The sequence below is a fragment of the Sinohyriopsis cumingii genome, chromosome 17, assembly GCF_028554795.1.
Source record: "Sinohyriopsis cumingii isolate HCF-2022 chromosome 17, ASM2855479v2, whole genome shotgun sequence".
In the NCBI taxonomy this organism is placed as follows: domain Eukaryota; kingdom Metazoa; phylum Mollusca; class Bivalvia; order Unionida; family Unionidae; genus Sinohyriopsis; species Sinohyriopsis cumingii.
In genome coordinates, this window is record NC_142977.1 from 77,854,849 (window position 1) to 77,926,937 (window position 72,089).

The following is a 72,089-nucleotide window of genomic DNA, read 5'->3' on the forward strand; positions in this document are numbered from 1 at the left end:
TCAATGAGACGTCCGGTGGGTAAACACAAATTTCGACAAAAATAAAGTAATCCAATTAGAGAAACTCTCGGTCAAGTTAAATGCTTTGGTTTAGCGTCAGTGACCTTATTTTTTTTATTTCGGAGGAAGCTTTTATTTTAAGGAAATGACGTTTCAGACAAGTGGTCTGTTCGCCCCCTCTGCTGCTCCCCCACATTACTAATACTATAAAGTATAAAAAAAAGTTATCGGCTCATTTTGTTAAGAATTTACCTCTAATTCTACGACGTGAAATCTACTACAGAAACTTCAAAACACGTCTGCTTGGATCCTCCTGAGAGTATGAAGAACTGAGCACACCTTCACCCTGCTCTATAACCTCCACTGGCTGCCCGTTCGATCCAGAATAAACACTAATTCTGTTCACTGTTTTTCATTTCGTTGTCTGACTCTAGTCCAGTTCACCTATCTGACCTCATGTATGTGTAAACCCCATCCAGAAATGTACGTTCCTCTTCCGACACTCGTATTCTCATTGTTCCCACTGTTAAAAGAGTCATACGAACAACGTTCTTTTGAGCTACCAGGGCCTAGCTACGTGGAACGAATGGCCAATTGAAATTAGACACAAGGACACTGATCTCATTCAAGAATGTTCTTAACACTCACCTATTTCGACTACAAGAACAGACTTCAAGACTTAATCATGTTTACTTTCTTAAATATTGTCAGCTTGTTTTTTCTGTATTGTAATTTCATGGTGTTTATTTTTAAATGTCGTTGTATGTTTTTGTTATCTAATATTATAAAGTGCTTTGAGCTGCTAAATATTATGAGCTGTACTAAGTCCACGTTATTGTTATTATTATTTATTATTATTATTATTACGTTAAAATAACCAAGCGAAGCTACTATTTCTTTTATAGATGCACATCTGAGGTAAGGGCAAGCTATAAAATCTATAACCCAAGTTACATGCATCAGTCATACAACAAACTAATGGGAATTAAAAGGTTATGTTAACAATACCTCAGATATGCAATGTCTTTTAAAACAGCCAGTATAACTTGTGAGGAAAACCTGAAAAATTATTGTTCTTTAAAATCCTAATACGAAACTATAGAGCCCTACCATATAAACAGAGACTGACATCTGGTGTTTCTTACTCAACTTAAGGAAAGGGCCGAAAATGCTCCGATTGGAATTATGATTCGGACGAGTACTCTTACACGATTAGCAGTTCTGAGAAGCGTTTTTAAAAAAGGTTTCTTTTTAACAGTCCTTTCGTAAAGAGAACTATTATTTTTTGCAACTTGGTTATTGTAAATTAGTAAATTAAATTAACAAGTACTTTTTCTCGAACTATTGTTTCATTGGCGTTCTACCGTATACCGCAATAAAATTTCGCCTATGAAAATGAAATCCGTCATACAGTACAGATGAGGGTCCCGGGTGGCAGAGTTATCTAGGGTGCTCGACATTACAGATAACTGACATATCACCTCTGTCCGCGTGGGTCAGAGTCAGGGCTTATTCAACGTGTGTAAGTGAGAAAGCTTGCCAGTGGCTTCCTGTGGGCTAGTCCTATAATGTAAGAAGTCTATCCTGATATTTTGCTCTGATAAGTGATACTTATTGTGCTTGACCCAAACAAGATAAATATTGCCAATCGGGGTAGACGTTACACATGGTAGGACTACCCGTTGCACAGTGGTTCTTCCTTCATCAAATATACTGACTGCCATGTATAGCATCTCGTGTGTAGAAAAATGGCGTTAAGCCTGTAACAAACCAAAACCAACCAATACTTCACTGAGTATACTGATTTATGCCCACAGATAAGATGTTTGTTACAAAACTGCAGAACAATTAATAAACAAAAAAAACTCCTGGAAACATTTTTAAGATTCTTTAATGTGCGTAATAAAATTAGAACCAACATTTCCTGAACTGCTGATAGAGCACGTTTTCACATCATGGATGCACATAAGCAAGCCCTTCAAGTTTCAAAAGCTTCAAATCCCCATGGATGCACACTGTTCAAAGCAAGATTTATTTATGCAGCAAAGCATGTAATATTCTTTGTTTTCATGCATCAACCATATTTCTGTCTCTTATCTGGCTGGATGCAAGTCTTCACTTAGCCATCGCTTATGACTTTGAACTTGTCAACTGTTGTGGAAACAATGGTTGATTAGCACCCATTGTGAAACATATCAGCATTAATGTCTCATTTTTTTTTGCATTGCTGGTCACCAGAACAGCATAGGCTAAAAGAAAATATGTGTTTCCTGTCGACCAACCATCCTATTTTTCATTGCTGACCCTAGCACATTTTCTCTCCAGGGTAAAAAAAAGAATTAAAAAATTAATTTAAAAAAAAAATTTAAAACAATTCCCAAGATCGAATTATGCATCAAATTGAGCCAGTTTAGCTAAGTACTTGATGGGCTTAATACATTATATATACCAATCATTATCATAAAATAATATATATATTTTTTAATTAAAGAAACACTAACTACCTACCCTAATATTTCAACCAGTGCTGTTGGAGGGGCTTTATTGGATAGCCTGTTTGTCATCTATCATACATCCATATGTTTGTGTATTTGGATTTTAAAAGTTTTAACAATGTTTCAGTCATATCACCACGATGTCTGCAATATGCCAATTTATTGCTGTTGTTGTTGTTGTAGGGTTTAATGCCATTTTTCAGCACATGATAGGCTATACATGGCAGCCAGTATTAGTGGTGGAGGAAGAACCCGGAAAAACCACAGAAAGAACCACCGACCCACGAGAAGCTACTGGCAAGCTTTCTCACATACCCACATTGGCCAGATCCAAGACTCGAACCCCTGCAGACAGAGGTGAGATGGCAGTGATCCATAACAGAGAGCGCTTTAGACCACTAGGCCACTCGGGGCCTCCATGCCAATTTATAGTGATGTCTGATTGTGTCATGCTGCAGACATGTGGCATCATGTCGCACCCAGTCACATTATCCTGATACCAGGCCAACACTAACCTCTTAATGCTGAGCATCAAGTGAAAAACCTGGTACGACCATTTTTATAAGTCTTTGATATGGCTTGGCTGGAATTTGAACCCTCGACCTCCCACATCCAAGTGAGACACTCTAACCACTTAGGCAACCAGAGTGGTCTATCCATTAGTGCAAGTTTGTAATTGCTACTCCTCCTAAACTATTTGGAGGACTACCATACAACTTTATGCACACATTTATTACTGTACAATTATATACACACATTTATTACTGTACAAATTTATACACACATTTATTACTGTACAAATTTGTAAGTGTGATTTTCTACCAGACGTCCTTTCATTAGAATCAAACAGTTGAAGATATTAGTAACTGTTCTGATTAATGATGCATTAAATAGTTTAGCACATCACATAACAGAGACCAACTTTGCATGCTGCTACCTTTATTGGAAGAAATTAAAATCTGGATTTATTATGAACATTTCATGTGTAACATTGCCCTTTTTGTTATCTTTCTGACAGCAGTCATCATTTAAAACAGTGGATACTAGTACATAACGATATATATACATGCATAAAAGGTTTTACATCAAAATATTTAAAGATAATCTCTCATTCGAATAAAGGTGAAACTCTGTACCTTTTCTCTGGAGAGTCAGCAGGGTTAGTACTTAAATTTATGGTACTGACATTGTCCTGTACTTAAATAATGTTCTAATATTGTAGAAGACTTGTTCTTATAATTTTCATCATCCATATATGGATTTGTGAAGTACATGTATGTATCATTGCTTGTTTGTTTCATTAAAACTATGAGCAAACAGTGAAAGTCTGAGTCTTCCTCCACATCAAATATTGTGGTTTTCATGATGGAAAACACAAAAAATAGCATTTTACTTATTGAAATTGTCACTTATAGGCAATATCCACTTTGGGTCATTATTTCTAATTGTCCTTTTACTTGAAAGCTTTGCTTTATTAACAAAATAGGATATAAATAGGTCCAACTGTTACTTTATTATATTTGGAAAATCAATATATCTATTTGTAGCACTTGGAATTAGCAAGGTCTCCACAAGTGTAAATATCAGCAACTTCCATTCCTTGCCCGTGACTTTTCAGCTGCCAGAGATGAAGATCCAATTGATTCCAGCACTGCAGGATAACTACATGTACCTTCTGATAGATGAGGAGACAAAACAGTGTGCTGCTGTTGATCCTGTAGAGCCAAAGAAGGTACAATAACATGATCGTTATGGTTAAAAATCCTGCATTGGTACATACAAGTCTGATAATAATCAATATCCTTTTGTTTATGTATATGCTAGGCCAACAAGAATGACCTGTCCATTTAAACTTCATTGAGAATAGTTATTAGTGCCTGGTCCAAATAATAAATTGATTTGATGATATCTGTAAATAATGTATGCTGAATGTGTATAAAGCAATTCTGTCTGTTGTGATTACAAGATGACAAGTGCCACCAAGAAAAATATTAGTAATGTAAGGGAGGTAAACCTTGTAAATACATTTATAAAATTGACAGAATTCTTTCCCTTGTTTATTATAGTGGGTATGAATAGTTTGCTTGAGATGTTCTCTTGTAAGATTTTGGGACCTTGAGAAAAGTTATACTAGGACGTAGTATACAAAAAATTTTTAGTACTGAAAAAAGAAAAAAAATATTTTCATCTAAAGTATCATCCTGGATGAACTTACAGTAAAATTGTTGATATAAGTTATGTGATATTGTTTTTTTGTTAGGCAGAACTCTTAACACATTAACCCCTGGAACTTTTTGTCATTTTTGCCTGAAAATCGAGTAGGAAACACATTTTGAAAGCTATTTCTGAATAGATTCGAAAACACCAAATCCCCGTCATCTTTCAATAACATACTGCCTAGTTGTGTTTTTTTTTTTTTTTTTTTTTTGCTAAACGGAGCCATTATTTTTGTATGGAGACCACTCTTTATTCCAAATGCCCATCTTATCCTACTTTTTGCAAAGGCTCATCTGTCTGTTTGCAGTTCATACCGGTTTGCCTTAGATCTGAGACCAAAAAGTCTAAAATCCTGACACAAAATTGGATTCCAACCACGGGCAAATTTTGCATAAAAAAAAGTCCGGTCCAAAAAACGATGTTTTTCTATCTGTATTTTGTAGTGCAACTAGATATTCCACATTATTTGGTATCATTGTAGAGCTACATCTGTCTACCTTTCTATAATACCACCCACTTTAGTGTATCATGCATGACCATGATGCTACAGAGCTCGGCAGTAGGTTACTACCCCCTGCCCTGTAAAGTCATCGCTAGGGGTTAATTTGTTAATGAAGCAATGCATCATGAGTCAAAGATTTCACTTCTGGAACATCATCATTTGCACTCTAGCCAAAATAAGTGCATTCACACCATAATGTTCATAGTCTAATGAATAAATAGTTCTTTTTAATAAAAAAACACAGTATTATTGATTTTTAAAACATTGGCTGGGATCGTCACCAAAAAGGCATGTAAAATAGGGACAAAATTCATGAGGACTGACCTGGAAGTAATTTATGTACAGAGTATTTTCAGATGATAATTTTGTGACAGATTTTAGTGAAGTTCTCTTATCTGCATGGTAATATATTTTATCTTTACTCAAAAATCTAATTAATTTTCATTGCAGATTTGACTTCAGTTAGAAATGTTGTAGTATTCGTGTTTATCACAGTGCCCTTTTTTGGACTAGATGCTTTCATGCCACCAAAACTAACTTTCTTGCATTTTCCTCAGTATAAGAATTTTTTACAAAATTGTAAGAACTTATTTTTTGACATAATTTCTGTTTGAAAATCTTTTTGAAATAAAAAAACATTAATGATTTTTTTTAAATATAGAATATGAAACAAAGGTTTACATTTTCAAAACCTTTTTAAAAAAGTGCAAACAAATTTCAGATTTTTTTAAAACATCATGAGACTGCCAAATGTTTGACCAATGAATAAATGACATTATGAAAGTGGTAGTTGCTTGTGCAGCTCTTATCCTTTGGTGCCAGAAGATTGAAGCATGATATTGCATTGATATTCAAAGACAAATGCCAGCTAAAATGTAACACTAAAAAAAAGACAGACAAGTACTTTTTTGTAGTTTGTTCTGTCAGATACTGGGTCATTTGTTTAGAAGATAATAGCACACACAGATTACCAGTAGCCTTGGAACCAGAGCATGTTTTACAGGGAAAATGCAAAGGGGTTCAATTTCAATTACCATAAAAGTTGCCCTGTAAAAACAAAAAAAAATTAAATTCCAGCAAGACGCTGCCTCATTGAATAGTGGTGTTGGTCTCACTGATGAAGAATTGAGTTACGTCTTTGAGGTACAATATTCTGGCATGCTAGTATGAATTGGTCTTTTGCTTTTGCTGGGTCAGATGAATATGCCTTAATTACATCTTCCAGGGTCTGCTGCCAGGTCACATGACTGTACTAATCATGCAGTACTGACCATTTATCGTGTTATGCAGTTTTCTTTGCTCATGAAGTTGCATCATGAAACTAGAAGACCTGCAAATAAAATTCTGCAGTCCATGAATAAGACTTGTGATTTGGTTTATGATACAGAATACGTCTTATAGACTGTTAACACTTAAGGTGCATCGCTAGAGATGTAAACAGTTGAAGTTTCTCCAGGTTAGAGGTCAGCTATGACTTGGATGGCATATGATAAACCCCTCAAAAAGAAGAAACAATTTGAGTTAAAAATTTCTGAGGTCATGCTCATGTTAAGGCTAGAAAAGTTGGCCATACCTCTCCAAACCACAGATTTTGAGAAGGATTCCTCTGCATAGACTAACATTCACATTGCAATAAGAATCAGATTAACTTCTGATATCAATAACAGAACAATGCTAATACAACTACAGGAATTTATGTGATGATTTTAATTCAACAGAGCACTGGGTACATAGAGGGGATAAAAGAAGAAATAACTATACTACTGAATAATTTTCCTGTCCTCCCCCACATATTTTTAAAAGCTAGAACTGAAATTATACACCCTTTCTGTGTATTGATGCGTATTGCAATACAAAAGTTATCATACAATACATTATCAGTACACTTATCAGCTTCAGAGATCTCACTAGGATTTTAAAACTAGGAGTCCAGGACTCCCATTTTGATAAAAATAGGAGTCCCACCGTCAAAAGTTGCAGTCCCTTCTTTCCTACAGAATCAACACAAACGTGAGTGCATCTGTTTTTAGAAGATGTTTTCGTAATGTAATCACTCACTATAATATAGCTTCATTACAAATAGTCCATTGACAGGATCACAAATTTTTTGGTTTATTTATTTGTCTACGTCCTTGTAGTAATTTTAGGCAATAGTTAAATAGTATCTTATTTGCTGTTTTTTCCCGTATTTTCGCAAATACGTGTCTGGTCAGAAAACAGATTAGACTTTAAAGCACATCTTGCGAATTCCACAACATAGCATTGTCCCACACGTTTCTGACCTACATAATTTGCATTTTAAAGTTAAATCTTTAATAAAATAATACCTTGGCTTTGTTTTGAATGATCTGTATATTTTTCTGAAAATATTTGCCCAGTGGTTTATAAAAACAGACAATCTAATAAACTGGTACATCCCAGACTTAGCGAAGTCCGCCATTATTTCCCGTTAGGCCTACTGGTTCACTTAGAGTTTCAGACTAATTTTATAATGAAATAGTGTACACAAGGCAGTTAATAATCACCAAATCTGATCTTAAAACACATGTTTGTATGTTTTATCATTAAGGGTATCATGCAGGAAACTGATAGTTGCTACCTTACTTGGAAAAGGGTTAATGGTCAATCAGCTATCAAAACATATGCTTGTGAATGGGCAAGAATTTGTTTGTCAACGTAATTGATATCAAAACTAGGCCTAGCTACTGATGTATTGATGAATACATTTTGCTACAACACTAGAACTGACCCGGCTAAGGCGAGCTTCATTTAAAAAAAAGTATGGTCAGTCAATGTACCTCTTAAATAGCTCTTGTTCATCCATCAGAGTGATACTGAATTTTGTCAATCCAAGTCAGGACTTATTCCAAACACTAAGCTAGGCATCACACACTTTCTTACACTTAGCTACTGTCAATTCTAGCAGCTTTAGCACTCTTCTGAATCTCGTTACAATCTTCGTAAGTTTGCTGTTTAACCCCAAAATACTTATCCAAATTTACGAATGCATTTTGTCGAAGTCTCAACATGTCTTGATTCTCGTGCACTACTTATTCCGATACATTCAGAAATGAATACAGTAATGAAAACTAAAGTTGTTTATTTGATGTACTTTTATAAATGACCACATGTACATCTCTGGGTCTTTCTGACTCTGAATTCAATCACTGTAAATATCAGTACATTTTCGCATCCGGCCGCCAGTCAAACAAAGCCTTTGATCTTGCTGCCCAGCTATTGCATCATGTTATTTTTGATGTACTCTTATAATGGCAACATATATGTACATTAAGGGGTCTTTCAGTCACTGAATTCTGTCCTTGTAAATATCAGCACAGCTAATTCATCAACACATTTTCCCACAAAGCAGGTGGCTGAAGCAGGATCTTTGAAATTTACCGCACACCTATAACATGCATACAGAGGACTCCCACCTCAGGGATTTTCTGTGTCCCAGATCAAAAATTGGCATCCAAATACGCGTAATTAAGCGTTTCCGAGATCTCTAAGCTTGAAGGTCTTGTCATCTTTACCAGTGGTAGGTTGGTGCTTGTATCAGATGTGGCAACATATGGGTCATCTTTACCAGTCTATAGGTTGCAGACTGACTTTGAATTATCATCTTTTTAAAGGCCATTCTCATCATTGACAAGATAACAGAAATGCTTCCAAATAGACTGCCTTCTCTGTGATTCTGAGCAACTTTTTAGGACTTTCAGGTTGCTCCATTTGATTGGATGCATGAATCATCATGGATGCCATGCCCATTGTTTTGCATGAATGCTTAAAAAAGTGTCTTGTTACCAATTTTATGCCTTCACTTAAAGTATTATAATGTTAAGCTAAAATAGTTCAATTTCTTGGCGCAAGGAAAATCTCATCTAGAATAGGTATGTGTGCAGGAGTGGAGATGACTAACAAATGAATCCATTACACTTTACTTTCTGCATATGCAGACATCTGCCACAAACACATGCACTCGATTCTGTCAGTGAAAGACCTCTCTAGTGGCCTAGTGGTTAGAGCGTCTGCCTCAGATGCAGGAGATCATGGGTTTGAACCCCATCTAAGACTTAAGAAAATGATACTAACAACTCCCTCACTAGGTGCTCAGCATTATGAGGTTTATGTTAGAACTGGTTGGCCTGGTGTCAGAATAATATGATTGGGTGAGACATGATGCCACATGTCTGAGGCATGATGCCCCAGTACTAGACATAACTGTAAACTGTCACACTGCAAACAGTGTAACAATATGACTGAAAAAATGTTAAAGCAGCATTAAAAATCCAAATCACACACATTTTGTAAGTGAAAAAGGAAAACTGTTTACAACACTGACTCCCCATTTAAACATTTACATGGTTTGCAAGCAGTCTGCCCCTTTGCCATTTCATACAGACTTTTTTATCCAATTGGCACTGATATCATACATCAACATAAAAGAGACAGCAAATTTTTAGTAAATTATGTTTCTCCTTCAAATACGTTCCCCGATCACATTAACGTTAGGGATATAAGCCTGCTACCTCTCGAATCCAGCCCTACTTAAAGATGAAAATTTGTCTTTTCTGTCTATCTCATATAGACCAAAGGGCAATAACTCTTGCCCCTTACCTCCCCTTGCCACTGCCAGGTGTCACTAGCTTTTTAAGCTGAGCGATATATATTATATGAGGATGCTCGCATAGCGGGGTGGTTGGGAGGGTTTTTAAGTAATGTGATCAGATAAGTATTCTCGGAGAAACATAATTTACAAAAAATTTGCTTTCTCCTTCAAATACATTCCCCGATCACATTAACGTTAGGAGAATAGGTAATAGGATAAGGGAATGCTGAGCATCCTACCTCCACCCCGGGTACCTTCTAGGGAATGATGGCTGGATTCCCCATTTGAACGATAACCCGTTCTCCTAATTTCATCAGCAACACAGCCTAGGGTCCCGTAATATGTGACCCCTATATATGGTTAAGAAGATAGTTATTGAAATCTTCTTACCTACGAAATTTCACTGGCGAATCCAGCGAAGCTGATAGGCTGTGCTGATTGTTTTAAATGGGTCTGGTGGTCATCTGGGCTGCCGACACCAGACCTACCAGATTCAAGGTTTGCCTTTGCGAAGCCAAATCTCTGAGATAAAAACTGGAGAAGGTTGACTCTGCATGCCAGCCAACAGCTTCTATTATATCTCGAATCGAAACATTGCGTTCGAATGCAAGGCTCGCCGCAATTGCTCTAATCTCATGAGCTGTAATCTTCATGAGGCCACTCTGATCTTGTGAGACCTCAGAGTACGCTGAGCATATAACCCACTTCAGCCATGAAGCAAGGGCTTGAGGGGTGATATCCCATTTACCAGCTTTGACCGAAAGAAAGAGGCGCTTACATGTGTCCCGACACGCCTTGTGCGTTTTAAATAGTGCTTGAATGCACAAACAGGATCTTGCATGGCTGTTGCTCTTGACTTTTCTATGGAAGAGAGCGAGAGAATGAAGATTCTTTGATTGCCAATGGCTGGTAACCTATTTTTGGCTATAAAGCCTGGTTGCATCAGGAGGACCACCGAACCATCTGATCTGGACTGAAGAAAGTTCAGGTCACTGGAAAGGGCATGTAACTCGCTCACCCTGCCTGCTGAAGCTAAGGCTATCAAGAAACATGCTTTGTATGATAGTAGCTTTAATGAAGTGTGGGCTGAAGGTTCAAATTTGTCTGAATTGAGCCATGTTAAAACCCAGGACAGTTTCCATTTTGGAAACAGGGTGAGAGATTTTGGTCGATTAAAATCAAAATTGGCTAAAAGATCTGATAGATCTTTGTTATGCCCAATATCACATCTACCATGATGGCGGAATGTGTCTGATATCATGGAGCGGTAGCCTTTGATAGTAATTGGGGCCAACTGTTTCTTCTCGAAAAGCCAGAGATAAAAGTCGGCCAGTTGAGGGATTGAGACACTCAAAGGGACGATGTTATTGATATGACACCAGTCCCTGAAAACATGCCACTTTCCCTCGTAAGCCTTCAGAGTGGAGGGCCTTCTTGCTCTTGAGATTCTCTCCACAATCGAAGGTTTAAATTGTTTGTCTCGCAAGGCTGTCCGGACAAGAGCCAAGCGTGAAGAAGAAGACGGTCCGGGCAGGGGTGAACACCCGTGACCGCGGTTGTTTGAGAAGATTTGGGCTGGTTGTAATCTTCCTGGATAGATCTATCGCTAGATCGAGTAGATCGGTGACCCAGGACTTGTTCCATCTGAGAGGGGCAATCAGAATCATCCGACAGATCTGACCCCTTAACCTCTGGATTATTTTCGGTACCAAAACTGTGGGAGGGTAGGCGCATGCCTACAACCCCTCCCAGCTGATTGACAGAGCGTCCACAGCCCAAGCCTCTGGGTCTGGAACCGGAGGGACGAAGGTGGACAACTTGCGATTCCACCTCGTCGCAAAAAGATTGATCATCGGACGCCCCCAAAGTGTGCAAATCCGAATAAAGACTGATTGATGGAGTGACCATTCCATGTGAATGACTTGACCTTTCCTGGATAGAGTGTCGGCCAAGACATTGAGTCTGCGGGGAATGTGTCTGATTTGTACGTTGATGTGGAGGTTGTTGCACCAACGTAGAAACTGCCAGATCAGAATGCACAGGTCTGGTGATTTGGTGCCCCCTTGTTTGAGGAGGTAAGTCACCACCACAGAGTTGTCTGACATAATGAGGACAGTTTTTCCTGAGAGTTGATCCTTCCAGAAATGAAAGGCATTGATGACATCCCTCATTTCTAAAAGGTTGAAGTGGAGAGGCCTCTCCCCTGGCTCCCATGTGCCGCTGACTGTAGCGAAGTCCGGCAACAGGTGGGCACCCCAACCGTAGGTACTGGCGTCAGTACATATCGTTATCTCCGCTTGGGGCATCTCTAGAGGAATCCCCGTGGACAGCCAACCGGTGTTGTGCCACTGACACAGGAATGATTGTATCTTGGGCGTGATCATTATTGTTTGATTGAGGGGACTTGAAAAGGGGCGCCATTGTGCCAGTAACGTCATTTGTAAGGGACGCATTTAAAGACGGCCAAGCGGGATCAAGTCCACCGCCGCATTGAATAATCCGAGGAGTTGCAAGAATTCTCTTGCTGAAATCCACATCCTGTTGGAAACGGACTCGACGAGTTCAACAATCCGAATTACGTGAGCGCGAGGAAGCTGTACCAGATTCGGAACGGTGAGAAACTCCATACCCAGATGGACAAAACGCTGGGATGGATGGAGATCAGACTTTTTCCAGTTCACAAGAAAGCCTAGAAGATCTAAAAGTGCTAAAAGATCGTTTCTGCCTTTGAGCAGAATAGAACTTACCATATGTTTCTGGAGGATGTCATTCAAGTACACTGCCGTCCCTGTAGATGAAGTCGAGCGGAACAGGGTGACGACACAATCCATAACCTTGGTAAAAACCCAAGGGCTGATGTTGAGGCCAAAGGGTATGACCTGGAACTGATAAACCACATCGCGGTAAGCGAATCGGAGAAATTTCCGTGACACGGGGTGGATAGGGACGTGAAAATATGCATCGGTCATATCTAGACTGACGGCATACTCGTCCCGCCGGATGGAAAGATGGATTGATCTCGCTGTTTCCATCTTGAATTTCGGTGGTAAAATGTATTGGTTGAGGTGACTCAGGTCGATGATCGGCCTCAACTTGCCGTTTGCCTTCTGGATAAGAAACAGCCTGGAATAAAACCCTGGCGATTGCGTTTTTCTTTTTTTTTCTTTTTCTTTTCACAATCTCCACCGCCCGTTTTTCTGTGAGCAACCATATCTCCTGTTGTAGAAAGGTATCCTTCTCCCGATCGGACGGTATGTCCGTGAAGAGGGGAGAGGAGGACAGGGGAGGGGGTTGGATAAATGAAATCCGAAGCCCCTCCGAAATGACCTGCATCACCCAATCGTTCTGAGCAAAAAAGGTGGTCCAGTGGTCCTGAAATTGCAGGAGGTGGCCGCCCACAGGTAGGCTGTCCGAGGGTGGTGGGGAGGGTATGTCAACTTTTAGAGTTAGGAGGCTTGAAGATGGAGAAACTTTGTTTCTTACCGCCTCTGTATGGTTGCCTCCTAGCTTGACTAGACTGTTGTCTCCTGGCATTGGGTTGGGATCTATACTGCACATTTGATTGTAAGGATCCCTTGTCCCTGGTCCGCCTATCATCCCTCCGCTGTGGCAGGGGCTGATTTTTTCTAAACGCCTGCGAGGGTTGGGTGGCGAGTTGGAGGGGCAGTTCCTGAGCTGCCTGCTTCCGAACTTCTTCAATTTTTCCTCCAAAGAGTAAAGGCAACCCAAACGGAGTTATCCGTAAAGCCAGAGTATGATGGGGCTTGAGCGACGTGGACCGCAGACATGCGTCATGTCATATCAGGTCTAAGTTGGCAGAAGCAGTCAACGCATTAGCCATGGAATGGTGAGCTGCCCTGTTAATAACTCTAGCAATCCAGGCCATCACTTCCCAAGCGTGGTCATTGTCGGATTTTTCTGCGAGTCGGAAAATGGCTAATGAAGCCAAGTCTAACATTGAAGACATAGCAACTACATTCCGGACTAGCTTTGACATGGCATGGAACACATTTTTGCCCACTTTGTAAAACAGTGGAGCGGACATGTGAACTGCTGCCATATTTTTGTCCAGGGCCAGAAGATCCGTACTGAAGGCGTCTGAATGAGTTTTGTACCAGCGACACGAGAACGTCGCTGGTACTTGGCTTTCTGAAAAGAACGCCTTAGCATTCCCCGGATCACCTATTCGTCCTGATAGACGATCATTGATCTCCTTAATTTTTGCAGACTGGGGAAGGAGCCGGAAGGATGGCGTCTCTTCCTCCCCGTCAAGATCTTACAGATGCCTTAACTTTGTAGTCTTGAGTGGCGGTAGGAGGTGGAGGGCATTCTGAAGTTGCCAACACCCTATAAATTTCTTCCACTGCCGCCTTGAAGCCAAACTCAGTCCGTTCCATGGTTGGATCTGTGTACGGCAGATTTGCAGGAGTTTCGTCACCCTCACTGTGTGCTAAGTCGTGTTCTGGAATAGCTTGCATCTCTGGATAGAGCATACCAGGTGGCATAGATGACGCGATTCCGTCATCCTTGACACTGTCACTAACTCTCCCTTGTGGATAAGCTGTGAACATATGGACGGCCGGCCCTGCCAGCTGGTTTGTCTGGCTTGTGGTCGGCCTGAATGTTGGCGATGGTCCTGCTATCACCGGTACCAGCTGCTCCAATGGCCTGGCTGGATGGACAGATTTCTCACTAAAATCTCCACCATAGTATTGGTATGTTGCCAGCGGTACACCATGATGAATGGATTTATCACTAAGATCCCCATAAATCATATTTGGTCGGACCGTTTTAGCAATAGGGTCCCCATGCTGGGACAGCTGGACAGCCGGTGACGTAGAGGTTGTATAATGAAATGGATCCGATGGATCCGGTAAAAACCCCATGCGTCCTGACTTACAGGCCCGAAGGCCATGCTCAGACATGTGGGGGGACTTACGCCCACTGGGCAGCCTAAAATTGGGGTAACATTCCCCCAAAGAGTCAGAAAAAGCTGTGGAAACGAGCGAGGGAAATAAGGGTAATATCTGGCCTGATGTCAATAGCTGCGTCGTCGTTTCCTGGACCAAACGACGCATCTGTTCAAAGTGGACTGTTGTACCCTGTCAGCATTATTTTCCTCTATTGCCGCTGGTGTTACTGTGGTTGACGGTTGCAAACGACGAACTTTAGGTGGAGGGGGGGACCCTAACGTCCCCCCTGCCTTCTGGACTACATCAGCCCACATTTGCTCTGTCCAAGTATTACACACGCTGCATGGTATAGATGAAGTACACTTGGTACATACAATACAAAAGTCATGGTTGTCTTCTTTTGCTTTGAACTTTTTGCATTTCATGCATTTGGTTGACATTTCTACTGAAACGACACAAGAAAAGAAAACAAAGCACAAATTAGCAATTCAGCATGTTATTAATTCGCTGATACCACAACCGTTACTAACGAAGTAAGCGAAATTAGTCAGTGTTGCGTTAACTCTTAATTGACAACATGAGTTCAGCGATAGCGTGTGTAACATGGTCTTCAGTAGACGAAATCGTAAGGGTGACAAAGTCACTCAATTTTGAAAAAATTGTTAAAATAATGTATACAACCTGTAAAAGAATGATTGTCCAACGCAATAAATCCAAATTTAACTTCGGATGGCCCAATTTTAATGCTAAGATGGCTTGGATTGTTTGGAGGTATAATGTACGTGTTATCAGTACAAGCGAAGCTTAAAAACTAGTGACACCTGGCGGTGGCAAGGGGAGCTAAGGGGCAAGAGTTATTGCCCTTTGGTCTATATGAGCTAGACAGATAAGACGAATTTTCGTCTTTTAGTAGGGCTGGATTCGAGAGGAAGCAGGCTTATATCCCTAACATTAATCTGATCGGGGAACGTATTTGAAGGAGAAATTTCAAACTTGTTTCCCATGTACAGCATAAATGTTTTTTTGATCATTTGGTAGCCACTATGGCGCAAAGTTTCTCTGTTTATTTGAGTCTACTTGGATTGGATGCCTGTACTTTCATTGTTTTTTTAAGCTTTATTTAGTTCTGAAGGGTGGCTAATCTTTTTCCCGGGCTGGAACAAACAAATTTGACTTAGGCATATTTCACTAAATGGCACACTGGAAGTGGAGGTCTCCAATATCAAATTCAATTCGGACCGACAAGATTTGAAGTAACAGACAATCTTCACATAAAAGTCACTATTAAATGGTCAGTAAAGTACATAAATCATACATGCTGTACAAGTTTGGAATATCTCTTTCACATTGATATATATCTATTATCTGTGGCTAAATATGCTAAAGATTGTTTTAAAAAATTAGATCAGAATTGCCAAAAATGTAAACCATGCAAAGTAGTCACTTTGTGTTAATTTGTTGAAAGTGACTGGTTGTTGTGAATAATTCTCCTTTTGTACAGGCAGAAATGAGGGCCTCGGACCATGATGCTTCATTTTGATGAATTATTACAATAATTTGTATAGGTAGGTATCTTTTTGTATGATTTTTTTCTTCTTGTATCAATATGGTACAATTATTGATGCATCATTTCACCCCAGTGAGAAAGCTAGAGATGGGTGACAGCCTGCCTCCTCTTACCGAGCAAAGTTCTGGCAACATCATTGCTATCACCACCTGACTTCTGTGGGATCTTCAAAGCTAATCCATCTTTTTTCCCATGTTTCCATTACAAGACCAGAACCAAAGAGAGATGATGTATATTTCATTAATTTCATACATCAAAATGCTGTGTATAAATAAAGTGAGAATGTGCTTATTATGGAGTTTGCACAATGAAATGAAGTGTATGAACACATATAAAAAAAATAAACATGACGTTATTGACACTCAGAACAGCAGAACAGTGAACATGTATTAAAGTGGCTTTGTATCACTAAAATATGTGAGCCTTCCTGACTTGTTTGCCAGGGTATCGTCACCCATTTACATGTTAAATTACTAATGAAGAGCACCAGCTATCATAACATTTAAGGTGGTTCGGGGAAGGAAGAGGCTTGATTAGGTATGCGACAATTATTACTTAACAGCATGAGGCCAAGTGGAAGAATACTGAAATAAATGATATTGCCATAAAGAAGCTAATATGGGTGTCATATCAAGATGCAGGAACCCTATATGAATTACCATTTATGTCCATCTGTCAGTCCATCTATCTACATGTATCTGTACTTCTTGTAACCACCAGAGTTTTACAACTCATATTTGTTTTCAAATATTATTTGGTATGTGAATTGCATATTACACGCAGATGTCCTTTTGAAAGGTTCATTTTCTAAGGTCTTATTTTGATGGTGTTATTGCCCTTTTCCACCAGTTTTAAATCTCTGCTACAGTGGATTCATGTATTTAATTTAATTCATGATCAATTCAACATATCCTGATGCAGTTTGGTATGTGTACATTTTCTCATAAACCAAGATGTATCTTTTAGGGGTTTGTGGCTGCAGCTCCACTTTGGTTAGAGTTATGGCCCTTGACATTCAACATTAAGTCTGCATGTGGAATGTTGCTTGTAACCAGTGCAGCTCAAGAACCATTTTACATCTTTTGATGGAATTTGACTTTATTTATACACAGCTCATTTCATTTAATTTTGATTATTTCATAACATATTTTGGTACCACTGGCAGAGTTAATTGTACAGTGAACCATTGACCCTTATTTTTCTCATTGGTGCAAGAAAGTGACATCTGTTGTGCCCATGGTGCGTAAAAAAGACCCTAGAAAATAAAGATAAAATATTATTACTGTTGATTTTAGACTGAATTGAGCACATCCCAAACTGGCTTACTAAACATAGTACCCTCATTGCCAAAGACGCATAAGACAATAATTTTCATTGGCTTACAGAAATGTCTCACTTTGATAAGATTGGGTATCAATCAAGAAACAGTCAATGAAAATGTTGAAATGAGAGGATGAACTCTTCAGCAAAAACACTACAGTAGCTGAATTCATTTCCAAAGTAGCATACCCTATGGAAAAATGGAGGAAGGGTAATTTGTGTTTACAGTTCTTGTTTTGTTATTGAATTAAAGTGAAAATGAATGGGCTGTTGAAAATTGGAAAATCATTTACCAGTTGGCAAGTATACTTTCAAAACATTTTGGTATCTATACTGACAGCTGAGAAAGAATCAAATGTTAAACTTGCAGCATAAGTTGAATATTGATTCTGCAGTAGAAATATTGACAGCTGCATTAGAATTTCAATGACATACAGTTGACTCAATGTGGATTATTCATAACATTACATTATGGAGGAAATGGGAAATAAGTGCCCTTCCTAAGGACACACTTTGACAGCCAACCCTGGCAAACCTGCAACCCGTGGATTACATATCAGATGTCTACCAATTGAATTACAGATCTCTATAGCTTGTCATTTGAGTGTTTGAGATATGGAGATCCGATTTTCCTGCATTTCATGACAATCCAATATTTTCAGATACTGGATGCTGTGAAGGAGGAACATGTCAGCTTAACCACGGTTCTTACGACCCATCATCACTGGTAATTATCTCATTACAACATCAACTTGCTAACACCTGTGGGTGTCACTCTGGCAACAAAAATCTTGATGTCAAAAACTTTTTTTTTCTCACCAGTATTAGCAGAATGATCCTTTGATATAGGTACTGTACATACTCGCTTGTAAGAAGAGCCCATCTTCAAACTGCATAGACCCATAATTCACAGAATGGGGTCTTCTGGCATATCAAGACATCAGATCCTGTGAGTTTGCTTTAGTGACAGCTCCTAACTGTAGAGACCCCGATCTGATGGCAAATTATGTAATAGCAGTTCTGGATATGTGCAGTTTGCAGTTGGACTTAGGGTATATATAGTTGTTGATATTTGATATATCTGTTAAATCAGTATTTCTATACTGTACACCAGGACTGTAACTATTGATGTGTTTTCATCCACACTTTGATAAAGATAGATTTATCAAATTTTACTTTTATAAATCCAGCTTCCATTTGCATTGCATTGTTAAAAATATTCAGAAAGTGTAAAAGAGGGTGTACTAATAAATATAGTAGCATGTTCATGTTTTGTTTCAAGTAAGGGAAAGAACTCTTTTGATAAGGCATGTGAATAACTCTTGACCAGATGTCCTCAACATAATCCTATGTGATATTAAACTCTTTCTTTTTGCCAGCTCAGACTGAAACACATAGTTTCATATTTTCTGTATACATTAAGACATTGTTTGTATTTTTTTATTACTTTTTTATTTTTAGACATTGAATGAAAAATGTTGGTCACATTTTTGGAAGAAAACAATTATATTTTTGCAACTTAAAACCATGGAAACAAATACTGGTGTTTTGTGATATTGCCACAAACCTCAGATGGCCCCAGAAATTACTTTGTTGGATCCATAATTTATTTTATTCCACTTGGAAATTTTATATAATGATTCATCAAATATACAGATTACATTGTACCAAATATAAATTTATGGTGTCTGGGTTTGTACTGTTTTATTGTGGCATTCCATGGGTTACCTCCCCTTTACAAGGCTAGGAAAACCAAACAGCAGTTGCAAATATGATGTTGGAAGTATTACTTTTTTTACTGACCAGCCAGGGAGTTCTTACAGAGAAATGGGCAAGAAGGGCATGTTTCAGGATAGCTGCATTTATATTTAATAAATGGGCCCTCATTTGGATGTGCAATAATAATGCAAGGCCTAGAACAAAATTTATGATCTTTTCAGATGTAGAAACAGGCTAATATATATATATATATATATATATATATATATATATATATATATATATATATATATATATATATATATATATATGGGACTCAACCCATTTCAAAATGGTTTGGTATAGACAGCGGATTGAACTTGAAAGGCAGAGAGAAGATATTAAGAGCAAAATGGGGAATTACCATCTGCTCTTTATGTCTATTTGGAGCAATAATATTTAAGTTTGCATGTTTACTGTTTCTATTCAGTTTATAAAGATGGCAGAACAAGACAATAATTTAGGAAGAAACCAGAATAAAAATTTTAATGTACAATTGTATTTTTTTTAAGGAAATAAGAGAAAAAAGGAAGAGGTGGGGCTGCCTTCCCTTAGAAATATTTCCACACAGCTGAAAGTAAATCAGTTTAAATGATGGTGCATAGAGGATGGGTGAATGTGGAAAGATAAAACTAAATTGTATATGTACAGTAAAATTTGTACTGAGAATCTCTTAAGATGGGTAATCTAGCAAAAGAGGTAATTACATCATGGCATAAGATTGAATCTGGCTTTACATGACTATTGGTCTCCCAAAACAGTAGTCGTTAAATACAGGTTTGAGTATTGTACAGTCACGTCCTGTCTTTACTATCTTCCACTCGGAACACCTTAAATCTCCACAAACTTGTATGGCTGTTTCTAAAGTCATCTTATTAACTTTTTAATTTGTATGTATAATAATGTTTGGTTCTACACCTTGGCTAATGGGTACAAAGGACTCGTTTTGAATAATGTAAAGTATTCAGATTGCTGTTTGAGTTCACTATGCTGAATTATTAAAATTTCATTTATTTATTCTTCCATCTCTTTATATTGCCATTTTTCTTTCTCTACAGGGATCATGCTGGAGGAAATGAGGAACTGGTCAAATTATTTACTGGTGGGAAGCTGGAAGTTTGTGGGGGAGATGACAGAATCGGAGCCCTAACCCGCATAGTCACCCATGGGGATACATTACAGGTACCCACTTGATTTTAACTCTTTTTTCACGTTAATCCACACAATTTTTTTTTTTCCAGATTAATTAGAATGGAATGTATGACCAATGAGACTATTGGAAGGTTGGTTTTCTTAAAAAGTAGCAATACGTCTGACACACAAATATTCTTTATTTAATGCAAAGTGTTGTCCTCTGGCCCTGAAAATAAGGTCACAGTCACCATGTCTTGAGACTCATGTGATCTAAATATCCAATTTGGTCAAGTTTGGTTTAATATATGTTTGCTATCTTGCATACAGTATGAGTGTAACAGACAGACACACAACACAAGACATTATGTCTGTCATCTTTAGGGGAGGTAAGACATCGACATCGTCACTTACATGTAATTAGTCACCTAATGATTCATCTTGGAGAATTATTGTTCACTGTACATTCAGAACAGTAAAATGTATCTTGGGGGAAGCTTTTCTCTTGAGCACTGGATACACAGGATTTAATACTTGTATATCATTATTGCTTTGCATCAGTGGATGCACAGGATTTGATATTTTATTGTTGCCTTGAGTCAGCAGGTACACAGGATTTGATACTTGTATATCATTATTGCTTTGAGTCTGGATGCACGGGATTTGATACTTGTATATCATTGTTGCTTTGAGTTAGCCAGGGATGGTCCTGGCGTTTAAAAAGCTGTCGCAAAAACAATCGCCAACCTCAATATTTTGTCGCCAATTTTCAAAAAGTGTCGCCAAAACAAGTAGTGTACATTTTTCCAAGTGTTAATTTAGTCTATTAATGTAACAGGCAATGAAAATTACAAAAGATGGGTTAGTTAATACTTTAATTACAACAAGCATTAACAAAATGTTACAAAGTGTTACATGAAGATCCGTCGCAATTTTAGGGCTGCCCACTTGTTGAATGCAGTTTCAAAGTCTAATTTTTCACATCTGTACATGCTGATTCTCATTAACTTCTCGAGAGATGAGATGCAGAGCTTATTTCTGATGTCAGTTTTTATGAGGTTCATCATACGGAATTCACGTTCACAGTCTACAGTGTTGACAGGTGACACTAGTAGTCTCTCAGCAGCCCCCCACCCCCATGGCTAGCTTCACAAAGCTTGTAGCGAGTTGCTTCCTAACTCCCAAGAATGATCACTGAATGCTGTATAAATTTTCTCGACAAGAAAAATAGGATCTCCATTCCCACGAATGAAACGTACACGAGTCAACACCTGGCAATACTTGACCGTATATCTAAGCATAAATTCACACTCAATTTAGGGATTCTTTCACTCCTGTATTTTGAGAAATAAATAATTATTATTAATTATGCAAAACTTTTTTTTTTTTTTTTTTTGCTATTTCTTGTTGCGGAGTTTAAGTCTCTGCAGCCGTAACACGGGGCTGATGGCAAAAGGAAAAGATCAATGAGTAAAATGCTGCACTGGCGATAGATGTAATTGTGATTGAGATTTTTTCCATTTGCTTTGTATTTATACACAGTAGTCGGTACTTCAAAGGATATCAGTTTTCTATGAAGGTTCAGCAAAACTATTGTATTGGTATATGTATAAAAAAAACAGAAGGATTAGCCATACAATTAATTGTATCTGTTCTATTCGCGTCTTCAGAAGTCGGTCAGTTGTAGGTATAGTGCAGTAGCATGATTGACTGTATCGCAGCATACAGTCCTCAGCCCAGATGTCAGCATAAGCAGATTATGATGTAACAATGCACTGTAAAGATGGGGTTGTCAATAAGAACAAAGGATTGTTTGTGTAACAGATTGATTCCAATGCATTGCTTAGTCAAGTTTGTGGCTTCCTTTCGTTCTGCCTTTTAATTTATCCAGTCCAAATCCATGATTGTATGTACAAATTAAATAACCAAAAAGTATGTCGCCAAAAAAATCGATCCCTGGTTAGCAGATACACAGGATTTGATACTTGTATATCATTATTGCTTTGAGTCAGTGGATGCACGGGATTGGATACTTGTATATCATTGTTATTTGGAGTCGGTGGATGCACGGGTTTTGATACTTGTATATTATTTATGTTTTGAGTCAGCAGATACACAGGATTTGATACAAGTATATTATTATTGCTTTGAGTCACCAGATAACACAGGATTTGATACATGTATATTATTGTTGCTTTGAGTCAGTGGATGCACGGGATTTGATACCTGTATATTATTATTGCTTTGAGTCAGCGGATACACAGGATTTGATACTTGTATATCATTATTGCTTTGAGTCACCAGATACACAGGATTTGATACTTATATATCATTATTGCTTTGAGTCACCAGATACACAGGATTTGATACTTGTATATCATTATTGCTTTGAGTCACCAGATACACAGGATTTAATACTTGTGTATCATTATTGCTTTGAGTCACCAGATACACAGGATTTGATACTTGTATATCATTATTGCTTTGAGTCACCAGATACACAGGATTTGATATGTGTATATTATTGTTTATATTATTGTTGCTTTGAGTTGGTGGATGTACAGGATTTGATACTTGTATATTATTGTTGCCTTGAGTCATCAGATACACAGGATTTGATATTTTGTATATCACCAGACTTTGAATCACCAGATAAAGATCTAGAGTTGATCTATCACCTGTTGCATTCTGTGTCACATATTTTACAGGTTGGCAAGCTGAACATCCTGTGTCTGTTCACTCCCTGTCACACTCTTGGACACATCTGTTACTTTATTCAAGGTGAAGGTGGCGAACAACCAGCAGTCTTTACAGGTATAGTCAGTACAAAGCCATGTGTTACTATTAAGATTATCTAGTTATTATACAGTAATGTTTAGTTGGGCATTAGAAGCTGATCTTGTCATTTGTATCCTTCATAATGCAGACAGCATGTCACATTTTTAACCAGTCTGCCAGTCTTATTTCTCAACCTATGTGAATTTTCTGTGGTTCATGGTAACAAAAAAATTTCAAAACATTATAAGTATGGTTGCATTGTTCTGTATTTGGTTCACACGAACAAACTGCTAACATCAATTGAAATAAATAAGGTAGCAAACTAAAAGAACTATTGTTTCAGAATTGAATGAAATTATGACTATATGCATATTTTATGTGAGTAATAGTTTATTGAGGAGTATTATGGTAATATGTATTGGGTCAGATTCCACTTGACCATAGTTTCATTGTTTGCACAGAATTAGATTTTGATGTGCCTATCATAAGGCATAACATATCCTTCATCCATCTAGCAGTTACCAATTTCATTTCTATGCGATAACTCATGTTATTACCATATAAACTCTTTTATAAGTTGATTCGACTTTAAGTCGCTGCCCCCTACTTTAGGGCTGCAAAAAGGGAATTTCTCTATGACACTCCTATTAGTTGTGTTTTTTTATTAGTTAGGTCTGTCTGTAAAGGGTGAAATGTGTTAAGTGAGTCAGAGTTGCACTTGGAGTAAAACAAACAAGTCAAACTGGATAGATGGATAGACAGACAAATAGGACAAATAAAGACAACCATTGTAGAATAAATACATTTGTATTGTGTTGAATATGTACAAATAAATTGACATCTGTCTTCATGTAATGAAATCCATAATGCTTAATATTTTTAATCCATTTATGTAATAAATCCATTCATTGAACTATGTGTCATACACAAGTATACAAATCTTTATCCAGAATGTTGAGCTTCACAACATCTCATAAAATATTAATTCTAAGAGTAGTATGATAAACAAAGTAATTTGTGATTCATAGTATCCTGTAAATGTCACTGTCTGATATCATCAAGTTCAAAGCCCAAGAATTATTCTTCTTTGTCGAAGTTACCAAATAAAATTTGATTACCTCAACTGAAATGCAATTATTGTAAACGTTATCCAACTTAGGCCCCTCATTTGATTCATCATTCAGTTCTGATTTTTTTTGTCATCTGTTGATACTTCTGTTTTGGTTATGTCTCAGATGAAATCTTTGAAGAGTTTGTCGTCCTCTGTCCTCTCCATTGAGTTTGGAAATACCACATTTCTTAAATGAGCTGACCACAATCTCATTTGGAGTTTCCTTCTATGCATTTTTCATCAACACACCAAATCCACATAGGGCAGCACATGTGTTGTCTATAACCTTTTAACTTAAATGCTTCATTGTATGCATTATGTTAGTGAAGTACCTAAGTTTAGCAATTTGTGATGATGATAACTAACTGAGAAAGTAAATTCTAATCTACAGAACACTGTCATAAACTTGGAGCGATATTTGTATACAGGTTGAGCTTGGGATCTGTAAGAGACGCTTTGGTCATAAAGTCTTGCAATCACATTGAAGGATTGCCACAACTGAAAATATTTCAGTTGCTAGTATGGTCAGTGGAACTAATATGGCACTGAACAACTATCAAATTCATGTTTTTCTAATTGTCCACTGGGGAAAACAAAGCAGTACTGCTTTTTACATACTGAAAGAATTAAGCTCATGTTTGTCAAATAGCAGCTTTTGTCAAAACACTAGGTGAATTGGCCATCCTAGGACAGAAATTTTAAAAAAGTTGGGATTTGTACATTTAAAATAAAGTTTGAACCTAAAACTATATATGTTGGCAAGCTGGTTATTTTTGCTTCTCCATTGTTTTTTAATTAGCAAATATTTATTTTGTCTAAAGACAGCAATCCAATCCAGTTACCATAAGCATTTAAACCCTGAAACTGGGTTGAGTCTAGGGAAATATTAGCACGATTACCATACATGTTTAAAAGGTTGTGGTTGATGTTCAGAGCAAACTAAAACTGAGTTTTGACAGTATTATTATTATTTAAAAGCTTTATTTTATAAATGTCTTTATTGTATTTGTATTACATCGATCAGTTGGTAGAAGAAAAAAATGTTGTAGGTTTTCCAAGACTTATACATGAATCAATTGCTATAATTTCATTTCCCAACATTTATAGGTCATAAAAAATTACATCTGAAACTTATTATGGGTGTCCCAAAATATACAGTCATTATGCTAAGGCCAAATTTGAACTTTTTTTTATATATCTCTCTAATTAGTTGACCCCCTAATCTGCATTAATAATTTTTTTAGTAAGAAAAGGTTGACTTATAAGTGATTTTATATGGTATATGCTCATTGTTTTCTTCATTAACTTTGCATTGTTAGAATCATGAAGTATTTCTCCATACTGCACTGCTTTGTAATACACGTGTATCTAAAAATAGCATCGTGTGTTGAGAATTACTTGTTATTGTCAACAAACAATGTACCAAACACTGGGGCTTTTGATTTAATATGTCTGTGGATAAACTAAACACACCCTTTGATCTATTTGAAAGTAAAGTTGATGATGTTGATGAGTCGTTGAGTCAATAAAAGAAAGTTTCAACCAAGCTAATAACTGAAATGATATCTGCAATATCCAGTGATGACTTTATGACAACCAAGGCATCAGAAATGTTCATAATAATTTGTAAATTGCATGATTTGGATTATGAGCTGTTCTCTCTAGAGTTCATACAAATATATTATAGCAAAAGGTTATCTTGTCTCTCTCAGAGACTTCCCATTTTACAAGACAGTTCAAGTACTAAACTGAAGAAGGCATGTTTTTGGTGAAAAGCAAGAGCCTTAAAGCCAGGATGATGAAGAGGCCCTATTCTCCACTGACAAAATAGGTTCTCACTCCCAAGCTGCTTTGTAATTTTCCTCATTTTACTTTTTTAGACAATGTGTGGATTTAAAATGCAAGTCATCCAGGTCTTTTAAGTGTGGTCCCTCTGACAAAGTGCATGGAAGTGATAGGGCATTAAGTAGACCAAAATGAGATTTCTTTTTTAAATGAATGACTGACCGCACAATATGCTACCAAGTTGAAAGGTTGCTGAGTGATGCTATGTGTGCATGAATTATGTTACTATGTATTTATTGAACGATTGGTGTGCATTTACTTTGGAATCCAGCAAAAGTTCAACTGCTTTTTTTCTTGTAATATGTTCTTTTTATAATTCAGCCTTGGGTAGAAATCAATAGGTTTATTCCATATCCCAATTGTAAGCCATCTACAAAATCTAGATCCAGGTACATGATGTGGAACTAAAGTTACTGTGCGTAAATCATTTTTCTTCTTTCAATCAGAGACCCGAACTTTGACCCATAAATTGACAGGTTTCTTCCTAACTCCAAGTGCAAGCCATCCACAGAGTTTGGTAACAGTAGATGGTGGACAATTATAGGTTGCTGCATTTGTATCAGAAAGTATAAACAAATTTTTCTGAGCTATGCTGCATGATGTTAGGAGTTTAGTATTGCTCAGAGAAAATGAGTTCATATTTTTCCATGCAAACAAAGTAAGGTACTTAATCTCCATAAAATTACAATGGACATTGCAAAAATAAAACATTTATGCAATATTTGATAATTATTTAAGTTAACAAGCTGGAGTTACAGGGTGCATTCTACGTCTGACTTGAAAATATGATCAGATCACTAGTTACACATTGAAAATCATATTTTGGATCACTCTGGATGAAAAGTCCCAGTTTTGGCAGTTTTCACTGTAAAGGTTGAACCTCAATACATGCCAGCTGAAGAACATAGCTTCAGGATGTCAATCTGGACAGGTCAGCTAGCAGACTGGTCAGCCGTCTGAACAGGTCAGCTGGCTGTTGGAAGAGTACTAGTTTTATGCCTGAGATATTCTAAAATTTTGCTTAACATTTGGAGTAATAAATGTTTTGCTAGGCTTGAAAATATAATTTGAACTCTATAAATGCTGATTTCTGCTTGTTCAGAATAAGATTTGGAGTCAAGTTAGGTTTTCGATGTGCATTTTTTCTTCCTTGTGACATTTAATGGCTGCCATCAACTCAGAGACATATTTCCATTTCTCTGTGTAGGATAATGAAAAAGACTGACAGTCAGAGGCTGAAAATCTAATTCTTGTCATAATAGAAATTAATACCTCCATAGGTCTGATTATTGTTGATGGAGAAAGGGCAATACATCTCTGAAAAGCATGGGATTGAAGAGTAAGATAGCTGCCAGTTGTAGTGTTAAGGGAGTTCTGATTTAAGCCCTGTTCCAGGCATTCATGTATCTCTTTTGTTATTTTCACAGTATTCCCATTTTTCAGGAGATACCCTGTTCATTGGGGGTTGTGGAAGGTTCTTTGAGGGAAAACCAGAGCAGATGTACAAAGCTTTAATTGAAATCCTTGCCAAACTTCCAGCAAACACAGTAAGTCTATAACATGATAGTCTATAAAGACAGACTATAATGGCTTTGGTTTTTTCATTACAGAAATTATCCTGCAGTCATTGGTTTTTGTGCACTTGAGCACTTTATTTTCACTTTTCACAAATATACTTCTTATGTATTAATACCTCATATCAGTTGAAACAGTAGTTATTTTAGTAAAGTGTTAGTATTATATTCCTTCGTACTTTTCATGCCATACTTACAACAAGAATTCCCTTTGTAAGAAAGTTTGTGCATTATGTCACTTGGTTTAATACACTTCACTTTGAATGTACTGCACCCTGCTACACTGTTGTACACTGGATTAGCAACAAATATATTGCAGAACATCATCAACAGTCTGTAGAAAATACAAGTTTATAATTTTTAAAAACATAAACTTTATTTAAAATTCATAAAATGATTCATTGTTTTATTATATTTTTGATTCCAAGAGAAATTTATTCTCAAAAGCTAAAAGAATCAAATTGGAAAAAATCATGATGGTATTATAATAAATTTGTTTACATGCAAGCCAAAAATAATAGAATTAACTATGAACTGTTTTACAGTTTAATTGACAGTGGGGGTATTTGAAACATCGGTCTCTTAAATGTAATGCTTTATAACTTCCAAACTGTCTTACATTCTTCAAAGGGGCCCAGAGTGGCAGAGTGGTCTAAAGCGCTCTCCGTTACGGATCACTGCCATCTCAACTCTGCGTGGGATTGAGCCTTGGATTCTGCTAATATGGGTATGTGAGAAAGCTTGCCAGTAGCTTCTCGTGGGTCGGTGGTTCTTTCCAGGGTTTTCCCGGGTTCTTCCTCCACCATTCATACTGGCCACCATGTATAACCTATCGTGTGCTGAAAAATGGCGTTAAACCCTACCACAATATTCTTCAAAAATTGATTATCTAGATGTGCAGGTAATAGGGACAAAAAGGCAGAGTTACAGGAGAAAGATTTTATTTTCAGTTTTATTGTCATTCTTACCACAGTTCAAATTAAGAAAATGAAATGGTCAAAATTTTCTAAATTTTATGATTCTGCTTAAGAAATCTGGAAAACATTGATTGTCAAAGTAAAATTGCTTATTTCCCATCAGATAGAAAATACTAAAACTTGGACATAATGAAAAGTAAAGATGGAAGATGCCAATTTAACTACAAAAGATATGGTAAATTATTTCTTTTGGTAAATATTTACAAATCATAATACATAGTGCTGTCTATTAACATTACTGAAGACAGCTCTACATGAAACTATAATGCAGTACACAATTCTAAATTGTATCCACTGCTGATAATGATAGGATTTTCACCAAAACATTCTGTCCATAAGAATCATTGTTGACCAGTGTAAACATATCTTATAGTCATGACATTTTCAAGAGATGCAATTTGTCATAAATGGGGTGTTTAGGATGCTGTCTCATAACAGGGTACAGGAAAGTAATAGTCTTTTTATATGAAACATAAGCAATGAGTTGCAAATATCCTTGAATTTATAACCAGTGATAACCACATTAATCTGTGCCAAAATAAAAGAGTTTGCCACCAAAACACCAATTGTAATAATCACAGAAATAATAAATGATAAGCACTAGTTGTAATAATCATGTAAATAATAAATGATAAACTTCGGTTGTATTAATAAAGATAAAAACACCAATTGTAATAATCACAGAAATAATAAATGATAAACACCAATTGTAATAATCACATAGATAATTAATGATAAACATTATTGTGGGTGTTAGATTTTTTTGTGGCTAATCATCAGAGGTGAGTCCATACACACATGTGAAAGAAATCTCAGGAGTTATATTATTAACTATTATCACCTAGTTGACTTGAAATTGGTAAAATGCATCAAAACAATCTCTGACACACTAGTTGTTTAGAGCTGGCAATATTATTCCACATGAGCTTACAGGCTGCTGTTGGTTCAGTTTATACTTAAAAGTCAGAGAATCCTGTATATGTACAAATATTACAATTAAAATATAACTGATAAGTTCAAATATAAATATCTGTTTCCTATTTGTTAGAGTTTCCTGTAAATAGTACATTTAGGTTTTATGTCTGCTTGAGAAAATGCAAGACAGATTTTGACATTGACTAGAAGGATGTGGCAGTCTGTCATTATGTCATGTGAAATAAAGGAATGATAGCAGAAAGAAATGGGGGGGTAATTATATATTGGAAGCATTACATGTACTCCCAATATAAGGGTGCTGATATGTTTATTATGGTAAGATCAAAGAATATAAAACTTGCAGAACATAAAGCATTATGACCTATCTCACTAAATTTTTGGGACTTGTAAACTTGCCCAAGTCGAATTTGAGCTTGTCCATGGAGTCATGCAAGTGGATTTGTAAAGCCCAGCTATGTGACATTTATGTACCATATATACTCACCTGTAAGTTGAGTCCAACTGCAAACAGCATAGACTTTGATTTGACATTTCATGCTGTAGGCAGATCAGGGTTTATTTTGTTTGTTCTACTGGTTGTTCCAAACAAACTGCATAGACCCATATCTGCTAGTGCATTATGGGTAAATGCAGACTGCAGCTGGACCAGGCATGGAATTAATATATTTTGTATATTTTTGTGGTGTCAAGCAGCTGAAATGGCATTTTTACCATTCTTAAAAGTTATATTTCTAATATTTAGACCAAATCATGTAATGAAACAATTTTATTGTGTTTTTAAGGTGAATATGATAATGTATTTTTATGGAACCAATCAGTTATCTTCAGCTTTTGCATCAGTCAGTTTGAGATTTACTGGTTCATAGCCACCCCGAGTGGCAGAGTGGTCTAAAGCAAGTCTTGGACTCAGCCAGTCTGGGTATGTGGGAAAGCTTGACAGTAGCTTTGCCTCGGTTGATGGTTCTTACTGGGGTTTTCTAAGTTCTTCCTCCACCAGCGCTGCTGACTGCCATGTATAGTCTATCTTACACTTAGATATGGCCTTCAATCCAAAACAAAAACAACTGGTTCATAAACCTTGATAACTATCACAACATAATTGTACCCCTTCTACTCTAACTACCGAAGCATATTTTCTACATAAAAAAATGCTGATGAAGAATAGAACATGTTTCTAAAGTATTTCATAACTACATTTAGTTTGTGCAGCATACAGAAATCAGTATAGAAGTGAAGCTACACAGGCTAACATTATTCTCTGCATGAAATGTATTTTTGCATCCTTGAAGTGACTATTGCATAATTAAAAAATGTCTAGAACTTATTTGTACAATAAAACCTATGTCAAAGACTACCTGTCATTTAACACCATATTCATAATGAACTGATCAGTTTGTTTCCTATTTGATATGGTGATTTCTATTGTGAAACAAGTTGTTTTAAAGACGCTTTTTTTTGTTTTGTTTAAAAGAAGCAAAGGTCTCTGGTTTTACTATTATTTAAGATTTATTTCATTCTCACTATTTATTTTGTAAGAAAGATATTTCAGCATCTATTTGTATAAGAAACTAGATAAGCCAAAAAGTAAATGATGTATTTCATGTAAGTAGACACAAAGACACAGTGATCCCATTCACGCATGCTCTTAAAACTCACTTATTTCGACTGCAAGAACAAGCTTTAAGACCTAATAATGTTTCCTACCTTAAATATTTTCAGAATGTTTTTTTTTTCTAATTTCATGGTGTTTTTTTTTTGTAATCATATCATTATGTATGTTTTTTGTGTTATAGGTGTTGTCTGATGTTGTAAAGCACTTAGTGCTTCTAAAGATTTGGCACTATACAAAGTCCTATTATTATTATTATTATTAAGTAGCTCATTTTGTTTTTATCATTGGACTCATAATCCAAGGTAGCTGGTTCATTACCCAGAGAGGCCATCCTTTGTTGGCTGCCATGGTGTGTGTCCATGGAAAAGGCACTTTCTTTTCCCTTTCCTCAGCATGATATAACCAATGATGTATTAAAAGTGTCATTTAAAGTTAACTAGCCAACCCACATGACAGCAGCTTATAATTAAATTCATAGCACCATCATCTTTTTTTTGTCTTTGCTTTCAGAGAGTGTTCTGTGGACATGAATATACAGTTGCCAACCTGAAGTTTGCAGCCCATGTAGAACCCAACAATACTGCCATCAAACAGAAAACTTCCTGGGCACAGGTAGGTAGTTATGGCAACAGAAACTGGTGTTACTAATAGTAATTCTCAACATTCACTTTGATCAAAATAAATGTCATAATGCTATTTAACACACTCTGTCACTTGTGGTTACCATATTTATGGTATTTATTGGGATATCAAGTTTGTTGGGATGCCATAAATTAAATTTTAAAGTAGTTTTTTGTGCACTGTATGTTCTGGGACACTGCATTTAATTTGAGTCATAAGTTGTGGGACACCTTTAAAATCATTTGAACATTGCATGTTAAAAAGTGCTCTCAAACTTAAATATTATTAAAGAAAACAATAAAAAATGCTGTGAGTGTTGTTTGTTAACATTTTTCTTCCTAACTTCAAATTTGCTAAGAACAAGAGTTAAGGTAAGAATGAATCTTATGTGTAATTTATGCTTCAGCCAAGTTTCTTCTTGATGAGAAAGGCTAAGGTTTATGTAACAAGATAACTGGGTTGGATTTCAGATTTACAACAGAACACTTTTGATGGTGACACAAATACAATGTTTAATGATAAATTACTTGAATGAGAAAATAATTATGATTAATGCATACGTATATAATATCCAAATATCGGATCAATTAACGTAATCCACACAAACTAAATAATAGAAATACAAATAAATGACTTTACACAGGACAAGGGGTGAATGATTCACAATGATTTCACAGTGAAAGAATGATGTGTTTTTCTCAAATAGTAAAACTGTGGTATTTTACTCCTATAGTGAAAATGTATTCACTCAAATAGTGAAAATGATGAAAAGATAGGGACAGATGTACAAAATATCTTTACAGTCCCAAAACACACTGGGTATTACAAACCCCCAAAATTAGCTCACGGCTAAAAGATTACATGTATGGAGTTATACACTCCATCACCAGCACACTTGGCTACCAGTCACACTGGTCAATCAAACAGTTAGTATTCCAGTTTGGTCAATCAAGCAATCAGTGACCACCAATCTCAGTCAGCAATGCCCGATCACCTGTTACTTGACCAGCAACACTTTACTCAGCTCTACGGCTGCTATGGTTCAGCTTCACAGCTGCTATGGTCAGTTCCTGTGGTTGGCTTTACAGCTTGTACCATGACAACTCGAATCACTCCGATAACTCTGATCACTCTGTTCAGCTGAAAATACATCTAACACTGTGTACTATGCATGACACGGGCATATCCGATATAACATAATGGCATTATGTACGGTAAAATATACAGATTACATTGTCAACATAATAATTACAAAACCATACACAAGTTCAATAGGGAACCTAACCATGCCTGACAAGAATCCTACAGTACTAAATGTTTCTTAAAAATGCAACTTTATATTGCTAATATCAATCTCTTGCTAAGTCATAAACAAGAATAGAAAATATTTGCATACAACTACGTAAGCTGAAGCTACATAGAAAATATATAAAAATAAAACGTGGTAGTACAATAGTTATAACTTGTACACAAGAAATTAATAACTCTACATCTGAACATGTGCAAGTCCTTAAAGTAGACCACTTACTGACAAGACGTTCCATAATGTAAAGATTCTAACCTACATTGAGGTATTTATACACAGACAATGCCATAATACATTGTCTGTGCACTGGAAGTATTCGGTTCTTCCCATCTAAAGCACTTTGCACGTGTGGCATTGGATGACCCGAACTCACTATTTTGAAATCTTTGTACAATATACATAAATCACCCTCGGGTATCATTGTATACAAAAAACGAAACCAGAGTACATGTATTTAATAAATAAAAGGATTTATACAATTCCGTGACAGTTTATTTGCTGTTCTTGCTCATGACAAGATTTAATTTGGCCAAATGACTTTTGATGAGCACAGCAGAAACTATACATTGTAATTAATTTTAACTGGTACAAGTGCCTAAATTACAGTATTATAATTACGAATAGGATATAAGGCCAGTATTCATAGTGTAATGACCAAGATGGGCCTTATGTAAAATATGTTATGATGGAAGCTACTGAGCTACTGGTTGATAGTGACAGTGTGCAGTAATAGATAAACATGCTAATTTTGTTACTGAAAATCTTTTATTTACACAACAGTGATATCCGACATAATCCAAGTACTGATGAACAAACTTGAAAGCTGCTACTATATTTAATTTAAATCTTCAAGCTGTCCACATTCTTAATTGCCCATTCAACATCCTCTGGATCAAACCCATCAAACTCACCCTCTTCACTCTCGCTTCCATTTTCATCACATTCAGTAATTCTTATGATATTGTCCTAACATCAATTCATGTTATTGTTAATGCCACACACTTTAAATGATTTTCATATCAGATCTGGCTTGGCCTGAAGTAATTTGACTGCTTTCACAATTACGAGATGTGTTGTCATTTTCCTTGGAAAGGCCCTCTGTTGCTTTATGAATAAAATTTGCCCAGCTTTTCCTCACACTTTTAACCCCCTTCTTATCAACTATTCTTCAGCGAATGTGATCAGAGTACATAGGAGTTTCATCCATGTTAATTATCATATTGTTGCCGAAATCTTCTCTTCTGGCCCTTACAAATTCATGGAATAATTTTAATTTCTCCTCCGAATCATCTGGGAGACACTGGGCCATCATTATCCATGAACAAAGCATAAGATTGTATTGATTTTTTTAAAAACTGTTGCCTATTTCCTTCTGGCTTGAAACTTAATTTCTGGACATTCACTTGATATCAATTCCTTGGCATAAGTGCATTTAGTGTCTACACTGACATGGATCTACAGATCATGCTGGAGGAGAACCCACTTTGCTGTTTTTTCATCTAACTCATTGCCTTATAATACTGGTCTTCCACTCCTTGCTAAATGTCCCCATTCATTCAGTTGCCGAGAGAAATCTATTTTTGTCCAATTTGTAATCTTGATTTTGTAATTTTGAATGGTTACTCAAATTCCATGTAATTTTGAGAAATTTACAACTCCTCCTTTTGCTTTAATGTGAAACTCTTGAATTGCCCTCGCCTAACATCATCATTTTCACAGGCATCATCTCTGTCCCTGCTGGGGTCTCTAGTTTATTGTATTTTTTCAGCTGGTTCATTTTCTTTTAGATCACAACTTTAAAGCAATAGGTTGATATTTTTCTCTCTCTCATGTGATTTTAATGGATCCAGTTTTCAGTCTGATAACATTCAAACCTTTGAGGCTCACCAAACACAATTCATCTCTCAATATTCATTCAGTGACCAATGTGTCATGTTGTCTGACAAAAGCAATAACACTATGGATGAATGTGCTACATATATAGAGTTCATGGATGTATTTTTGCCTTTAATAAATTGCTCATGACAAGTACACAATTGAACTGATTAGAGTACAAGGTTAGTTTCTTTCATTTTATTATCAAATAAGCATTGTATTTATCAGTTTTATTTTAACATGTGGTCTGGACACAAGGGGGTAGGGGCAACTCAAAAATTGAACACAATTGATTTCATTTCGCAAGTCTTGAGACACATCATCTAGGTGAAAAAAAATTCACTATAAGTTCTGGGACACACACAAAAATATTCTTTATTGTGTCCCAATATATATGATAAATATACAGCTGAATAGGATATGTTTAATGTCAGTGTTTTAATGCTTGCTAGAATAAAACAAATATTTACTATATTATATCCGTGTTTTTTAAAATAGGAATATTGTCTTGGATTTTCAGTGGCTTGCGACATGAGATCTGTAGCATTTTGCATGTCGGTGTATGATGTCATCATCTCACTGTAGACTTGGTGATGTAGAATATCTCCATTGTGCATGTCAGTGTATATCATCATCCCTCTGTAGTTAGTGATGTAGAATTTATCCATTTTGCATGTCAGTGTATGATGTCATCATCCCTCTATAAATGGTGAATCATGTAGAATATCTCCATTTTGCATGTTGGTGTATGATGTCATCATCCCTCTATAGATGGTGATGTAGAATATCTCCATTTTGCATGTCAGTGTATGATGTCATCATCCCTTTATAGATGGTAAATCATGTAGAATATCTCCATTTTGCATGTCGGTGTATGATGTCATCATCCCTCTATAGATGGTGAATCATGTAGAATATCTCCATTTTGCATGTTGGTGTATGATGTCATCATCCCTCTATAGATGGTGATGTAGAATATCTTCATTTTGCATGTCAGTGTATGATGTCATCATCTCTATAGATGGTGAATCATGTAGAATATCTCCATTTTGCATGTCGGTGTATGATGTCATCTTCCCTCTATAGATGGTGATGTAGAATATCTCCATTTTGCATGTCGGTGTATGATGTCATCATCCCTCTATAGATAGTGATGTAGAATATCTCCATTTTGCATGTCAGTGTATGTCCTCATCCCTCTATAGATGGTGAATCATGTAGAATATCTCCATTTTGCATGTCGGTGTATGATGTCATCATCCCTCTATAGATGGTGAATCATGTAGAATATCTCTATTTTGCATGTCGGTGTATGATGTCATCATCCCTCTATAGATAGTGATGTAGAATATCTCCATTTTGCATGTGGTGTATGATGTCATCATCCCTCTATAGATGGTGATGTAGAATATCTCCATTTTGCATGTCGGTGTATGATGTCATCATCCCTCTATAGATGGTGAATCATGTAGAATATCTCCATTTTGCATGTGGTGTATGATGTCATCATCCCTCTATAGATGGTGATGTAGAATATCTCCATTTTGCATGTCAGTGTATGATGTCATCATCCCTCTATAGATAGTGATGTAGAATATCTCCATTTTGCATGTCAGTGTATGTCATCATCCCTCTATAGATGGTGAATCATGTAGAATATCTCCATTTTGAATGTCGGTGTATGATGTCATCATCCCTCTATAGATGGTGAATCATGTAGAATATCTCCATTTTGCATGTCGGTGTATGATGTCATCATCCCTCTATAGATAGTGATGTAGAATATCTCCATTTTGCATGTGGTGTATGATGTCATCATCCCTCCATAGATGTTGATGTAGAATATCTCCATTTTGCATGTCGGTGTATGATGTCATCATCCCTCTATAGATGGTGAATCATGTAGAATATCTCCATTTTGCATGTCGGTGTATGATGTCATCATCCCTCTATAGATGGTGATGTAGAATATCTCCATTTTGCATGTCGGTGTATGATGTCATCATCCCTCTATAGATGGTGAATCATGTAGAATATCTCCATTTTGCATGTGGTGTATGATGTCATCATCCCTCTATAGATGGTAAATCATGTAGAATATCTCCATTTTGCATGTCGGTGTATGATGTCATCATCTCTCTATAGATGGTGAATCATGTAGAATATCTCCATTTTGCATGTCGGTGTATGATGTCATCATTCCTCTATAGATAGTGATGTAGAATATCTCCATTTTGCATGTGGTGTATGATGTCATCATCCCTCTATAGATGGTGATGTAGAATATCTCCATTTTGCATGTCGGTGTATGATGTCATCATCCCTCTATAGATAGTGATGTAGAATATCTCCATTTTGCATGTCGGTGTATGATGTCATCATCCCTCTATAGATGGTGATGTAGAATATCTCCATTTTGCATGTGGTGTATGATGTCATCATCCCTCTATAGATGGTGAATCATGTAGAATATCTCCATTTTGCATGTGGTGTATGATGTCATCATCCCTCTATAGATAGTGATGTAGAATATCTCCATTTTGCATGGCGGTGTATGATGTCATCATCCCTCTATAGATGGTGAATCATGTAGAATATCTCCATTTTGCATGTCAGTGTATGATGTCATCATCCCTCTATAGATGTTGATGTAGAATATCTCCATTTTGCATGTCGGTGTATGATGTCATCATCCCTCTATAGATGGTGAATCATGTAGAATATCTCCATTTTGCATGTGGTGTATGATGTCATCATCCCTCTATAGATAGTGATGTAGAATATCTCCATTTTGCATGGCGGTGTATGATGTCATCATCCCTCTATAGATGGTGAATCATGTAGAATATCTCCATTTTGCATGTCGGTGTATGATGTCATCATCCCTCTATAGATGGTAAATCATGTAGAATATCTCCATTTTGCATGTCAGTGTATGATGTCATCATCCCTCTATAGATGTTGATGTAGAATATCTCCATTTTGCATGTCGGTGTATGATGTCATCATATATCTGTAGACTTGGTGATGTAGAATATCTCCATTTTGCATGTCGGTGTATGATGTCATCATCCCTCTATAGATAGTGATGTAGAATATCTCCATTTTGCATGTGGTGTATGATGTCATCATCCCTCTATAGATGGTGATGTAGAATATTTCCATTTTGCATGTCGGTGTATGATGTCATCATCCCTCTATAGATGGTAAATCATGTAGAATATCTCCATTTTGCATGTCGGTGTATGATGTCATCATCCCTCTATAGATAGTGATGTAGAATATCTCCATTTTGCATGTCAGTGTATGTCATCATCCCTCTATAGATGGTGAATCATGTAGAATATCTCCATTTTGCATGTCGGTGTATGATGTCATCATCCCTCTATAGATGGTGAATCATGTAGAATATCTCCATTTTGCATGTCGGTGTATGATGTCATCATCCCTCTATAGATGGTGAATCATGTAGAATATCTCCATTTTGCATGTCGGTGTATGATGTCATCATCCCTCTATAGATGGTAAATCATGTAGAATATCTCCATTTTGCATGTCGGTGTATGATGTCATCATCCCTCTATAGATGTTGATGTAGAATATCTCCATTTTGCATGTCGGTGTATGATGTCATCATATATCTGTAGACTTGGTGATGTAGAATATCTCCATTTTGCATGTCGATGTATGATGTCATCATCTCTATAGATGGTGAATCATGTAGAATATCTCCATTTTGCATGTCGGTGTATGATGTCATCTTCCCTCTATAGATGGTGATGTAGAATATCTCCATTTTGCATGTCGGTGTATGATGTCATCATCCCTCTATAGATAGTGATGTAGAATATCTCCATTTTGCATGTCAGTGTATGTCATCATCCCTCTATAGATGGTGAATCATGTAGAATATCTCCATTTTGCATGTCGGTGTATGATGTCATCATCCCTCTATAGATGGTGAATCATGTAGAATATCTCTATTTTGCATGTCGGTGTATGATGTCATCATCCCTCTATAGATAGTGATGTAGAATATCTCCATTTTGCATGTGGTGTATGATGTCATCATCCCTCTATAGATGGTGATGTAGAATATCTCCATTTTGCATGTCGGTGTATGATCTCATCATCCCTCTATAGATGGTGAATCATGTAGAATATCTCCATTTTGCATGTGGTGTATGATGTCATCATCCCTCTATAGATGGTGATGTAGAATATCTCCATTTTGCATGTCGGTGTATGATGTCATCATCCCTCTATAGATAGGGATGTAGAATATCTCCATTTTGCATGTCAGTGTATGTCATCATCCCTCTATAGATGGTGAATCATGTAGAATATCTCCATTTTGCATGTCGGTGTATGATGTCATCATCCCTCTATAGATGGTGAATCATGTAGAATATCTCCATTTTGCATGTCGGCGTATGATGTCATCATCCCTCTATAGATAGTGATGTAGAATATCTCCATTTTGCATGTGGTGTATGATGTCATCATCCCTCTATAGATGTTGATGTAGAATATCTCCATTTTGCATGTCGGTGTATGATGTCATCATCCCTCTATAGATGATGAATCATGTAGAATATCTCCATTTTGCATGTCGGTGTATGATGGCATCATCCCTCTATAGATGGTGATGTAGAATATCTCCATTTTGCATGTCGGTGTATGATGTCATCATCCCTCTTTAGATGGTGAATCATGTAGAATATCTCCATTTTGCATGTGGTGTATGATGTCATCATCCCTCTATAGATGGTAAATCATGTAGAATATCTCCATTTTGCATGTCGGTGTATGATGTCATCATCCCTCTATAGATAGTGATGTAGAATATCTCCATTTTGCATGTCAGTGTATGTCATCATCCCTCTATAGATGGTGAATCATGTAGAATATCTCCATTTTGCATGTCGGTGTATGATGTCATCATCCCTCTATAGATGGTGAATCATGTAGAATATCTCTATTTTGCATGTCGGTGTATGATGTCATCATCCCTCTATAGATAGTGATGTAGAATATCTCCATTTTGCATGTGGTGTATGATGTCATCATCCCTCTATAGATGGTGATGTAGAATATCTCCATTTTGCATGTCGGTGTATGATGTCATCATCCCTCTATAGATGGTGAATCATGTAGAATATCTCCATTTTGCATGTGGTGTATGATGTCATCATCCCTCTATAGATGGTGATGTAGAATATCTCCATTTTGCATGTCATTGTATGATGTCATCATCCCTCTATAGATAGTGATGTAGAATATCTCCATTTTGCATGTCAGTGTATGTCATCATCCCTCTATAGATGGTGAATCATGTAGAATATCTCCATTTTGCATGTCGGTGTATGATGTCATCATCCCTCTATAGATGGTGAATCATGTAGAATATCTCTATTTTGCATGTCGGTGTATGATGTCATCATCCCTCTATAGATAGTGATGTAGAATATCTCCATTTTGCATGTGGTGTATGATGTCATCATCCCTCTATAGATGTTGATGTAGAATATCTCTATTTTGCATGTCGGTGTATGATGTCATCATATATCTGTAGACTTGGTGATGTAGAATATCTCCATTTTGCATGTCGATGTATGATGTCATCATCTCTATAGATGGTGAATCATGTAGAATATCTCCATTTTGCATGTCGGTGTATGATGTCATCTTCCCTCTATAGATGGTGATGTAGAATATCTCCATTTTGCATGTCGGTGTATGATGTCATCATCCCTCTATAGATAGTGATGTAGAATATCTCCATTTTGCATGTCAGTGTATGTCATCATCCCTCTATAGATGGTGAATCATGTAGAATATCTCCATTTTGCATGTCGGTGTATGATGTCATCATCCCTCTATAGATGGTGAATCATGTAGAATATCTCTATTTTGCATGTCGGTGTATGATGTCATCATCCCTCTATAGATAGTGATGTAGAATATCTCCATTTTGCATGTGGTGTATGATGTCATCATCCCTCTATAGATGGTGATGTAGAATATCTCCATTTTGCATGTCGGTGTATGATCTCATCATCCCTCTATAGATGGTGAATCATGTAGAATATCTCCATTTTGCATGTGGTGTATGATGTCATCATCCCTCTATAGATGGTGATGTAGAATATCTCCATTTTGCATGTCGGTGTATGATGTCATCATCCCTCTATAGATAGGGATGTAGAATATCTCCATTTTGCATGTCAGTGTATGTCATCATCCCTCTATAGATGGTGAATCATGTAGAATATCTCCATTTTGCATGTCGGTGTATGATGTCATCATCCCTCTATAGATGGTGAATCATGTAGAATATCTCCATTTTGCATGTCGGCGTATGATGTCATCATCCCTCTATAGATAGTGATGTAGAATATCTCCATTTTGCATGTGGTGTATGATGTCATCATCCCTCTATAGATGTTGATGTAGAATATCTCCATTTTGCATGTCGGTGTATGATGTCATCATCCCTCTATAGATGGTGAATCATGTAGAATATCTCCATTTTGCATGTCGGTGTATGATGGCATCATCCCTCTATAGATGGTGATGTAGAATATCTCCATTTTGCATGTCGGTGTATGATGTCATCATCCCTCTTTAGATGGTGAATCATGTAGAATATCTCCATTTTGCATGTGGTGTATGATGTCATCATCCCTCTGTAGATGGTAAATCATGTAGAATATCTCCATTTTGCATGTCGGTGTATGATGTCATCATCCCTCTATAGATAGTGATGTAGAATATCTCCATTTTGCATGTCAGTGTATGTCATCATCCCTCTATAGATGGTGAATCATGTAGAATATCTCCATTTTGCATGTCGGTGTATGATGTCATCATCCCTCTATAGATGGTGAATCATGTAGAATATCTCTATTTTGCATGTCGGTGTATGATGTCATCATCCCTCTATAGATAGTGATGTAGAATATCTCCATTTTGCATGTGGTGTATGATGTCATCATCCCTCTATAGATGGTGATGTAGAATATCTCCATTTTGCATGTCGGTGTATGATGTCATCATCCCTCTATAGATGGTGAATCATGTAGAATATCTCCATTTTGCATGTGGTGTATGATGTCATCATCCCTCTATAGATGGTGATGTAGAATATCTCCATTTTGCATGTCATTGTATGATGTCATCATCCCTCTATAGATAGTGATGTAGAATATCTCCATTTTGCATGTCAGTGTATGTCATCATCCCTCTATAGATGGTGAATCATGTAGAATATCTCCATTTTGCATGTCGGTGTATGATGTCATCATCCCTCTATAGATGGTGAATCATGTAGAATATCTCTATTTTGCATGTCGGTGTATGATGTCATCATCCCTCTATAGATAGTGATGTAGAATATCTCCATTTTGCATGTGGTGTATGATGTCATCATCCCTCTATAGATGTTGATGTAGAATATCTCCATTTTGCATGTCGGTGTATGATGTCATCATCCCTCTATAGATGGTGAATCATGTAGAATATCTCCATTTTGCATGTTGGTGTATGATGTCATCATCCCTCTATAGATGGTGATGTAGAATATCTCCATTTTGCATGTCGGTGTATGATGTCATCATCCCTCTATAGATGGTGAATCATGTAGAATATCTCCATTTTGCATGTGGTGTATGATGTCATCATCCCTCTTTAGATGGTAAATCATGTAGAATATCTCCATTTTGCATGTCGGTGTATGATGTCATCATCTCTCTATAGATGGTGAATCATGTAGAATATCTCCATTTTGCATGTCGGTGTATGATGTCATCATCCCTCTATAGATAGTGATGTAGAATATCTCCATTTTGCATGTCGGTGTATGATGTCATCATCCCTCTATAGATGGTGATGTAGAATATCTCCATTTTGCATGTGGTGTATGATGTCATCATCCCTCTATAGATGGTGATGTAGAATATCTCCATTTTGCATGGCGGTGTATGATGTCATCATCCCTCTATAGATGGTGAATCATGTAGAATATCTCCATTTTGCATGTCAGTGTATGATGTCATCATCCCTCTATAGATGTTGATGTAGAATATCTCCATTTTGCATGTCGGTGTATGATGTCATCATCCCTCTATAGATGGTGAATCATGTAGAATATCTCCATTTTGCATGTGGTGTATGATGTCATCATCCCTCTATAGATAGTGATGTAGAATATCTCCATTTTGCATGGCGGTGTATGATGTCATCATCCCTCTATAGATGGTGAATCATGTAGAATATCTCCATTTTGCATGTCGGTGTATGATGTCATCATCCCTCTATAGATGGTAAATCATGTAGAATATCTCCATTTTGCATGTCAGTGTATGACGTCATCATCCCTCTATAGATGTTGATGTAGAATATCTCCATTTTGCATGTCGGTGTATGATGTCATCATATATCTGTAGACTTGGTGATGTAGAATATCTCCATTTTGCATGTCGGTGTATGATGTCATCATCCCTCTATAGATAGTGATGTAGAATATCTCCATTTTGCATGTGGTGTATGATGTCATCATCCCTCTATAGATGGTGATGTAGAATATCTCCATTTTGCATGTCGGTGTATGATGTCATCATCCCTCTATAGATGGTAAATCATGTAGAATATCTCCATTTTGCATGTCGGTGTATGATGTCATCATCCCTCTATAGATAGTGATGTAGAATATCTCCATTTTGCATGTCAGTGTATGTCATCATCCCTCTATAGATGGTGAATCATGTAGAATATCTCCATTTTGCATGTCGGTGTATGATGTCATCATCCCTCTATAGATGGTGAATCATGTAGAATATCTCCATTTTGCATGTCGGTGTATGATGTCATCATCCCTCTATAGATGGTGAATCATGTAGAACATCTCCATTTTGCATGTGGTGTATGATGTCATCATCCCTCTATAGATAGTGATGTAGAATATCTCCATTTTGCATGGCGGTGTATGATGTCATCATCCCTCTATAGATGGTGAATCATGTAGAATATCTCCATTTTGCATGTCGGTGTATGATGTCATCATCCCTCTATAGATGGTAAATCATGTAGAATATCTCCATTTTGCATGTCAGTGTATGATGTCATCATCCCTCTATAGATGTTGATGTAGAATATCTCCATTTTGCATGTCGGTGTATGATGTCATCATATATCTGTAGACTTGGTGATGTAGAATATCTCCATTTTGCATGTCGGTGTATGATGTCATCATCCCTCTATAGATAGTGATGTAGAATATCTCCATTTTGCATGTGGTGTATGATGTCATCATCCCTCTATAGATGGTGATGTAGAATATCTCCATTTTGCATGTCGGTGTATGATGTCATCATCCCTCTATAGATGGTAAATCATGTAGAATATCTCCATTTTGCATGTCGGTGTATGATGTCATCATCCCTCTATAGATAGTGATGTAGAATATCTCCATTTTGCATGTCAGTGTATGTCATCATCCCTCTATAGATGGTGAATCATGTAGAATATCTCCATTTTGCATGTCGGTGTATGATGTCATCATCCCTCTATAGATGGTGAATCATGTAGAATATCTCCATTTTGCATGTCGGTGTATGATGTCATCATCCCTCTATAGATGGTGAATCATGTAGAATATCTCCATTTTCATGTCGGTGTATGATGTCATCATCCCTCTATAGATGGTAAATCATGTAGAATATCTCCATTTTGCATGTCGGTGTATGATGTCATCATCCCTCTATAGATGTTGATGTAGAATATCTCCATTTTGCATGTCGGTGTATGATGTCATCATATATCTGTAGACTTGGTGATGTAGAATATCTCCATTTTGCATGTCGATGTATGATGTCATCATCTCTATAGATGGTGAATCATGTAGAATATCTCCATTTTGCATGTCGGTGTATGATGTCATCTTCCCTCTATAGATGGTGATGTAGAATATCTCCATTTTGCATGTCGGTGTATGATGTCATCATCCCTCTATAGATAGTGATGTAGAATATCTCCATTTTGCATGTCAGTGTATGTCATCATCCCTCTATAGATGGTGAATCATGTAGAATATCTCCATTTTGCATGTCGGTGTATGATGTCATCATCCCTCTATAGATGGTGAATCATGTAGAATATCTCTATTTTGCATGTCGGTGTATGATGTCATCATCCCTCTATAGATAGTGATGTAGAATATCTCCATTTTGCATGTGGTGTATGATGTCATCATCCCTCTATAGATGGTGATGTAGAATATCTCCATTTTGCATGTCGGTGTATGATGTCATCATCCCTCTATAGATGGTGAATCATGTAGAATATCTCCATTTTGCATGTGGTGTATGATGTCATCATCCCTCTATAGATGGTGATGTAGAATATCTCCATTTTGCATGTCGGTGTATGATGTCATCATCCCTCTATAGATAGTGATGTAGAATATCTCCATTTTGCATGTCAGTGTATGTCATCATCCCTCTATAGATGGTGAATCATGTAGAATATCTCCATTTTGCATGTCGGTGTATGATGTCATCATCCCTCTATAGATGGTGAATCATGTAGAATATCTCCATTTTGCATGTCGGCGTATGATGTCATCATCCCTCTATAGATAGTGATGTAGAATATCTCCATTTTGCATCTGGTGTATGATGTCATCATCCCTCTATAGATGTTGATGTAGAATATCTCCATTTTGCATGTCGGTGTATGATGTCATCATCCCTCTATAGATGGTGAATCATGTAGAATATCTCCATTTTGCATGTCGGTGTATGATGGCATCATCCCTCTATAGATGGTGATGTAGAATATCTCCATTTTGCATGTCGGTGTATGATGTCATCATCCCTCTATAGATGGTGAATCATGTAGAATATCTCCATTTTGCATGTGGTGTATGATGTCATCATCCCTCTCTAGATGGTAAATCATGTAGAATATCTCCATTTTGCATGTCGGTGTATGATGTCATCATCCCTCTATAGATAGTGATGTAGAATATCTCCATTTTGCATGTCAGTGTATGTCATCATCCCTCTATAGATGGTGAATCATGTAGAATATCTCCATTTTGCATGTCGGTGTATGATGTCATCATCCCTCTATAGATGGTGAATCATGTAGAATATCTCCATTTTGCATGTCGGTGTATGATGTCATCATCCCTCTATAGATGGTGAATCATGTAGAATATCTCCATTTTGCATGTCGGTGTATGATGTCATCATCCCTCTATAGATGGTAAATCATGTAGAATATCTCCATTTTGCATGTCGGTGTATGATGTCATCATCCCTCTATAGATGTTGATGTAGAATATCTCCATTTTGCATGTCGGTGTATGATGTCATCATATATCTATAGACTTGGTGATGTAGAATATCTCCATTTTGCATGTCGGTGTATGATGTCATCATCCCTCTATAGATGGTGAATCATGTAGAATATCTCCATTTTGCATGTCGGTGTATGATGTCATCATCCCTCTATAGATAGTGATGTAGAATATCTCCATTTTGCATGTCAGTGTATGTCATCATCCCTCTATAGATGGTGTATCATGTAGAATATCTCCATTTTGCATGTCGGTGTATGATGTCATCATCCCTCTATAGATGGTGAATCATGTAGAATATCTCCATTTTGCATGTCGGTGTATGATGTCATCATCCCTCTATAGATGGTGAATCATGTAGAATATCTCCATTTTGCATGTCGGTGTATGATGTCATCATCCCTCTATAGATGGTAAATCATGTAGAATATCTCCATTTTGCATGTCGGTGTATGATGTCATCATCCCTCTATAGATGGTAAATCATGTAGAATATCTCCATTTTGCATGTCGGTGTATGATGTCATCATCCCTCTATAGATGGTGAATCATGTAGAATATCTCCATTTTGCATGTGGTGTATGATGTCATCATCCCTCTATAGATGGTGAATCATGTAGAATATCTCCATTTTGCATGTGGTGTATGATGTCATCATCCCTCTATAGATAGTGATGTAGAATATCTCCATTTTGCATGTCGGTGTATGATGTCATCATATATCTGTAGACTTGGTGATGTAGAATATCTCCATTTTGCATGTGGTGTATGATGTCATCATCCCTCTATAGATGGTAAATCATGTAGAATATCTCCATTTTGCATGTCAGTGTATGATGTCATCATCCCTCTATAGATGTTGATGTAGAATATCTCCATTTTGCATGTCGTGTATTATGTCCTCATCCCTCTATAGATGGTGATGTAGAATATCTCCATTTTGCATGTCGGTGTATGATGTCATCATATATCTGTAGACTTGGTGATGTAGAATATCTCCATTTTGCATGTCGGTGTATGATGTCATCATCCCTCTATAGATGGTAAATCATGTAGAATATCTCCATTTTGCATGTCAGTGTATGATGTCATCATCCCTCTATAGATGTTGATGTAGAATATCTCCATTTTGCATGTGGTGTATGATGTCATCATCCCTCTATAGATGGTGATGTAGAATATCTCCATTTTGCATGTCGGTGTATGATGTCATCATATATCTGTAGACTTGGTGATGTAGAATATCTCCATTTTGCATGTCGGTGTATGATGTCATCATCCCTCTATAGATGGTGATGTAGAATATCTCCATTTTGCATGTGGTGTATGATGTCATCATCCCTCTATAGATGGTAAATCATGTAGAATATCTCCATTTTGCATGTCAGTGTATGATGTCATCATCCCTCTATAGATGGTGATGTAGAATATCTCCATTTTGCATGTGGTGTATGATGTCATCATCCCTCTATAGATGGTGATGTAGAATATCTCCATTTTGCATGTCGGTGTATGATGTCATCATATATCTGTAGACTTGGTGATGTAGAATATCTCCATTTTGCATGTGGTGTATGATGTCATCATATATCTGTAGACTTGGTGATGTAGAATATCTCCATTTTGCATGTGGTGTATGATGTCATCATCCCTCTATAGATAGTGATGTAGAATATCTCCATTTTGCATGTGGTGTATGATGTCATCATCCCTCTATAGATGGGAATCATGTAGAATATCTCCATTTTGCATGTCAGTGTATGATGTCATCATCCCTCTATAGATGGTGATGTAGAATATCTCCATTTTGCATGTGGTGTATGATGTCATCATCCCTCTATAGATAGTGATGTAGAATATCTCCATTTTGCATGTCGGTGTATGATGTCATCATCCCTCTATAGATGGTGAATCATGTAGAATATCTCCATTTTGCATGTCGGTGTATGATGTCATCATCCCTCTATAGATGGTAAATCATGTAGAATATCTCCATTTTGCATGTCAGTGTATGATGTCATCATCCCTCTATAGATGTTGATGTAGAATATCTCCATTTTGCATGTCGGTGTATGATGTCATCATCCCTCTATAGATGGTGATGTAGAATATCTCCATTTTGCATGTCGGTGTATGATGTCATCATCCCTCTATAGATGGTGAATCATGTAGAATATCTCCATTTTGCATGTCAGTGTATGATGTCATCATCCCTCTATAGATGTTGATGTAGAATATCTCCATTTTGCATGTCGGTGTATGATGTCATCATATATCTGTAGACTTGGTGATGTAGAATATCTCCATTTTGCATGTCGGTGTATGATGTCATCATATATCTCTAGACTTGGTGATGTAGACTATCTCCATTTTGCATGTCGGTGTATGATGTCATCATCCCTCTATAGATGGTAAATCATGTAGAATATCTCCATTTTGCATGTCGGTGTATGATGTCATCATCCCTCTATAGATGGTGATGTAGAATATCTCCATTTTGCATGTGGTGTATGATGTCATCATCCCTCTATAGATGGTAAATCATGTAGAATATCTCCATTTTGCATGTCGGTGTATGATGTCATCATCCCTCTATAGATGTTGATGTAGAATATCTCCATTTTGCATGTCGGTGTATGATGTCATCATATATCTGTAGACTTGGTGGTGTAGAATATCTCCATTTTGCATGTCGGTGTATGATGTCATCATCCCTCTATAGATAGTGATGTAGAATATCTCCATTTTGCATGTCGGTGTATGATGTCATCATCCCTCTATAGATGGTGAATCATGTAGAATATCTCCATTTTGCATGTCGGTGTATGATGTCATCATCCCTCTATAGATGGTGATGTAGACTATCTCCATTTTGCATGTCGGTGTATGATGTCATCATCCCTCTGTAGATGGTAAATCATGTAGAATATCTCCATTTTGCATGTCGGTGTATGATGTCATCATCCCTCTATAGATAGTGATGTAGAATATCTCCATTTTGCATGTCGGTGTATGATGTCATCATCCCTCTATAGATGGTGAATCATGTAGAATATCTCCATTTTGCATGTCGGTGTATGATGTCATCATCCCTCTATAGATGGTAAATCATGTAGAATATCTCCATTTTGCATGTCAGTGTATGATGTCATCATCCCTCTATAGATGTTGATGTAGAATATCTCCATTTTGCATGTCGGTGTATGATGTCATCATATCTCTGTAGACTTGGTGATGTAGAATATCTCCATTTTGCATGTCAGTGTATGATGTCATCATCCCTCTGTGTACCTAGTGATGTAGAATGTTTCCGTTTTGCAGGACAGTGTATACTATCATTCTCATGTGGACTTGGTGATGTAGAATATCTTCAGTGTATATCATCACCCTGTGAACTTGGTGATGTAGATTTTCTCCTTCGAATACCATTACATTAGGAACATTAGCCTGCTACCTTGTATATCCTAGCACTACTAAAAGACAAAAATCATCTTTTCCTGTCTATTTGCAATGGACAAGACAAATTTGTGTTCTGTTGAATTATTCAACATTCCTTTTGGATCTTTTGTGTAGATTAATTATTCTGCTTCAGGTTATATACTTTCTGTTTTCAATTTCTGCCAAATTTGGGTGATTTTGTCACCTTTATGGTCTTTGTCCTTTCATTCCCACATCACACCACGCTATCATTGACCTCTGCAAGGTCATTACAAGTTAGCGCATATTGGACTTTTCTGCTTGCTCCATTTGTAACAGATGCTGCATTGATAATTTTTCTTTGTTTTTCCCTTCTTGTGTAGTTTCAGTAGAACGGTCACTTGAAATGTATAAATTCAAAGCATAGTCAGTATGTCTATAAGTTTCGATTGTGTAATTGACTTTCCTACAATAGTAATGGAGAATATTTTTATATTAGCGAGTTAGAAACTTGATGAATTACTAATTTGTGCTTTGCTTTCTCTTCTTAAATCATTTTAGCTGAATGTCATTTAAATGCTATTTATGCAACTTAAGAGCTTGGAAATCTACCTTGACTCTTCTTTTGTTTATATTAAGTATTCACCATCTATGATAAGCAGATTCTGTAATACTTGGTCAGAGGAAGTCTGGGCTACCATATTAACTAGTTAGTCACATACTGATTTGCTAATCAATAAAAAAAATTCTCTTCTTGTGTTGTTCCAGGAGAAATGTTTACTAAATGCATGAAATGGATGTTCATTTGGCATTGTAGGGAAGGAAAGATGGAATTAGTCATGGAAGACAACACAATTGATTGTTGGCAATACTGACTTATTAGGGAATATTCCCCAGATTTAGGCAACTCAGTGGGCATAAGTTCCACCGCATGTCCAAGCATGGCCTTTGGGTCTTAAGTCAGGGTGCTTGGAGTACATTCCGAATCCATTGCATCCATGTCTTTATACCCAGGTTCCGTAGAGATCATTGAAAATCCATGAAAAATGAATTGTTCCTTCAAGGCCTGGAAAACACCTTGAAAATTCAAAATATTGTCTGAGTATATTGAAATGCCTTGATTTTCTTGAAACCAAAGGAATTAATAAATAGTTTTTGTTTTACAGAATTAAATAAAAAGAAAAGGAAAGAAAAAAGCCAACAAAAAATCAATCTCTTGCTAAGTTTGTGCCGGAACGAAATTTTTCCACAACTGGCCATGCACAGTTGTACGTTGCGAACTTCCAGTTGTACAAAGCCAAGACGTAGCAGTGGTTTAAATATGAATCATTTGCTTTGACATGGCTGGCTGCCGATTCCAACTTTGGTGGCTAGATGAAGAAAAATGAAAAGTTTGGATTATGAGATCTTTCTTGGAGAGCTTTGCAAAATGCAAATTATGCCAGAAGGATATTGAGTTGCATGCAGTGGAAGAGAGTGCTCCGCAATCACATGCAGCTGGGAAAAAAATCAAGCTCTTGTAATGGTGCTTAATACAGGCAAAACAAGAAGCCTTCAGCATGAAATCATTTTTGACAAAAGAGGTATGCCTGTGACCACAGCGATTCAAGTTTTAAAATAGAAAATGTATATAGTCTTATGAAATTAGTTCAGTCTGGTTGTATTTTGGGATTGAGTGGAAATAGGACAGACTATAATTGCAATGAACACAATAAATCTAAAAATATAGAATACAGCTAAGCTGAGAGAATTATTTTTAAATAAGCAATAATATAATAAATATCTTTACTTTTTTTGTTTATGGGGATGGGTGAAGAAGAAAGAAAGGTACTGAAAAAGACATTGAGACAATGAAAGTTGCTGCTGATAACTATGCATTGAAAGCAAAGATCCATAGGAAAATTTTCTTTATCATGACATCAAAATAATTTAAGGAAAAATGAAAAGGACAAAATCACTGAACTTGGAGCTCTCAAAAACAGCTTGATGACAAGCTACAAGAACTGATCCAATAAATAATAAAACCGTACCATTGCCAACTGTCCAGCCATCCAGCTGTTCCAACATGTGGACCTTTTAGTTGAATCTGTGCAGCCACATATGATTTATGGGGATCTTAGTGACAGATCCATCTGTCTAAATGTACTGTCGGCAACATACCCTTACTTTGATGGAGATTTGAATGAGAAATCTGTCTGTCCTTGGAGCCGCCAATACCAGTGATAGCTGGACCATATTCTTTACCGCCAGCTTCATGGCAAACCATTCACTATGCAAACTAGCTGGCAGTTCTGAACTTCCATATGTTTACTGCTTAGTCCACAAACTAGTGTTGTTTATGTAGGGATGAAATTGAGTCTCCATGCCACCTAGTATGTACTCTCCAGTGCATCGTTTAGACCCAGATTGGATCTCATGACACAGTGATTACATGGAATCTCCTAAAAGTCAACCATCCTTCACATATTCAGATCCAGCCTTAAATGGACTGAAATTTAACTTTCAAGCTGCCTTCAACGACATTTATAGGGTTTTGGCTGCTTCTGAATGCCCCCTACCCCCTACTACTATTACTCTAAAGAATCAGTCGATCTTGATGAGGAGGAAGAGACGGTATCCTTCTTGTTCTTTCTCCAATCAGATAGACTTTAGGTGACAGATGCCTTCAGTACTGATTTCCCGACACTATTCATATGTCCATTTTTCTGTTGTATAAGGTGGACAAATGTGCTTCTTGCCGATCAGACTGGTTTGGTATGTCATTGCACCATCTTCAGTGTTAGATTTGGCCCCATTGGCAAGTTTCAGATTGGGAGCTGACGGCCAGGATTGACCAGGGCTGCTCACCATACTATGGCCACTTCTCTGATGGGTTGGGCCAATTTACACATGATATGGCATGTCACATGTATGTGATCCACGTTGCTCAAACCTCATCATACCCTCCTTTTCCAGATGACCCTGTCTGGGTCACCATTACTTTTGGAGAAAGAATAGTGGAAGATTGGTGGCAGGCAGCTCAGGAACTGTGCCTTCACCTCACTGCCCAAACCCACACAGGTGTCTGAAACCACTCGGCCCATGCCAGTGTGAAGGGATGTTAAACAGCCTCAGGACAGGGGATCTTCCCAGTTGCTGTGCACCATTATCAATCCCTAGGAAGCTAAAGTTACTATCATACAAGACATGTATCCTGATAGCTTAGCTTCCACATGCAGGGTAAGCGAGTTGCATGCCCTTTCTGTCAACCCAGACTCTCTACAGTTCCAGTTGGAGGGTTTGATGGTTCTCTGGATACAACCAGGCCTATTAGGCAAAATTGGTTACAGTCCGTTGGTCACCAAAGAGTTGTCACTTGCTCACTCTCTTCCATTGTCAGGTCAAGAAAAACAGCCATGCAAGATCCAGTTTGCAATTTCAGACACTACTTGAAACGCACAGAGACAAGTCATGCCACAAGTAAATGCCTCTTCCTTCTGGTGATAGCTGGGACAACGGTTATCACCTCTAAAGCCTTTGCTTTGTGGCTAAAGTGGGTTGTTTATTCTGTGTACTCAGATGTCTCACCAGATCAGAGTCGCCTTACAAAGATTATGGCTCAGAAGGGTCAGGCCATATCTGCAAGCCTCACGTTTGAACATAACATTTCAATCCAAGTTATAATAGAAGTAGTTGACTGTCATGCAGAGTCAACTTTCTGGAGTTCATATATACAGAGGAAAAACTTACATCTGGTTGGTCTGGTGCTGGCAGCACATACAGCCACCAGACACAATTAGATCAATCAATACAGCCTGTTAGCTTTGCTCGATTCACTAGTGAAATTTTATAGGCAAGAAGATTTCAATCTTCTTCTTAACCATATGCTATGCTGCTTTTGTAATTAGGAGAACGGGTTATCATTCACATGGGGAATTCAGCTGTTTTTCCATAGAAGGATATCTGAGGTAGAGGTTGGATGCACAGCATCACCTCTTCATGTAATTCTCCTAACATAATGTGATTCAGAAACATATTCAAAGGAGAATGTGTGTGTCTATGATTTGGATTTTTAACTTATTTTTTACAATTTTTCAGTCATATCGCTATGATGTCTGCAGTGTGACAGTTTATAGTGATGTCTAGCACTGAGCATCTTGCTGCAGACATGTAGCCTGATGTTCCACCCAGTCACATTATCCTGACACCAGGCCGACCAGTCCTAACACTAACCTCTTAATGCTGAGTGCCAAGCGAGGCAGCTGTTAGTACCATTTTTATTAGTCTTTGGTATGACTAGGCCGGGATTTGAACACGCAACCTCTATTCAAAGGAAAAAAGCAGATTTTTAAGTAAATTGTTTCTTCAAAAATATTTACTGAATCACATTACTTAAAATCCCTCCCAACCACCCTGCCATGTGAGCATCTTTGTATCTTGCTTAGCTAAAAGCAAGCAATACCTGGCGGTGCCAGCTAGAGGTAATGGATAGAGTTGCCTTTTTTCCTATTGAAATAGACAGGAAAGAGCAATTTTCATTTCTTTGTAGGGCAGTATTCATGAGGTAGCAGGCTAATATTCCTAACACGATGGGATTGGGTAAGTATTCTTGAAGAGTAGCAGGCTAATATTCCTAACACGATGGGATTGGGTAAGTATTCTTGAAGAGTAGCAGGCTAATATTCCTAACACGATGGGATTGGGTAAGTATTCTTGAAGAGTAGCAGGCTAATATTCCTAACACAATGGGATTGGGTAAGTATTCTTGAAGAGTAGCAGGCTAATATTCCTAACGTAATGTGATTGGGTAAGTATTCTTGAAGAATCAAAATTTAATTACAAATTTGCTTTTTTCATTCACATCTTTAACATTTGTTGACTTCTTCGACAAATGGAGACCAAAAAGGATAAAAGAAAATCATCAGTTAATTTTCATTAATCTTTCAGAGTCAAAGGGATAAAGGCCTACCAACAATTCCCTCTGTAATATCAGAGGAGTTGGAGTTCAACCCATTTATGAGAGTTGGGTGAGTATTATACTGATGCTGGTTAAAAACATCTCTTTCATTATCTTGTGAAAGTAACTATGTCTGACAGACCTCATCATAGTAACAATGTCTCACATATCACATGAGAGTAACAATGATTCACTGTCTCAAGAGAGTAACAAAGTCTCACTGCCTCATGAGAGTAACAGTGTCTCACTGCCTCATGTGAGTAATGTGTGTTACTCTCTCATGAGAGTAGCAGTCTCCATCTCATGAGAGCAACAATGTCTTGTAATCTCATGAGATTAATAGTGTCATATTATCTCATGAGAGTTACAATGTCTAGAACCTCCGCTTTAGAACTCATTTGGTAAGCAAAAAACATCTCATAAAGTTAAGTATTAGTTGATACTGTGTGTGTGTGTGTGTGTATGTGTGTGTGAAAAGAGAGATACACACACATGCATTCAGTATATTCTGATGTTAAAACTGTAATCATATGTTTATGTGGCTTGGTAAATATAAATATGGTAATTATTTCTGTTATAAAAGCCTTTAACACTTATCTCTGAACCCACACCTATTGACATTCATCAGTTCAATGTAGTAGCATATTTGCCATTTGCAAACTTGTGCTCATTATCATGAGGGTCAGAGAGCTTCATAATTACATGCATATACTGATGCACACTGAGTCTTTCCCAGGTTAATTGTTGTAGCTGATAATGGAGGTAGGACACCTTTATTTTGCACATACGTTAGATATGTTGGATGGTGAAAAAAGAAGCTGGTGAGGATGACATATAAACCAGAATAAGTAAAGAATCAAATAATTGGGGAAAAAAGACTTCATTGTTGGTGCAACAGCTTGGCAAGCAATCAAGATTTGGTAAACTGAGGGAGCACTTTATTCATCATCATCATCATCATCATCAGTCCCATAGTCTGGAAGACCGTTGGGGCACCGTACAAGACCTAACAACCAGCTTCATCCATTCCTCTCGATTTTTCTCAGTGAATGGCTCAGTGTCAAACCTGTCCACTGTCGAATGTTATCTTCCCACCTCTTTCTTTGCCTGCCTCTCTTTCTTCTTCCTTATACAGTGCCTTGTAGGATTGTCTTGGCAAGTCTTGATGATCATGAGACATGCCCATACCACTGCAGTTTCCATTTTCTCACTATGATCAGGAGGTCATTGTGCTTGTCTTATCCTTTGCCATATTTTTTCATTGGTGACATGGTCTTTGTATGTGATGCCGAGGATCTTTCGGAAACATCTCATCTCTGTGGCCTGTATCCTTTTCTCCAAGTCTGTTGTTATGGTCCATGATTTGCATGCATAGTGAAATATGGAGACCACCAGTGAGTGCATCAGTCTGACTTTTGAGCTGAGTGCGATGTTCTTGTCCTTACAGATAGGCTTCAGTTTTGTCGGTACTACTGTTGTCTGTGCAGTCCTGGAGAGTATTTCAGGCTTCAGTCCTTCACCTGTTACAGTTGCCCCCAAATACTTGAAGCTGTGGACTGTTTCTAGCTTTGTACCTTGGACCCTGATATCAGTGCTGATGCCCTTGATGTTGTTGGTCATCATTTTGGTCTTTTCTGCACTAATTTCCATGCTTTAGGCTTCAGAGGTTTTGTCAAGGCTCTCTACTAAGTTAGCTAATTCTTGCTCATTTCCTGCTAGTTCACCAATATCATCAGCAAAATGTAAGCTGGTGATTGTTCTGCCTGCTGTGCTGACTGTCCCTGTATGCTTATCGAGCACGTCTGCCATGATTCTCTCCAGAAAGATGTTGAACAGTGTCGGAGAGAGCAGACGGCCTTGTCTGACTACGACTGTCATTCTGAAGCAGTCCCCTATGTTGCCATTGAAGTATACTGCACTGGTGGCCACCAGTGTACTTTATTCAAGCAAATCTAAAAACAATTGATGGATATATACAGCAGTCTTTCTTTGTATGATATACAGTTTACATATGTATTAATATATGTGTCTAATATTATTTTTAAAATAATAATACCACATGAACCACTAAGCACCCATACCTCCAAGTTTATCTAAAAATGAGCCTTTTTGGAGCCATATTGTTCAATTCTTAAAACTTTAAAGCACCCTTCTCTGAGACAGCACCCTTGCATAAACAAGTTTATACTATGAAACATGATGCTTGTCTGGCAGCTATGGTTATCAATACCTGGGACCTTTCTAAAACTAAATGCAAAAAAGGTGTCACCATTAATTGCTAGGTGAAACCCATCTCTAGAATTTCATGGAATTCTTCTATTATATTTTACATTTTAATTCATTCTTGTATTGATTCACTCCTTCATCCATGCATTCTTTCATTACAGAGATCCTGCAGTCCAATCTCATGCTAAGTCTACAGATCCTATAAAAGTGATGGGCTTCCTCAGGGAAGAGAAGAACAGTTTTTCATAACATTAGTATCAGCTTCAGTCACTGCATAAAATTTATACAGAGTATCAATTAATTATTCAAATATGTAGGAAGTCATTGATTTTCTTCCAGTTAACTGATTGTTTACATAAATGATGTACAGAAAGAAATGTTGATGCAGACATAATATATATTTTTGTCCAAATCTGAGAAAAGTTCTTGTAATTTACATATGGAATGTATGCTTTGTAATTGTATTCTCTGCATATAATTAGAAATAATTAAAGGAAGCTTTCAACTGTTACTGATGTTAAGATGACGCTTTTTGCAATATATGTAATTCTCATTCTAATTCAATCAATGGGGACAATTGTGTTGACATTCAAGAACTTAGTACATTAGAATTCTGTGTGCCTGTAATTAACATTAATTTAGCAAAGCTCTGGATTTAAGAAGGATTTCACATAATAATAAATTGGTTTCTTTGTAGCTGTTTTGTTTCCAATAATTCTGTTCATGATCGACAAATATTATTTCTCTCATAGGCATCATTTTAAATGGGGGCCCCGAGTGGCCAAGTGGTCTAAAGCACTCTCCGTTATGGATCACTGCCATCTCACCTCTGTCTGCATGGGTTCAAGTCTAGGATTCGGCCAATGTGGGTATGTGAGAAAGCTTGCCAGTAGCTTCTCATGGGTCAGTGGTTCTTTCCGGGGTAATACCAGGTTCTTCCTCCACGATTAATACTGGCCACCATGCATAGCCTATCATGTGCTGAAAAATGGCGTTAAACCCCACAACAACAACAATAACAATCATTTTAAGGGAGCACTCACCAGATAATATGTACTTTTGAGAGAGTGACGTATGTAAGGTGAAGTAGTTCGCATTTAAAACATGCACAGTGGAGAGAATGTTGGCATACCTCTATGCTACATTAATGTAATGTGGATGATATTTCTTTTGGATATTGTACTTTTGGAAATTTTACATGATTTAAGCACACTGCTAACTAAAATGACTGCTCCCTTGTGTTAAAAAATCAGCCTGAATTAGTCTAAAGTACACTATACATAGCAGCTATTAAAATAGGGAAAATGAATTTTGCCAGACTAGCCAATACCAGCATTGGTGAATGAATTACCAAATATATAAATGTAAAAAAAGTTATTGGCTCTTTTTTATGCAATTTACCTCTGAAGTTCAGGAAGTGAAAATGACCAAGTAGAGCTAGCACTTTTTTGAAAGGTGCACATCTGAAGTAAGGCCAAGCTGTATACTCTATAACCCATAGTACACCCATCAATTATACACCAAAATAAATGGAATTAAAGGTTCTTTGCATTATACCTAAGATATACAAGGTCTTTTTTAAATAGCCAGTATAACCAGTGAGGAAAGCCGGGGAAATTCTTTTTCTTTAAAATCCTAACCCTGTGCAAAATATGAAACTGTAGAGCGCCACCTAAATGGTTCCATTGAGTTTATTAGTTGTGCTAAAGTCATATAGTGTGATAATGCTTTTCAGTTGGAGCACTATAGTCTGCTGTCTTCAACTGAAGTACTTGATATAAATTTACTACCACTTAATGCAGTAGGATCCATGCCTTGTAATAGAAACTGTGTTGTAATGATGGGCACTATAACAAGGACTATGTTGTAATGATAGGCGTTATTACAGGGACTGTGTTGTACTGATTGGCATTATAACAGGATCTTTGTTGTAATGATGGGCATTATTACAGGGACTGTGTTATAATGATGGGCATTACAATAGTTTGTGTTGTAATGATGGGCATTATAACAGGGACTGTGTTGTAATGATGGGCATTATAACAGATCTTTGTTGTAAAGATGGGCGTTATTACAGGGACTGTGTTATAATGATGGACATTACAGTAGAGACTGTTGTAATGGTGAGCATTATTACATGGACTGTGTTATAATGATGGGCATTACAATAGAGCATGATGGGCATTATAACAGGGGACTGTGTTGTAATGATGAGCATTATAATAATAATAATAATAATAATGAGGACTTTGTATAGCGCCTAATCTTTAGAAGCTCTAAGCGCTTTACAACATTAGACAACACCTATAACATAAAAAACATAAATATTATTACAAAAATATTTCCACTATCCAACGCCGAGAGAATGTCATTAACTACTTTTAGAAGAGTAGTTTCAGTACTGTGGCAAGGGCGATATGCAGATTGTACATTGCTAAAAAGACTGTTTGAATTTAGATGAGATACAAGCTGGGATAGAACAACCTTTTCTAAGATTTTTGATATGAATAGGAGATTAGAAACTGGGTGGTAGTTCTTTAAATCGTTATGGTCTAGTGTTGGTTTCTTCAGCAGAGGCTTTACAATGGCAGTTTTGAAAAATGATGGGAATTTCCCGGATGAGAGAGAGGTATTATTAACATCAGTTAGTGAAGGCAATACTGGATCTAAGCACTCAAGCAGCAGTGATGTTGGAATTGGATCAAGTTCACATGACTTTGGTGCACTCTTCATCATGATTGTACATACGAAATCCATAGAGACAGGTTCAAATGCTGTATCCCAACTGTATGGTGATGACGAGTCAATTGAAATTGTGGTGTCAAGCTTATCTCTAATGGTTTGTAATTTTTCATGGAAGAAATTTGCAAACATGTCCGGAAGGTCGACTGGAGAGAAGGTAGTTGGAAGTGGTGTTGATTTGTACCTTGACATTAGCTTGTTAGTAATCTCAAAGAGCTCTTTGTAGCTGGAACTTTCTGTGATCTTAGTAGTGTAGTGGGCTGTGTTATAATGATCGGCATTTAAATAGAGACTGTTGTATTGATGGGCATTATAACAGGGACTGTGTTATAATGACTGGCATTACAATAGTGACTGTGTTGTAATGATGGGCATTATAACAGGGACTGTTTTATAATGACTGGCATTACAATAGTGACTGTGTTGTAATGATGGGCATTATAACAGAGACTGTGTTGTAATGATGAGCCTTACAGGGCTGGTTGCTGTATTGAGAAAGTGCATCATCATCTTAAGAGTATTCTAGTGATGTGACAATTGTATAGCGATAGAATCAGTATGTAGCTTACATAAAAGTGTTTTTTTAAGGAAAAGTGTTGATTTGCATGGCATGTTATGTATTAGCTGCTGGTAGGTGAGTGAGTGAATAATTGACAATTAAGCACTGATGAACAGATGCTGAGCTGTTAATTATGAGATATTATCTATTATCATATATGAAGAGTGTGGTTTAGTAATAAATGTCACTGTCAGCTCTTCTGTCTGTATTTGTGTGTGTAGGATGTTCACTTATTTTACTAGCCACTGTTATTGTCTTTTGAGACAAGCCTATTTGTATAGAAAACTGTAAGAGTAAGACAGCTCATATTCACAGTATCAGTTTGGACACCAGTGTCTTTGGATTTTTTTTTACATATATTGATTAGGTTAATATACAGTAATGTCATAATTCCTTGAATTGGCAAAAGTTAGTTCAGTTTCTTTCACAAAAATGTTAATGCCATAGTATGATTTAATCTCCATGCACTTGTACATGTAGGTGTGAGAGTTGTCACGTATGTGTCAGCTTGACAAGATACTTTCATAGATTTGAGAATGGGCTGAAACTAAATACTATTTATCCTCAGACAGAAGTTTAATTAGTTCAATAGCAGGATAAATGTTAAAAACAAAAAAAGATTCAGTGTTTAGAAAGTGGCAATGTTGAAGGATTTCCTAAGCTTTTTGTACTTTTCAAAGGTATTTTCCTAGCTTCATATTAACTGGAGAGTCAAAGTATGTGAACATCATGGGAGTTGCCCTGTTAAATGTCTTAACATGTGTAATGAACTCCATGGTTATTTCATCTTGTACATGGCACTTGATTAAAACAGTTTTAACTAAGGCTGTTCCAGTAAAACATATATCCCCCCCCCCCCCCCGGGGACGGCACTTCAAAAAAACTTCTGTAGGAGGTTGTGTTTCGAACTATTTTAATTCTGACAGTGGTAGGTTGGTTAGGAAAGTCACTTCTGTTGTGGGTTGTGCTAAAAAAATGAGAAATTGGGATTGTCAGAAAGAAGAAAGAAAAAAAAACCGAATATATATTTAAAATCGCATCTACCCTCCTCCTAGCGGTCTAACGTGAATAAAACATTGGGTCAGAAAATGATGCCAGTACACGCGAGTGCACGTACTTTATACGAATTCGCGTACTTTTAAAGCAGTTTTACGCGTTCGGCAAATTACGTCAACGCCGCGGATATAAAAAAATGTTCTTTGCGCAGTATGCAATTTTTATTAAACTTTTAGCTTTAACTTTAAAAGTGCATTTCGCGACGTAATTCGCGCTGCCGCAGCTCTCTCAAAACGCTTGATGTGACATCCAGATATCTGGATACTTCGGTTCGACATGAATGGCCGTTAAACGAAATTTGATTTGTTCATTGGCCCTGGAACAGGCATTTTATGGACTTTTAGCCTACTTTCATCGTGGAAGTTTTTCAAATGCGTGTTTACAATAAGGGCCACACAGGAAACCAAAATGGTTGAATCACAACACGATTTGTCTCCAGACGACGTTTTTCAGTCGGCAAATACCGGCTGGTGGTAGCTATGATGACAATGAATTTCATGTATATCGGTCTGTTGGACATTGAAAAAATGTCACTGGAAATACCAGTGTGTGATTTTGAGCCCAAAATTGATGTCGAGTGCGAGCCCGATGTACGTGTTGGATGGACAATATGCCGGTTATATATATTAAATATACCCATGTCTAAACAAGCAGACTATGGGAATGTTGGACTTAAAACCCTGATTCAAGGAAGTGAATCTTTGGCAGGGTTCATGTTAGTGAAAACTGACAGAGGTCTCGGAAACGCTTATAATCACGCGTATTTGGACGCCAATATTTTTTTATTTAGGCGGGCGGTAAAATTAAAATACTTGCCAGTCCTGCTTCAGTCACCTGCATAGTGGGAAAATGTGTTGATCAGTTAGCTGTGATGATATTTACAATGACAGAATTTAGTGGTTGAAAGCCTCCCCCACTCCCGTCGTCACCATTATGAGAGTACATCAAAAGAACATGCTGCAATAGCTAAGCGGGGAGATCAAAGGCTTTGACTGGCAGCTGGGAAAATCTACTGATATTTATTACAGTGCTTGAATTTAGAGGCAGAAATACTCAGAGATGTACATGTGGTCATTTATAACAGTACATCAAATAAACAACTTTAGCTTTCATTCTTGTGTTCATTTCTGGGTGTAACGGAATAAGCAGTGCACGTGACCTCGGAATCATGACATGATGAGACAGACTTGAATGAGTATTTTGGGGTTCAAACGGCAAACTGACGAAGATTGTGAGTTTCAGGAGAGGGCTAAAGTTGCTGGAACTGATAATTTGAAAGGGACATTAACCAAGTGTATGAAAGTGTGTGATGCCTAGCTTAGTGCTTTGAATAAGACCTTCCTTGGATCGAAAAAATTCAGACTCACTCTGATGGACAAGCAAAAGCTATGTCAGTGTTATAAAGAATGAAGAAATTAAACTCTATGGCAACCAATAGTTACTATAATTGGCATAGTTTTCTGAGAGGGGACTGCAACTTTTCCTGATGGGACTCATATTTTTACCAAAATGGGAGCCATGGGCTCTTAGTTTTAAAATCCTAACTAGACCTATGGTTCAAAACTTTTCTTTCTGGGACAGAGATATCCAAGAGAGAATACCCATGAGGCCATACATGTGAGATGTTGAAAATTGCACAACAATAAAGAACAGTAACTTGTTCAAGCTAGTTATGCATATGCGTTTCAGACAGCAGGCAATGAAAGGAGTTTACAGCACAGAATAATATTTGTACATCGAGGAGGAGGATCATATTAAATTCAGAAACAATGAACAGATTAATGCTCATAAGGAACATCAGAGAATCCCCATACAACATAATTAAGCGTGTGTAGATCTCAAGTTGGCAGAACAACTGAGCAACAAAAGAATAAAAAGACAAACTTTTGTATCATATGCAGATGTATGACCAAATGATGTACATGCTCTCTGTGTGCAAAAATTAAATGACATTAAACATAAGAGACTGACTGATCTGTGTAAACTCAAAGCAAGATGGATAAAATTTGACCTGTTTATGTTCGGTTCTTCCATATATATAGATCATGGTGGTATTTTCTGCAGACCTTTTGGCACTTAGTTCCAAGCCATCATTTGGTATTTGTATTGCAAAATGGATAACTAAAAAAGCATATTATCTGGTACAATACATTTTTAAGCAGTATCATTAACTGATGATGAAATTGATGAAAAAATACTTGATGTCATTCTGATATATGGATTCTTCACTACACTACTAATCTGTTCATCCTGATTCTTTTCTCTTTTTTTACCAAATCCTTTAGTCTTACTGGTACCAGTGCTTTTAATAAAATTGTAAATTCTATTTTCTTGCAGTCTAAATATTTATAATGATGTGTTATTATCAAAAGGTAAAATGTGCTTAGTGTTGTAAAATCTAAAACTTAATTAGCAAGGGACTAAAGTAAAAAGTGGACAGAAATTATTGCCATATTACAGTGCTGTTAGAAACAACAGAATAGTTGTACAAGATGTATTTTGCACAAAGTTGTAGAACTAGCACTCGTATTGTCAACACATATTCTACTTAAATAAATATATTATTTCTGTATATTCCTATCAGTATTTTCCCAGTAGTAGTAATTTTCTGATCTGATGTTCATTTCTTGTGCAATTTTTCACATCAAGAATTCTCACCGTATCATTAAATAAACAATGTAATCTGCACCAAATTGAGTTGTTTGAGAAGAAATGAATTTTTTTACCCCCAAAAATCACTGAAGCTACGAGTTCTTGCATTAAAGTCTCACATTAAATAACATTTGAAGTAGCCACGATAGTAGTTTAGGATGCAACTGTACCAATTTCACCTTTGGTATATCCAAATCTTGAATGTGATGGAGGAAAATAGCTCCAAAATAAACACATCAATATTAGAACCTGTTCATTGACTATCAATCAAGTACCCAAGTCCAACTGAATTGCTAGAAATTTTTTAATTCTTTTGACAACATCATAATTAGCTGTTAAATATAGAGTAAGCCTATAGTCTTTATGCCATCCCAACCAAGACCCCACCACAACCAAGTGACCATGCCCAATGACCTCACAGTAATAATTGCTATACAACTAGAGATGACATCTCTTCAAGAATTTTGATTTCAGTAGAGCTGTAACAGAGTGGAACAGTAAGAAAGAGTGACAGATATTTAAGTGTTAGGGAGATATTTAACAATGGCTATTCCCACCACCACCACTTCCTCATTGGAGATCACACACACACAAAACTTAGAGTACATCCTGAAATCCTGGCAGCATCCCTGCAGAGGAGATAACTTGACTATTCAATTTTATTGGTCTCTGGTTATCCCATGGTATTTCTGTTACTTGAACATTATCTTACAGTGTGTCCATTCAGCATGGTCAAAAAAGGCTTACAACCATTGAGTTGTTCAAGGACTCCCATTACTACAGATGTGAAAGAACGAGAACCATACTATAAATCAGTGAAGATAAAATAGAGTATATATGTGTTTGACTGTCCCTGATTGGTTGATAATGAAAGTAAGATTTTAGTAAAAACAATTTTTTGAGAGCTTGTCCTACTTGTAACTGAAAAAAGTGAGGGGCATTGTTTTATTAACATAATTTCCATCCCTTTACAGACCCAAGTATGGACGACTCGTTACTGAAATCAGCAGCTGACTCTTTGGTGCAGTATTGAAAGCACACATTTCAGATTTGTATAGATCCAGAAAATGGTGCGGCTGGTATGGTTTTTTTTTTCTTCACAAAAGCTGTTGTCATAGATGTGTCGATACTGATATAAATTTGATCATGAGCACTCAAAATTTTAAGTTACTAAATTTTAATATCATGGTGTTTGCACAAATTTACAGTGGGAACTGAATTAGTGCAGAGTCCTGAACTCTTTAGTTTTGTGCAGAAATATGGAATCCAAGCAAAATATGTCCAGAAATGTAGAGGTTTTTAATCTTGAATTTAGTCTCCCCATTGTGTTTCACACTGATATGCATATTCACAGAACATTTGTATAGTAGTAGGAAAAGTAAGTGAGAAATTTACATATAAACAAGACAAACAGTATGTGGTGGGAGAAGATCATTAGAACAGGCTGGAATGGAGAAGTATAATAAAAACAATAATGAGTAGAAGTGTGCCTCCTTTTTTATGTGTGCAACATTATTTTCTTGGCTTCAGTAAGAAATTTCATCAAAAGGAAGACAATAAAGGGTGTACAGTTAACTAAACCAATATGAATTTAGCTACTTAAAAGCTGTATCAAATTGATTTTAACCTTCTGGTCTGTTTCTGCCCATTCTGGTGATATGTCCACTGAATCAGTATGGTTGGAAAAAATATTTGGCAAATTTAAAAAATTAAAAATCTTTTGGCAGATTATGATTATACACTACTTCTGCCTGAGAGATGTGAATAATTTTATTTCTTGGTTTGTTGATTGTGGTTGTTGCTCAATTCAAATGCATCATTGAAAAACATTGATGCAATCTCATACTTTGTTACAAATATTTATTACAGATGCATATCATCCGATATTGGTGAATATAGCTTGAATAAGTTATAACAGTTCTAGTTGGAACAATGAACATTGTTAAGAGAAAATTTAAGTGAGCTAAAATGTAAACTTTTTGGCAGTGTGTGATGCAGGATTGCTCAAGACTTTTCCATCTCATATACTCACCATGAAAAATCCATTTGCACCAACTGATGATGACTTTTAGGTAACTGTCAGAAAGGCATAATTAACGATATTCTATAGTCTACAAAATTTACATGAGTCAAAAGTTGTAAACTCATACAGCTGTGGCAAAAATGATTGACTAGTACCTTTGCTGTTGTTGCTACAGTTGATTAGTTGGTTGATTCAGTGTGGTTTGATTTTGGGTTTTTTGGTGACTTTTTTACAATATATTAGGTGGAGGAAGGACGCCAAAAGACCACCAACCTAAATTGGTTGGTCTGTGACACAAACTCACTCTGTGAGATGTTTAAGTGATGTAAAAGCAAGCACCTTAGTACACTTGGGCACATGGAGCCTCTGTTGATTTGACATTATCTCCAACAACTGAAGTCATTTAGACATGAGCTCTCGGGGTTTCAGTAGATCAGTATGGCCTTTACACCATTTTCAGATGAAGAGAGTCTATATATGGCAGCCAGTTTTACTGCTGAAGAAAGCCCTTTTGAGACACCAAACACCACTTATGTAGAACCACTGACCTTCCACAAGTAACTGGCAACATTCTCATTAGCACATTGGAGGCAAGTAATCACATGACAAGCATCTTGTACCACTGCCATGGAAGCCCCACAGATCTGTATCATAAGACAAGCATCTTATACCACTCTGCCACGAAAGCCCCTCAGGCCATAGGTATAAGTCTCATATGAAAGACTAGAAGTGGGAGATAGAACCTGTGACAACTGGATTGAAAGTTTATAACGTTACTGCTAGGCCATCAGTGATGATGATTCTGTTGACAATGCAGTTAACTGCAATGACATTGATTTTATGAGTGCTCAGGGAAAAATGATTCCTTGACTTTCATCCATTTTTTTAAATGTATGATATAAAAATGTTTGACTTGCTATATTTTGTTATAACTTTATATTAGTCTTGCAACAAGGCGTAAAAATAAGACATCAGTAACTGAAAAAGATGTTCTTACAAGAAATGATATAGTGTAAAAGTAGACAAATGATGCAACATCACTTCCACAGGCATCATTGTTTTTTTCTCTCTGACAAAGCATAAAAGTTTACCAAAACATTTATTGGAAAAAATAATAACAACGAATCATAGAATCTGACCACACATTTAAAGCAATACAAGATTTAACTATTATTCTAATCAAAAGCAGCATGCCTGAGAACAAAGAAAAATAGCAAGACATATTGATCATTTTAGGAAACAGAGTTTAGTAAGGATACAAATTCATGATTTCTGTATTAGAATGGAAATATCTATTATAAAATCTGTATTCATGAATGTTAAATTAGTAGGTATTAAGGGACTGATCAATGACATCTACAAATAATAAGCCACCATGAAAATCTGTGATTTCACAGTATCAGAGACATACTTGGCTGACAGAAAAACAAACAAAAGGACAAAAGACTGATTATAATGAATGAATATAAATAAAAATATGCAGTAGATTATATGATGTATATGAATTCAGTAGATTACCTCCAGCCAGCTGTCATTTAAATCGCTTCTCTCCCCAACCCAATATTAAAATTGCTTCTACCGCCCACTAACCCATAGCCAGAAATTATGTTAAAAAATATACTTCTGTAGGGGGCAGTGTTTCTCAATTAAAACACATCTGACGGTGGACCATAATTTTTTAAAATTGCTTCTGTTGTGGGTTAGTTGAATTTGAAAGTGCCTTCCCCCCGGGGGGTATATGTTTTACTGGAACAGCCCTAACTGTATATGCAAATGGTCATTGGAACAAAGTGGATTGGTGACCCTAGTCTCACAAAGATGGGAACAGTATCATAATATTACTAGAATATTTTTGCAGTCTGTTTGTATTTGCTTCTGATATCTTTTTGTAATGATTATATGCCTTAGGAGTTAATTGTTAACCAGTACAATGATTGCTGTTTCCAAATAAACTATTACTTTATTTTGTCTTTGATTCACTCTTGTACATTTTTAATCATTAATAATGACCTTTCTTTAGCATCTGTGTGGAAAATATAACACCAACAGAAAATTTATGACAGGTTGCTGGATTTTAATTTACCATAATTTACACCAAGTTTGGTCTTCCTCATTTTAAAACCATTCAGATCTTGTAATCTACATACCAAACTCTGGAACCATGTCCAGATGCATTAAGTTCACTAAAATATTTCTGCAATGAAGTAACAATTGTTTCTCCTTTGAATACATTCCTTAATCACATTATGTTAGGAATATTAGCCTACTACCTTGGGAATCCATCTCTACTAAAAGACAAAAATCATCTTTTTCTATATATTTCAAAAGACAAAGGGTAATAGCTCGACCCTTGGCACTGCCAGCTTTCTGCTGTGGTGGCACTCTACAGTTTCGTATTTTGCATAAGGGTTAGGATTTTAAAGAAAAAGAATTTCCCCGGCTTTCCTCACTGGTTATACTGGCTATTTAAAAAAGACCTTTTATATCTTGGGTATAATTCAAAGAACCTTTAATTCCCTTTATTTTGGTATATGATTTATGGGTGTAACATGGGTTATAGAGTATACAGCTTGGCCTTACTCCAGATGTGCACCTTTCAAAAAAGTGCTAGCTCTACTTGGTCATTTTCACTTCCTGAACTTCAGAGGTAAATTGTATAAAAAAGAGCCGATAACTTTTTTTTACATTTTATACATTTGGTAATTCATTCATTGCCCTTTCAGAGCTGGTATTGTCTAGTCTGGCAAAATTCATTTTCCCTATTTTAATAGCTGCTATGGATAGTGTACTTTAGACAAATTCCGGCTGATTTTTTAGCACAAGGGAGCATTCATTTTAGTTAGCAGTGTGTTTAAATCATGTACAATTTCCAAAAGTACAATATCCAAAGAAATATCATCCACATTGCATTAATGTAGCATAGAGGTATGCCACCATTCTCTCCATTGTGCATGTTTTAAATGCAAACAGCTTCACCTTACATACGTCACTCCAAAAGTACATAACTACATAATAACTGGTGAGCACCCCCTGTACTGGATACATTTTATCCTTTGACAATCAAGCCATTTTTGTGTTCTAATTGACTCATCCAATGTTCCTTTTGGATTTGTTGTGTTGGATAATCATTCTGCTGCAGGTTGTATATATTCTTGTTTACACTATCTTCCAAATTTGAGTGATTTTGACACCTTTAGGGACTTTGTCCTTATAAGACCACATCACACCATGCTATAGCTGATATCTGCAAGGTCATTATGAGTCATCCAGTTATCACCAACATACAGCTGTCACCAACCATCCAGCACAGGAGACATTTTGAGAAGACGACCCAGACAACTTGTTTATTGCTTGCATTTCTGACTCGATGGGGGAGTGTTTCCCAATTTTGGCAGCCCAGAGGGCATAAGTCCCCTGTATGTCTGAACATGGTCTTCAGGCATATAAGTCAGGACACGTGAGGTTTGCACCAGATCCAGTGGATATAATGCATAATAAAACCACACTGTTGCCAACTGTCCAGCCATCACTGGCATCTGGCCATTCCAACATATGGACCTTTTCATTGAATCAGTCCAGCCAACTATGATTACAGGGATCTTAGTGACAGATCCATCCATCTATCCATACTGTCAGCGACATGCCTCTTCTTTGATGGAGTTTTCAGTGAGAAATCAGCCTGTCTGGTCAGGCCCTTGGAGTGGCTGGTAAGAGTGATAGACTGAAGTTTAGCATTCAGGCTGCCGTAGTGGACATTTATAAGGGGTTGGCTACTTCAGAATACCCTTCAACCCCTTCTGTTACTCTAATAATTGGTAGATCTCGACAAGGATGAAGAGATGGATTTAAGGTGACAGATGCCCTCAGTAGTGATTTCCTGGCATTTGACAAGAATAGGGGGTTGTCCATTTAGTATGAACGAATGGAAGGAGTTGGGGGGGGAGGTTAACCCAAATGCATATGCTTGCATATAGTGTGGGGGGTCTACTTATAATGTACATATGCATAGGAAATGGGGGAGGGGACCTTGATAATAATTTGTCTAATATGTAACCTGATCAATTGGGTTCATTCAGCTTATTTCTTTGATGCAGCCAGACATTCAACGTCAGTGGATTAAACACGTTAATATTATTAATCCTTGATCGTTTCTCTGTGGATTAAATATAGTCCGTTTTATTGAATTGGGGAGTACATCACAAGCCTATGTATGCAGGGGGCTGTAAAAAAGTATGCATGTGTACAGGGAGGGGGGAGATGTCGAGCTTTGCCAGAGATTTGCATATGTACTAAATGGATGGTCCCCTACAGCAGTTGTTCATATGTCTGCTAGTCTGTTTTATAAGGTGGACAAATGTGCTCCATGAACATCAGGGCTAGATTTGGGATGTTGTTACACCTTCATTGTTGAATTTGGCCTCTTTGGCACCTTTGAGACTCAATGGAGACACCACTTGGGAGGCGACGGCCAGGATTGCAAGGGTTGCAAGACTAGGGCTGCTAACGATACCATGGTCAATACTTTGATGGGTTTGGCCAATTTACTTTTGATACAACTTGTTGCATGTCTGCAATCCACGTCTCTCAAACATTGTCATACCATCCCTTTCAGGACGACCGTGCTTGGGTCACCGTTGGTTTGGAGGAAGAATAGAGACAGGTAGCTCAGGAACTGCACCTCCACCTTGACACTCAACCCATATAGGTGTTTGGAACTACTCAGTCTCCGCCATTGTGAAGGAATGTTAAGTGGCCATTGGACAGGGGATCTTTTAAGTCTCTTTTGAACTAATATCGATCCCTAGGAAGGAATCGTACAGGGACGGTAAGAAATCTAATTTTGAGCTCACTGATTCTCACTTTTCCCTCAGAATGGGGTGGGGATCCAGGCCATTCGGATGAGGCTTTAGGTTTTGTTCATCAACAATCCCCTCCCCTCTACTCCTTTTCATGGATGCAGCATCAGATTGGGAGAAGACTGCCTTTCTACAACAGGAGATACGGTCACTCATCAAACAAAAACAGAAGAAGAAAATAAACTGGTGGTTGAGTTTGTGCAATGCCTTCAATCCCCAGGGTTTTATTCAAGGCTATTTCGTTTTCAGAAAGCAAACAGCAAGTTGAGACCCATCATCAATTTGAGTCTCCTCAATCAATTCAAGATGGAGTCGTCGAGTTGAATCCGCCTCACTGTTCGATGGGACGAGTCTCGATCTGACCAACGCATTTTTTTACATCCCTATCCATCCCGTGTCTAGAACATTTTCTCCCTTTTGCTTTTCAGTTCATAGTTCTTCTTTTTGACCTCAACATCAGCCATTGGGCTTTTACCGAGATCATGGATTATGTCGTCACCCTGTTCCGGTCGACGTCATCTACAAGGACAGCAGCGTACCTGGACAACATCCTCAAGAAACATATTGAAAGTTCTATTCTATTCCAAGTTCTTAATGATCTCTCCTTTAGATCATCCAGGTGTTCTAGTGAACTGGAAAAAGTCGGAGCACCGTCCATTCCAGAATTATGTCCATCTCGACATGAAATTTTAGCCAGTCGGAATCTTGTGCGACTTCTTCGTGCGCACATAATCAGAATCGTCAAGCTTGTCAAGTCTGTTTCCAAAAGGGCTTGGATTTTAGCGAGAGTTTTTGTAACTTCCCGGTTTATTCAGTGCGGAAGTGGACTTGATCCCGCTTGGCCATCATTTATATGCAGACACTGCGAACACAATGACATCCCTTTTTTGGTCCCCTTTATCAAACAGTCTTGATCACGCCCGATATCATTCCAGCCTTTGTGGTGCAACTCAGGTTGGCTGACATGGGAATCCTGCTAGAGAAGCCTTAAGTGGAAATAAGGGTAGGTACCGACGCCAGTACGCACATTGGGGGTGCCTGTCTGTTTGCGACCTTCACTACCATCAGCTACATGTGGGAACCAGGGGAACGGCCTCTACACATCAACATCCT

At 37.1% G+C, this 72,089-nt stretch overlaps 1 protein-coding gene across 2 annotated transcripts; it reads left to right on the forward strand.

The window, feature by feature from the left end:
- The first annotated feature begins 1,142 nt into the window (after positions 1-1,142).
- On the forward strand, positions 1,143-57,784 carry LOC149779282 (hydroxyacylglutathione hydrolase, mitochondrial-like). 2 transcript variants are annotated; one of them, XM_089939881.1, is made up of 9 exons: positions 1,143-1,243; positions 4,043-4,227; positions 18,286-18,350; positions 20,440-20,563; positions 23,221-23,326; positions 27,690-27,793; positions 31,856-31,957; positions 54,853-54,932; positions 57,250-57,784. In XM_089939881.1, the coding sequence occupies exons 1-9, from the start codon at positions 1,186-1,188 to the stop codon at positions 57,335-57,337; spliced, it is 912 nt and encodes a 303-aa protein (XP_089796007.1). In that variant the 5' UTR covers positions 1,143-1,185; the 3' UTR covers positions 57,338-57,784. The 2 variants fall into 2 exon arrangements, with proteins under 2 accessions (XP_089796007.1, XP_089796008.1); XM_089939882.1 differs by lacking the exon at positions 1,143-1,243 and adding an exon at positions 2,540-3,042.
- Positions 57,785-72,089: the final 14,305 nt, after the last annotated feature.

Bases quoted from the DNA above. Each gene is read 5' to 3' on its own strand.
- LOC149779282 (XM_089939881.1), top strand. From the start codon at position 1,186: ATGATTCGGACGAGTACTCTTACACGATTAGCAGTTCTGAGAAGCGTT. The intron at 1,244-4,042 runs GTTTCTTTTTAA...ATCTATTTGTAG, and splicing joins GAGAAGCGTTTTTAAAAAAG to CACTTGGAATTAGCAAGGTC. The intron at 18,351-20,439 runs GTAATTATCTCA...CTTTCTCTACAG, and splicing joins CTTACGACCCATCATCACTG to GGATCATGCTGGAGGAAATG.